Below are 67,891 nucleotides of genomic sequence, written 5' to 3'. Positions count from 1 at the left end.
AGGTCTTATAGGTTGACTAGGCCTATTAGGTCTTCCAGGTGTATCAGGTTTAACTGACTTAGAAGGAACACTTGTTTTGAATAAAGAACCTATAGTGCTGCCAATGGCAGACAATGATATAATAACTGCAGTTACAATAGTAGCAAGTTTAAAGCCTTTCAATCTGAATAATGCTTCAAGTCTGTTTCTTAAGGATATTCTTGTATCATTGACTGTATCACGAAAATTGTAAGCTGTTTGTTTAGCTATATTCCTAGTGTCTTTTTTGAGTTGTTCAATAATTTCAACTTCTTCTTCATTAGCATTGTACAAAATTTTGTACTCTCTCTCAATTAATGGTGCACGATCCTCCATTTCAATATCCTCGCTTTGTTCCAATCTGGTTATTTTATCCATTATTCGCTTACGTATCAGTCTAAATTTTTCCCTAATACCACGTAACTTACGTCTGATGTATTCAATAGCATCATCTAATTTAGAATTATTTGTTTTCATAGGTTTGCCTGTTTCATCAAAAATATGTGTTTGAGCATTGAATACATCTTCATCTTCATCAGCACTAACAAACGATGATTCATCCGTGTCAAGATTTGTTTCTTGTTCAATATCTTCAGATGCATCCTGTACAACATTTGATTCATTTTCCACAGTAACTTTAGGATTCAGTGGATATTTTGATTTACCTAAGCCTAAATCACCATCTGGATCCATATTATCAGCATCTTGATTCAAATTTTTTCTGACAGTATCGTCAACTTTTGAAGCATCTTTAGCATTGTGTAAAATAAATTCTTTTAATTGATCCGAATTTCCAATTGTTTTATTGTAATCAGAACCACCATATTCATTGGCACGAAATAATATTTTCCCTCGGCCATCTTTAATTATCCATATTTCATTGGATCTTTCCAGGACTTTCTTTAGAAAGTCACGATCACGAGGTTTAAATCCATATTTCTTTTCCATGTGGTCAATAACCCTTTTTTTTCCCATCTCTTCTTGATGATTAAAATCATCGCCAGCTGGATCCATATTATCAGCAGCTTGATTCAATCTTTCACCTAAATCACCATCTGGATCCAGATCATTGTCGAAATTCAATTGTCTTCTACCTGTTTTTTCTCCAACATTTTCAGGCATTGGAGTATTTACATTAATTTTTCTAAAAAAGCTCATAAATTCTGCTTTCCCTTTTCCTTTTATAGAGCTAACAGTATAAGGGTCTTTATTAGTTCGTGTTAGTTTAATTCTCTCCCCTTCTATTGGGTTAAAAAATACAGTTCCGTTTGGAGTTATTGTCAGTTTGCTACGTAATTCATTTCTATTATCATTTCTTAAATATAATTCATTTTTTTCCATATATTTGTTGATAAATTTATCTTTTCTGTCAATCATGATCTCTTTGTCCATTATACTAATACTTGGACGATTTGGACGACTTTCAGCCATTTCTTCCTCTATCTGTTGCTCTTCCACATTCTCCATATCATCTTCATCATCACCTTGTTCATAGACTGGATTGTCAAATTTCATATCAATGTCTTCACCACCTTCAGCCATTTATTTTAAATAAATTTTGACAAAACAGCTGATCCAATCACACTCCCTGCAATATAGGCTTGTTCATAATTTTTCTGAGAAGCACTAGGTTTATAGTTTAAAGTTGGCTTAGGATTCAAACTGTCATAATAGCGAATAGAATCTTTCATGTCCATGATGTCTGATTGTGCCTGATGTTTTTTCTGTCGTTGCTCTGCTAGGAAATCAAGATGTTTAATTCTATTGTGAGACCACGTTGCTGATTCCTTTTGTAATTTTTCATTTGCTAAATCGTGTCTTTTACGCTCCTCTGCAGCATTTTTTGCATCAAAGGCGTGAAACATGGCATTACCTCCAACAAAAGCAGTCGCATTAGCTACTGCTCCAAAAATCGTTGTTAAAATCATACCAGCCATTTATTTTTAAAAAATAATGTCAATATTTAACTATGTCAAAAATGGCATAGTTAAAATTAATCAAGAGCTACCAAATTGGTAGCTCTGTTGCCATTAAGGGGTCGCTCCCTTGCTAATTAGTAATATTCTTTGGCAGTCCTTGCTTTTCCAAATAGCCTTTCGTAATAATAGCAAGTGACACCGCTCCAGTGAGCTTCACTGCTTCCATCATATCAGGTTTACTAGGGTCGCCAATATTTGACTTGAGTAGCTTTTTAGCAGCCATGCCATAGCCCACAACAAGTGCGGCAAAAACTGCCGAATGGTAAATGGTGTTTCCAATATTTTTAGTGTCGATCACAGTGCTCATTTATTTATAGTAAAATTTTTTTGAAAAAATGATGTGCCATTTTTGACACATCATGATGGCACAACTAATGCATTAAGTCTATCAGTAATAAAGGTGCATTTCGGGCTCCATTTTTTATGTTCTGTAGAAATTACATCTTCTTTAGTCCAATTACATAAAGCAATTTTACATCTACAGCATGTTACACTATCTCTTTCACCATTATAAAAAAATCCATAATAAGCCATCTCATACTTATTTTTATGTTCGACTGGCCAATGTATAAAAGTTTTTAATCTTGTGTCAAAATCATTATATGTCAGATAATTATTTCCACATACATCCATAATTTATTATAAACTTAAATCAGATTTTTGTTTAGGTTTAACATCATGTAATTTTTTTTCAATATTGACAGAAGGTGGTGACTTGGAATAGAACCAAACAAAACCTGCTAAAGTGATGCCACCTATCACTAGTAAAGGATAAGGCACATCATAATGTTGCTTAATGTCATCCTCTGTTTTACTTTTTTTCTTCCCTTTATTCAACTGACCTAATTTTTTACCCCATTCAACTCTCTTAGGATTCTTTGGCTTTTCAGTTGTTGTAATGTCAGTTGTTGTGTCTTCACTCATTTATTTTATAAAAAAAAGTAGCGACTATTATTATGACTATTAGCTACTATTATTATGACTATTAGCGACTATTATTATGACTATTATTATGACTATTATTATGATTTAAAATGTGGTGATAGTTGATTTAAAATGTGGTGATAGTTGATTTAAAATGTGGTGATAGTTGATTTAAAATGTGGTGATAGTTGATTTAAAATGTGGTGATAGTTGATTTAAAATGTGGGTTAATAAAAATTATGTTGTCATAAATAAAACATGTTTGTAACATTAAAACCAAATGTTAGATTTGACAACTTTGAAGAAATATATGACAAAGTGGTTGATGTATTAGAAGATGCAAGACACTACCAACATGACATGTCATGTGTGCCCTATAATTTGCGAGAGCATCTTAAAATAGCTAGAAAATATGTCATGTTATATTGTAATCATTGGATATGTCAAGGCTGTTATTCCACCGATTGTACACTATTAGAGAATGAAGTCGTGTGTAATGATTGTGGTGATATAGATGGTGCTTTTGTTGGACCATATAATGAGAGTCCCTATTTGTGGACCAATGCTATTCAAAGAACCTATATAGCTGGTTCACATTATGGGATGGAAAAAACGCATACCTATGTGATATCTAAATTTCAAAAATTTAAAGAATTTGCACAAGATGAACCATTGTTCAAGAACGTGGACAATCATATCATTGCTAAAGATGTGAAAAGGTTAGAAGACCTGTTTGAAAAGAATAAAGACAAGTTGAATAGAAAGTCCTTCTTTTTAGCTCACCTCTTAGCAGAGGTGAGCTTATCCCATACCGTGGCGTCCGTCGTCCGTCGTCGTCGTCGTCGTCGTCGTCGTCGTCGTCGTCGTCGTCGTCCGTCGTCGTCCGTCGTCCGTTAGCAGGGCACGTTTCGTAACTGTTAGAGCTATTGAGTTGAAACTTGGTACACATGTACCCTTATGTAATGACACCTTGGAGACCAAGTTTCGGTCCGATTCGTTTCATGGTTTGGCCACCAGGGGGCCAAACGTTAAAAGTGAAAATATGCAATATCTCCCTTAATAGTAGTCGGGAAATTTTGAAAAAAATATGGTAGGTACTTCTAGCAAAGGTGCATCATATATCCTCCGGGTTTTTGATTTGACCTCCTTTTCAAGGTCACAGAGGTCAAATGGTGTAAATTGGCCGTTAGGATGTAACAATGGCACGTTTCTAAACTGCAATGACTATTGATACCAAATTTGGTACACATTTACCCCTGAGTCAGGTGATCTCAGGGACCGAAGTTTGGTCCAATATGATTCACCACTTGACCACCAGGGGGCAAAATCCAAAAACCTTAAAAATGTGATTATTCCTTAACTTCTTGCCCGATTGCCACCAATTTGATATCATGGGTACATCTAACCACCATACAGTATATGTCACACAGGTTTTTAATTTGACCTTCTTGTCAAGGTCACAGAGGTCAAATGCCGTCAGGCCGTAACTATGGCACGTTTCTTAACTGCAATGACTATTGATCACAAATTAAGTACACATGTACCCCTTGGTCAGGTGATCTCAGGTGATCTCAGGTACCGAAGTTTGGTGCAATCTGATTTGCCGTTTGGCCTCCCGGGAGGGGGCCAAATCCTAAATTCTTCAAAATGCCATTATTCCTAGTAATGACTTGCCCGATTGACACCAATTTTATATCATAGGTACATCTAATTCTAACAACCATTCAATGTGTCACCCGGGTCTTCTTTGATTTGACCTACTTTTCAAGGTCACAGAGGTCGAATGTACTGTAAATTGGCCATTTTGGGGAAATTGTAATTGCTTGGACCTACATCAAACCTAACACTACATGACACAATACCATGCTCTTTATCCATCTTTCCTCCACATGAGGTGAGCACAATGGCCCTGGCCATTTCATTTAACAAACATATTTTGAGAAAATTAAATGAACACTATCTTTTAGCACCAGCAAGTATCACTATAAAGATGAGAAAAGAGTTGAAAAAAGTGGACAAGCAAGCAGCTGCAGCTGCGAGTGTCCTCACATCTTCTTTAGAAAAGGTGTATGACGATTTTAAAACATTACAATGGCCTTAGATTTTATACAGTTAGACTCTATAAAATTTTTAGGCCTACTCGCATGTATCCTTTGCTTCGCTTTTTTCAATGGCAGTTTCAGCTGTATTGACCACAATTGTACCTGCAGCTAAAAGTGTGGGGTTCATATAGTGACCCAGTTGTTTTTTAATTTCATGGTTGACGATGACATTGTCATTTAATTTATCATGTAATTTTTTTTGATCCAACTTTGGAAATACCATTTTTACTGCTTGAGTATAACCGAAGAGTAAGTTAGACACGACATCGTCAGCAATCTGAGTATTATATTTAATCTTATACTCATTATATAATTTTTCCAAATTTTTTTGTGAGGCTTTTTTAATCGTAGCCTCAGATGATTTTATGCCTAGTTTACTGAGTAAGCCTGATTGATAGTGTGACAGTAATTCACTTCGCATTGTGTCTACAGATTCTTCTTCCACACTAGTTTCCATTTATTTACAATAAAAAATACTTCTACGAGCGTAGCGAGTAATCAAAAGGCATCGTTCTGCGCAGTATAAGCTTCTTTCCTGCATCAATCTGTGCCATTAAAATGTCTTTTTCGCTTTGTGGAATACAGCGATTTTCTTTGAAGATTTGATCCATAGAGAGTTGATCATTCATGGTGTGAATCACCATATGTTTACAATTTTCTCTAAAATCTTTTACAACTGCATTATATTTTTGAGTCAAAAGCCACACAGAAATGCCATAATGTCTTCCTGAGAAAGCTAGTTCAGTCAATTTTGTACACTTATTCTTTGATTCCCAGAGGTTCGCACAATCATCAATGATAAATAATGTGTGATGATCTTGACTTTTTAAATTGTCAATCGCATCTTCTAAACAACTATTTAAATCTGTCAGTACTAATTTTGGAGGATAAACAATGACACCTTTATCTTGTGTCATCCATGCTCTATCTTGGTGAGTTTTATTCATGTCAATCGTAGGACAAAATAGCACAATATCATCAAATTTTTTACGAAATTCTTTTTCAAGTAAATCTAGTATAAAGTAGGTCTTGCCACAATCAGTCATGCCTACGATTAACATATTGAAAGGTGGATCACAATAAAATTCACTCATCATACTCATTTATTTTTAACATTTTGAAGATGTCTTCAAATTTGAAGACACATGTGACAACTAGTGCAAAATGCCCTTTACGCGTTTATTCTCAAGTCCTACTAATCCATCAGCGACAATATAGACTAGCATGTCATATTCTGTTTCAGTACTTCTGGTCAGTTCAAGCTGTAAACCATGTTTAATATTGCTCATGGCAGTGCCAGATCCATGTAAATAGTTATCCTCTGTACTTCTCAGATCAATCCACAGAGCATATTTATGATTTTCATAGAATTTTTCGACATCCATCATGCAGTCTTCAGTTTGCTTAAGATCTTCTGACATATAAAGTCGTTTGACTTCATCAAATTGATTATAGGCTTTCATGCCTGACTTGTATATACAGTGAGAAATTCCTTCTGAAGTAATGGTCACATTAGTGATGTCTGGATTTTGAAAACTTGTATTTTCGGCATCATACTCAGCGTAATTTTTCTGGAAAAATATTAGAATACCCTTTGTAGAAGCACGATTGACATCTACATTGACATTCATGCGCTTATTCTTTCCAATGGAGTCTGTTCTTAAAAGATGCACGTCTTCATATCTAAATCTAGTATCAGCATAAATTGCTTCGATTTCCTCACTAAGTTCTGTGGAAAAGACTGTTTCATACTCAAGTTGAATATCTTTCACAGCATATGTTTTTGATGTTGCAGTTCCTGTCACAACATATTTTGCATCATTGAATTTGATGTTATATTCAATGGATTCTAAAATAGCTGATGGGTAAAAAGGTAGATGATCATCAAACAGTTCTGACTCAATAGGAATACAATATCTGTCACCAAATGCTGTTTTAAGTGCATCTTTTCGTTGCTCCTTGTCAATACCTTGCTGAACACGATTTTTCCTTTGTTTTTCTGTCAACCAAAAGTCCTTGAACGTAGTGTAGATGTAAGATTTGTCCACTTCACTCATTGTTTTTCCACCCAATTTAGTCGTAATTCTTTCTACAATATTTCTACCTACATTAGCCACAAATCCAGCTGCTGCAGCATTGGCTGCATTACTTGCTTTTGATGAGGTAGAAAGTTTAAATGTAAGTTTCAAACTTTTAGGAACAATCACTTGTCCTTTTTCAAGCTGAGGAATTTTCACATAAAGTGTTTCTCCAGGATTTACAGAATTAGGATTGTGAGTAATGACTTCATAATTTCTTTTAGCTTTTAGCCCCTTGGGTACTTTGTTTGATCTATAAGGATCAAGATATTTACCAAACGATGTGTCCATTTATTTATAGTAAAAATTTTTATAAAATAAAATGAGTAATTTATATTCTAACTTTGATCAAATTCAAGATATGGAAGACAAGTTCAATGCAGACATCCTCAAGGTTAAAGATAGATTTAATTTGTGGGATTATGAGATTGACAAAGTACTAGTTGAAATTAAAGAAGAAATCCTCAAGGTTAAAAACAGTTCGTGGGGTGCAGACGTTATAACAGCGAGTAAAGTCAACACTAAAGTGGATCAACTTGAGATATCAGTGAATGACAGTTTCATCAAATTAGAAACATGGTGGGCTATCGTTGGAACTTATTTAGACTATATGGTCACTCGTAGAAGATGGAAAAATGTGCCAAAAGAGCTGAAAGAACTTCCTTCATTGCAAATTGAGTAAGCTGTTTATAGTGTGATTTTACATTATAAACATGTTACTTCTTTCTCAACCGTGAGTCAATAATGTTTTCTTTATCAAGTCCTTCTTTGTGTTTAATTGTTGACTCAATTTTAGCTTCTTTATCTGCTTTCTCAACCTCTGAAGAATCAGCTTCTTCATCAATTGTAGCTAGCACTTGCTGCAAAGCATCAAGTCTAACTCTTTCATCATTATTTAAGATAGCATGAACACCTTCAATATGTTTGATAGTGTAAGTTCTATTGCTCCAAATCTGTTTGTAACCTTTTGTAAATAGTGGTCTCTTCAATTTTTTTCTAACTAATTCTCCAATGTTAAACTTGTGTACAACGGGCATAGATTTTTCTACATTTAATTCAACTAATTCAGTAGCATGAAGGTTAGCTTCATTTGGACTATAGTCTAAAATGCCAGAATGAGGTCTTTCATTGTATGCACTAATGTAATCTTGCAAATGATCAACCCATTTGACTGTATTTTTCTCTGTGAAATCTTTGAAGACCATTTCTTTAATAGTTCTACTCAATCTATCAATTAAGCCTAATGCATGATGATCACCAATATCCACTGTTCCATGTCTAATGTTTAACTCCTTGAATAAATCTTGAAGTGGTTTGTTTAAAAATTCATTGCCTGAATCTGTAATAATAAGTGTAATACTAGAAGTATCATTATAAATTTTTTCAAAGCCATTTTTCACTTCAAACTTTGTCTTATTTTTTAATGCTTCAGCATAAGCTTTTCTTGTAAATGTATCAATAGCAAGTAAAATCCATTTGTACCCTTTATTTTGCCTTGAGTAATTACTCATGTCCAACAAATCCATGAACCAAAGAGCATTTTCACGATAAGCTATAATGTGACCTTGGATTTTATTGGACTGCTTTTTGTGAAGCTGATAGCTTTTGTGAGATTTTACAAATTGATCAATGTCATCAAATTTTATACTAGGATCCTTCTTTTTCATGATTTTATAAAATTTTAAAGCAGAAGGATATTTGTAACTTGCATATGCTTCTTGCATTTATTTTAAAGAATAGTTTGAACTAAAAAACCTACAACAATTAACCCTATTGTAAAAGGTAAATGACTCGCTTCATTCATCAAATTTGATGAATTAGTTTGTGGTTGTTCGGTTGTCAAATTTGACAACCGAGTCACTCTCGCTGCGCTCGTCGCTTGTCGCTTTTTTCTGACATTGATTTGTGGATTAATGCCAAATGTTGTATTTTCTGTAGCGGTTAACAGAGAGTTATTATAACCCTCAATGGTGCCAATATGTAATCGCATATGACTAGGCACAAGTTGTAATCCTAACCCAACGGCAAAATCTAGTCGTGAACCTGCTTTTTCTAAAGCATAGGCATACGCCTGTTTTGAGTGAATGAGTATACTCGCTGACTGAAATGTCTTGATAGAATCGACTAATGTTTGACCTTGAATCGCATCTTCCACTAAGATGCTAAATTGCTTTTGTGTGTCCAATGAATCAAGAATATCTTGCATAATCATGGTTTGTGAACCTAGAATACAATAAACATAGGTTCGAATGGATTCATTGATGCGACTCATGCCCGCTTTAGTCAATCCTTGACTGTCTAGGGCGATAAAATTTGTCCAATCGTCTGAGTAAATGAACGATAAAGTGTCAATATAAAGTCTATGATGGTCTGCATAGACATATCCTTTTTTATCGGCATTAAACGGAAACTTACTAGGATCATTCAAATAATAGTTGCCATTGTCCATGACAATGTCTAATGCTTGTATTTTACCTTTGTGAAAATAGTTGAAGTCAACAGAGCCAAATTCAAGTTTCAAATTTTCATAAGCTTGTTTATTGTACGGATTTTTTAATGCATTAAAGTCAGGATTGTCTGGCAAAGGAACTTTAAGCTGGTGTAATATCTTTCTGATGGTAAAATAGACATGGAATCTAAAAATACTTTGAACTAAAGGATCAGCATGATTAATATGATTATGCCATGACAATCCTGAACCTGATGTCGCACACCATAATGCAAATTTAAATTGGTTTTCCCAGTTATCCATGGTCGCATGTTTAATATACTCTTTTACTTGAGCATAGGTGGTAAATTGTCTTGGAGTCACCTTATCCGGAAAAATATCAATGGTATTGAAGTAAAAAAATTCAGTGGGCGTGACATAGATTTTTTGATGGATGAAAGGACTCTTTTTCAACGCATTATTTTTATACTTGAGAGGATAGCTGACATTTGGGTTAAATTTAAGATAGTTAGGAAATGTCATTTATTTTAAATAAATTTTTCCATGTGTGCCAAAAATGGCACACTATTTTGCTAGGCCTCAAGACCTCAAGGCCTCAAGGGCTACCAAATTGGTAGCCCTTGTTTAATGTTTAAAACCTAGAGCTTTCGTGGAGATGCCATCTTCTAATATGGTACGTTTATCATCATTCGCATTCAACGCTACTTTGCTCACTTTCTCAGTATACAATTGATGATGTCTTGATCGAAACACATTCATGCTTTTTTCAATTGGTATTTTTTCCAATAGTACTGTCTTATAGTCTTCAAAGGAAATCTCATTTTTAACAACGCTCTTCTTCACACCTTTACACTTCTTCACCGCTTCATCTTGGTCCGTTGTATAGGCATACAACTTAGACCTCAAAGCGATAAATTCAGTGATTCTGTGACCAGCTTCTTCATCCTTCATTTTGCCAAGGACTTTTTTGTTTGTTTCATCAAACATGGGATGATCTTTTGGAAAATTGGAAAAGTCATATAAATGTGCATCTTGTTTCATATCCTTGTCAATATCAGGTGTTTCAATATGATAGACTAAAGAATCTGTATCTGTGTACAACAGTTGTGCTTTCTCACCATACTTTTTTAACATATGATTATAGTGAAAATTATACATATGTATTTTTGAAAGATCAAGAATCGCTTGACCCATAAAGATGGGTTTATTCAAACACACTTCTGATTTTTGAGATTCTACCATGATTAAATTTTCACCAAATATTTTACTGGACCTGAAATTGTTCGAATTGACACATTTTCGAAGCTGAGGGACATTAGTCGTCAGCTTTATATTTTTTCTATCTCTGACATTTTCCATTGTTTTTCCAAAACATGAATTGTTCATGAGTTTGAAGAAATCCTTTTCAAAGTCATTTTTCGCTTTGGCTCGTTGACTCGTGTTTAAGTCAATGTACTCTTTTAAAAAGTATGATTCTGTATAGCTTATACCTCTGTGAATCTTAGTCAATTTTAAACCTTGGCTCAGATAGAATTTTAATGCTTTGTGATGAACAACATATTTTTTCTTGTTGTGTAAATTAAGCATCAACTTACCATTGATATGTTCGTGTAATTCTTGAGGATATTCTAAGTCTACTTCTAAATTACATGGAATTTTCTTCCAATTTTTTAATTCTGATGGTGTCATCCATTTAAAATTACTTTGTGGTAATTTTTCACTCATGGCTATGCCATATAAATTATTCGCATCAAGATCAGCGATATAACTGATAGGCTTTTCTGGATCAAAATCTGTCACATCAGGATTATTCGCTTTTGCATATCTGTGACTTGCTTGACAGATGCCTCCTCTAATGCCAGATTCAAAGAAAAGGTGCATGTCAGCATCTGTTAACAATTCAATATTAACATCTGTTTTTTTCAGCGTCGCTTGCCAAGATAGACCTGAGGCTGAGTAAGTCCACACTGGGTCTATATTATAAATGGTCATGCATGTCTGTCTGAAATTTTCTAATATGTCTGCTAGTAAAAGAACATCTGTTTTGAGGTATAAATTGTGATAATCTCTAAAGGTTTTACAACCAAATGTTTTCCACACATGTTGTGCATGATTATAGTCTTCTTGCGAAATGTGTGTCGCGTTGAGGGCTGAGCTAAAGGCTTGGATAGGAGGTAATGCTGTTTCTTCAAATTTATGGTATGAATCTACCCATTCATAAGGATAGATGCCTTTTTGCGTGACGAGATTGAATTGTTCTTCTTTGAAATAGTGTGAAAGATGTTTCTTTTCATCATTAGGGAGATTCTTAGCTAAATTTGCTAGTGATGACTGCATAAGTCGATAAGAATCAAGAAATCGGATGGACAGTGTTTTATGCTCATCGATGTGTAATTCCTTGGAAAATGATATATAATTTTCAGAATTTTTCGCGATGACAGTCAGTCTTCCTTTCAGATTTTTCACGAATAAATGTGCATCATAACCTGAAAGATTATGAAAGTATACTGGTATGAAGTTTGGAGCTTGTAATTGAAGGTTACACTTATTACAAGCTGGCCCTCTGTATTTGCCTGTGAAATGATTGTGATCACGAACTTTATGATTTTCTTCTGTGAACACCTTGTGACAGACATAACATGTTTTAGCTGTCTTGTGCTTCACCTTTTCTTCTTTGGTTAAAGCTAACATAGCTTTAGGATTGGTGAAATGCTTGTCATAAATGTCATACACAGCTTTTTCAATCTCTTCACAGAATCTTTCTCCGATATCTTCATCAGAATGGTGGACACTAAATTCTACGAATAGATTGTCAGCCTGAATTTGATGTGTGTCATAACATATGTAGAAACTGAATGAGTTAGGAATATGTTCTTGAATTTGAACAGTCTTTTCTCCTAATTGTTGATCAATTGTTTTCAACGATGATTCAAAGTCTGCGACGATCATCACAGGATGCTTTTGCTCAAATTTTTTCTGTTTAAATTCCATGATCTTTTCATGCTCCTTAGGCATACTCACTCTGACACATTCAAACGTTTTACAATTCTCACTATGTTGGTTGTATCTTTCATTGAGAAGGTTACTATTTGATGCTGATATCACTTTCATGCATCTGAAGCATATTTTCACCTGTCCATCATGCTTAGAATGTGAGGCAGATATAAGTCTTGAAAAAGTTCTAATCCACGCATAGTGGTAGTTAGCATTATCTTTCACATCTTCTATTTTTTCATTATCTGGAATATCGTTCTCATCTTTATAGTACAGAAGATTGATTGGATTTTCTATATTTCTCTCAGAGAGTCTGACTGGTGAAATGGGGTAGATAAGACCCTTCTCTTTCTGCTTTGGAATAAATGTAAAGACATTGACTGCTAAATCAGGGTTATTCTTTTCAAATGTATCCATATCCTTGATTTTGACAGGATAGTCTAGGTCTTTGAACATGTGGTCAAAGTCAGGTTTATTGTAATTTGAAACACGTTCTGTGTTTTTCTCTAAGTTTAATAATGCTGCTTCTACTGAATATCTGAAGCATTTTTGATCATCATTTTGGACATTGATGACTGCTCGTTTCTTTTGAATATGTGATGGTAATGGAATATAGCTTGATCCTGACAGAGGTGTGTAATTGATGGTATGTAGTTCCATCTTGATGACTTCTAGAAATTTCCAACCTGAACCTTTGTTCACTAGGTTTTCCAATTCATTGAGAAAGTCTTCAATCATCTTGGAATAATCTAGTTCTTGACTCACATAAAGTGTGTGCCTAGAACGCAGTTGAAATTCTTTTAATTCATTCTTCCTCTTCATAAGAATAGTGAGGACTAGATTAATTTTTAATCCTTCCTTATTTTCAGCTTTCAATTTATCTTGAAGAGATGATTTAATTTTATTGAGATAGTTTTCAATGTCAATATGAGGCAAGCCTTCCAATTGAAAATGATTGGCAAATCCTCTGAAAGCTGAGTTTTTTTTAAATGTTTTAATTTTTTGAAATTTTTCAATCAGGTCTTGAATGACTTTCTTAGTCATGGAACTTTTGACATTAATATCAAGTTCCTTAGCTTGTTTGAAAAGATCTGATTTTAAAATACGTTTGACTGGTTCTTTGGTCAGAAGCTCTTTCAGTTTCTTAATATTGAGATTCTGAAAATTTTTGTGACCCAATTCTTTTACTTTTTCTAACAATGGTTTTCTAATTGATATTTTTGACTTTACAGGTTTAGGTTTAATGTTGGTGAGATTTTCTTTTTGGATTTTCTCTTTGATGATTTGTTCTAGCTGCTCCTTTTTAAATTTTCTAGGATTTAACCCTAGTCGTTGAGCTAAAACTCGTTTTTCAATTTGTGACAAGTCAGTTATTGGCTTGTCAATTTTCACTTCGATGTCGTTGAAACTGTTGGGGATCTGTTCAAGTCCCTCAAGTAACTTTGCTCTTGATAGACTTCCATAATTTTTTAGCTTATGTCTATAAGCTAAAATTTTTAGCTCATCAGTCGATAACAAATCTTGAACATTTGACGATGTAAACATGTCTTTATTTATAGGAAAATTTTTTAATTTTTTCGTTGATGCTCGCTCCATTTTCAATAAAATAATTTCTATTAAATATACGTTTGGGGGATTCCCCTTTTTTTTAGTTTCGGTTTCAATAACTCATTTTATAATCATAAATGATTATAAAAAAAGACATGTTACTAATAGAGGAGCTATCAACGAACGAGATAAAAATTCTAACATATAGACATAAGATAAAGAATTACGGATCTCTTTCAAGGTGAAATTTAAAATTCTAGTTAATCCTCAATTGAGCGAAAAAATAGAACTTAGGGCTCACCACCGCCCATGAGAATTATAGAATTATCATGGATGGAGTCTTCTTTTATTATAGAAAAAGTTTTTCAATTTTCTTCTAATTCTAAAAATTCAGAAGCTAGTGACACATTTTGATAGTATAATTTGTAGTTATTTTTCTTACCTTTTTTCCAGTTTTCCTCCTTAGTAATAGGTCTCAAATTACGCCAGTTCCAACAAAGCTTAAGTTCTTCTTCAACAGTATGGTCAAAATGTGATTGTGGAATAATATGATCAATATGCCAATAATCTCCATGATTATTCCATGTCATATTTTCATCAAATTGAAACTCAAACCACTTGTACAAGACATCAAGGGAACAATCAAGATATTTTTCAAGATAAGATTTCTGTTGTTTATGTCTAATACAATCATTCAACCTCCAAGTTAAATTACATGATTTTTTAAAAGATGGATTATTTGACCTTTTGTGAATTCTATAGTTTGTTTTATATTTGTTTGTACATGATTTACATTTATAGGTTCTTCCAAATTGATATTGTTTATTCTTTTCAAAATCATTCAATAATTTCTCTTGAGAACACTTTGTACACTCTCTAACAAGAGATTCCATTTACCATAAAATAATTTTGATTAGATATAGGATGAGTATAACATTAGTCCTTTTTTGAACATTTGAACATTATGAAACTTAGACAATTTAGAAATACCAAGTTTAAACAAATTTGTACTCATAATACTAGGGCAGAGACGTGTATTCATCCACAAACGGAAGTGTGCACAGTTACATAGAGCTTATTAAAATGTCAGGCTGGGATGGACCAAAGTGGAATTAATTCTCAATCTGTGGTTGATTCTTAATCTACAGCGTCAGGCCATCACAGAAATATGCTTTTTGATAATATATTTAAGAAAATGTGGTCTCACTGGTCAGTTTAAAACTTGTATTTTGACAGGGCCATATCAATGCGTCAGTGACGTTTTGATGGATATGGTGTACGGAAATCATTTTTTCGCAGGCAATCGGTATTGGATTGTTTTGAAACTTTATTATACTATAGCAAAGGGTTCTTCTTGACACATATAAAATTTTGTGCAGATTGATTGGTCCAAGGTGTACTTTTTAGCTCACCTCTTAGCAGAGGTGAGCTTATCCCATACCGTGGCGTCCGTCGTCCGTCGTCGTCGTCGTCGTCGTCGTCGTCGTCGTCGTCGTCGTCCGTCGTCCGTTAGCAGGGCACGTTTCGTAACTGTTAGAGCTATTGAGTTGAAACTTGGTACACATGTACCCTTATGTAATGACACTTGGGAGACCAAGTTTCGGTCCGATTCGTTTCATGGTTTGGCCACCAGGGGGCCAAACGTTAAAAGTGAAAATATGCAATATCTCCCTTAATAGTAGTCGGGAAATTTTGAAAAAAATATGGTAGGTACTTCTAGCAAAGGTGCATCATATATCCTCCGGGTTTTTGATTTGACCTCCTTTTCAAGGTCACAGAGGTCAAATGGTGTAAATTGGCCGTTAGGATGTGACGATGGCACGTTTCTAAACTGCAATGACTATTGATACCAAATTTGGTACACATTTACCCCTTAGTCAGCTGATCTCAGGGACCGAAGTTTGGTCCAATATGATTCACCACTTGACCACCAGGGGGCAAAATCCAAAAGCCTTAAAAATGTGATTATTCCTTAACTTCTTGCCCGATTGCCACCAATTTGATATCATGGGTACATCTAACCACCATACAGTATATGTCACACAGGTTTTTAATTTGACCTTCTTGTCAAGGTCACAGAGGTCAAATGGCGTAAATTCGCGGTCAGGCCGTAACTATGGCACGTTTCTTCACTGCAATGACTATTGATCACAAATTAAGTACACATGTACCCCTTGGTCAGGTGATCTCAGGTATCGAAGTTTGGTGCGATCTGATTTGCCGTTTGGCCTCCAGGGAGGGGGCCAAATCCTAAATTCTTCAAAATGCCATTATTCCTAGTAATGACTTGCCCGATTGGCACCAATTTTATATCATAGGTACATCTTATTCTAACAACCATTCAATGTGTCACCCGGGTCTTCTTTGATTTGACCTACTTTTCAAGGTCACAGAGGTCGAATGTACTGTATTGGCCATTTTGGGGAAATTGTAATTGCTTGGACCTACATCAAACCTAACACTACATGACACAAGACCATGCTCTTTATCCATCTTTCCTCCAAATGAGGTGAGCACAATGGCCCTGGCCATTTCATTTTACCAAAACTTATGAACAACAATGTACACGTAATGTACACAGTTTTTAATAGAGGGCTCTGGCCATAACTGCAGTACAGCATTGTGTGATTAGTGGATTTCTATTTAACTGGACCACAGGTAAACACGTAACCTTTTAAAATTATAGTTGATGACGATGTGATTAACATGATTGTACATAATTGTAGGCTAATTGAATATGATTTTTCCTTCAGAATCTCTAGGACACTGCTGACGTGAGCATGCAACTGTGATGACCTGACACTTGTGCCGTCCTTAACAAACAAAGCAAAAGCCAAGTCCTGGAACGCCGTTGTCATCAACATGGCAGACTCCAGGGATGTTACAGGTGGGCCTGGACCACCAGAGCAATCCCAGAATAGATCAAAAGAGAAGAAGCGAAGACATGGGCATTCCAGTGGTTCCAGAGTTAACGTCAAAGACGGTGAAAGTGGGTATTCGGAAAATCGAGGAAAAACGGAGCGGGTGAAATCAAAGGAGGCGGGGAGTGAGCCGATTTCAAAGTGCGAGAAAGCGGTGGATTCAGTCGGTAGTGGTGAGAAGAAAGGTCGGACTCGGAGGAATCCTGAGGAGGAGGTGCCAAGGAATGGGGCGGGTGACTGCACGAGTGGTGATCAGGATGTGGACAATGCTCGCGACGAAACGACTCAGGAACGCGAGAGACTCGGTCGGGAAGCGGAGGCGGACCGACGCACGAATATATCCGCGCAGGGAGAGATTGAACAGCAGAACAGCGCGGATCGTAAGGGTGGCAATAATCAGACGAATACGGAACACAGGAAAAATAAGTCTGAGCCGGACTCGGAAAATATTGGCAAAGAGCGTCCTGTAAGCGGACAGACTGCGGCGAGAAATCAGAAAGAAAAGTTAGTCAAGGAACACACGAGGAGTTATTCTGATGGCGGGGCGGTGTTTGTGAGCCCGCGTCGTCAGCGCAGCGATTCCAACGGACAGCATAGCGATCAGGGCATTTATGATAATGAGCATGCCGAGGTTGTGTTATCGCGATCGCGGTCGCTGAAGTACGATCGTCAGGGAAGCCGCGCCGATTTTCCACCGCGGTTACTGGTGGTTTCGAGTAAGATAAAGAACATTATGTCCCTACAGAATGCCCTACTGCCTCAAGTGACGTTTTTGCAATATAAGTTCGAGACATCGACTTTTGATGGTTTGATAGGTAGGTTAGGCACCAAAAACTCATGACAGTAGAACCTCACTACTAAGGACACCCTCGGGACTGACAAGTGCTGTCCTTAATAGAAGTGTCCTGATTAGAGAGGTCAAATTGAATGGAAACAACCAATTTGGGACCAAAACTAGTGTCCTTAATAGAGAGGTTGTCCTTAATAGGGAGGTGTCCGCTAAGGGAGGTTCTACTGTAATTTGAAGTAAAATCAAGAACATTATGTCTCTACAGAATGCCCTACTGCCTCAAGTGACGTTTTTGCAATATAAGTTCGAGACATCGTCATGGTTAGAGATAGCTCTAGCATATATGACTATGAGAGGGAAGTGTCATGGTTGGAATTAGCAATAGCATGAAAAGGAAGGGTAATGATGGTTGAGAATAGCGCACCACTATAAGGTGTCAGAAGGACTCGAGATGGTTCCACTCCATCGCCTCGAGATAACAGTCTCAGAAGGACTTATTGAGAGTCAGAAGGACGAGGATTTGGGGGGGAGGGGGCTAAATTGGTCTATCTTCACCAATTCACCTGACTCGAAATACCCACTTCCTGGGGACGAGATTGAACTGAATCCTTCCGAGAACACTTCCGAAGACATGGCGGGAGGTTTAAATCAACATAGAATCAATAGTTTGGTTTACTTTTTGATGAGTAGATGGAAACACTGAGATAACGTTCTGAAACGTTATTGGCAATTTAGTGACATATTTTCAGTAACGTTTTAAAACGTTATTGGCAGTGAAAGAGTAAACATTCTTGATTTATTATGATAAAAACACGTTCTGCAAAAACAAATATACAGACATGAGGCAATGAAATAAATATGGTATTGCAGATGAACATTACCAACAAATCAAAGAGAAATCGAAAGGAAAGTACAGTGGACACCTCTCTATTAAGGACACTAGTTTTGGTCCCAAATTGGCTGTTTCCATTCAATTTGACCTCTCTAATCAGGACACCTCTTTATTAAGGACAGTACTTTTCAGTCCCAAGGGTGTTCTTAATAGAGAGGTTCTACTGTAATCATACCTAAGAGTGCGATTTTCATGTTATAAAGGAAAACAGGACTGACGTCTGCGAATGATTCTAAAAATGGCGTTAACCCAACCAAAATACGTAACGGAGATAACCACAAAGACGGCGACATGATGATGTATCAAAGGAAATGACGTCATACAAAACAGCAGGAAAAAGAATCCCCAAAATGTACAAAGTATTCAAAACACATGTTAACCTCAGCTCCCTTCTCTTACAGGTTTAATAGGCCAATTCCTGCTCAATAAGAAGTTTCACAGTGTTGCCTTAGTTCTCCATGGCCCGGTGGGCGTGATACAGTTGTGTGGGAAAGAGGAAAAGGTAGGTCATTCGGGACTTTCCAGCTACTTACTATGAGCAGGTCATGAGGCACCAGGCTGAAGCAGGGGGCCAGACAACCGCGCTGGGGTTAGCGGCCTGTGGCAAAAACCCATAAAATTTCTCTTTTTGTTTTTTAACCCTTTAGCTCCTGCGTCTCCCTGAAGTCCCGAAGGTGTCCTTAATAGAGAGGTTCTACTGTAAGTCCATTTCAGCCGCTGATTCCTCCTTTAGGGCTAACTAATGCATATTGTCAATTCCAAAAGGTAGCGCGTTTCTTTTGGGCAATATTTTGACATCAGAAACCTTCAGCAAAGACCCTGCCAGTGATAACCACTGGGTAGCCAGCTTGGTCTGACAACATTGAAAATGATGTAGCTAAAAAAGGTTCAGCAATGACCCTGCACTGACCTGACCTTAACAATGAACTGGTTCAGTGGCTACCACCGCCAGTGATAACCAGTCCACTGGGTAGCCAGCTTGGTCTGACAACATTGAAAATGATGTGGCTAAAAAAGGTTCAGCAACAACCCTGCACTGACCTGACCTTAACATTGAACTGGTTCAGAGGCTACCATCGCCAGTGATAACCAGTCCACTGGGTAGCCAGCTTGGTCTGACAACATTGAAAATGATGTGGCTAAAAAAGGTTCAGCAATGACCCTGCACTGACCTGACCTTAACAATGAACTGGCTCAGTGGCTACCATCGCCAGTGATTACCAGTCCACTGGGTAGCCAGCTAGGCCTGACAACATTGAAAATGATGTGGCTAAAAAAGGTGCAGCAATGACCCTGTACTGACCTGACCTTAACAATGAACTGGCTCAGTGGCTACCACCGCCAGTGATTACCAGTCCACTGGGTAGCCAGCTAGGCCTGACAACATTGAAAATGATGTGGCTAAAAAAGGTTCAGCAATGACCCTGCACTGACCTGACCTGAACAATGAACTGGCTCAGTGGCTACCATCGCCAGTGATTACCAGTCCACTGGGTAGCCAGCTAGGCCTGACAACATTGAAAATGATGTGGCTAAAAAAGGTTCAGCAACGACCCTGCACTGACCTGACCTTAACAGTGAACTGGTTCAGTGGCTACCATCGCCAGTGATAACCAGTCCACTGGGTAGCCAGCTTGGTCTGACAACATTGAAAATGATGCGGCTAAAAAAGGTTCAGCAATGACCCTGCACTGACCTGACCTTAACATTGAACTGGTTCAGAGGCTACCACCGCCAGTGATAACCAGTCCACTCGGTAGCCAGCTTGGTCTGACAACATTGAAAATGATGTGGCTAAAAAAGGTTCAGCAACGACCCTGCACTGACCTGACCTTAACAGTGAACTGGTTCAGAGGCTACAATCGCCAGTGATAACCAGTCCACTCGGTAGCCAGCTTGGTCTGACAACATTGAAAATGATGCAGCTAAAAAAGGTTCAGCAACGACCCTGCACTGACCTGACCTTAACGGTGAACTGGTTCAGAGGCTACCACCGCCAGTGGTAACCAGTCCACTGGGTAGCCAGCTTGGTCTGACAACATTGAAAATGATGTGGCTAAAAAAGGTTCAGCAATGACCCTGTACTGACCTGACCTTAACAATGAACTGGTTCAGTGGCTACCACCGCCAGTGATAACCAGTCCACTGGGTAGCCAGCTTGGCCTGACAACATTGAAAATGATGCGGCTAAAAAAAGTTCTACACTTCCGTCTTCCATGTACAATTTTGAATCTCTAAATTTACAGCCGCTCAATAAAGATACCGTCCTTGACCACGCAGGTATTCGTGGCTTCTTCTCCAAACTCTTCAGTCTCCATGGCAACAAGGAGGCAGCGAACCTCCGCCTCGACTTCTTGGCATGTAACGCCGCTCAGGGACAAGATGGCGGACAGGGCATCGTCAACGAGCTGGAGGCTCTGCTGGGGGTAAGTAACCATGCAGGTACTTAAGAACCGCTCTATTAACCTCTTGAATCCAAGAACTTGAAAATCTCGGGGTCCCAGGGTGGTCACGTGGTTGCGAAATTGGGTCTGACTTTCACGATGTATAGCGCCCGCATACAACCGCCAAAGTCCGGTACCGAGGCGCCATCTACCCAGGCATGCTCTAACTGACCCTACTGTACATCAAACACGCTGAAACAAGCAATAAGCTAGCGTCCCAGCTCAAGGGAATAAAATATAACTGAGACCGACCTGTCGGTCGTTTGGAAAAAACGTTATTTCAAAATGAGCGACTGGTCGGTCACCGGGATTCAAGAGGTTAAGGACACCCTTGGGACTGAGAGTCGATGTGCTTTATAGTGAGGTGAAGGCCTTATGCCCCAGCACTAGGGACGAAGATGACTGAGGAAGTATAGAGAGGTGACCTGATCACAGAGGTGAAATTGAGTGAAAATGACCAATTTGGGACCAAAATCAGTGTCTTAGAGAGGGTGTCCTAATTACAGAGGTGTCCGCTTAGAGATGTTCCATTGTGTTTCAATTACTGGAAGTTCACTACTGTAAACGGGGCAATGAACATCCCCTGGGCCCAAATAAGGGGGTGAGGGTCCCCATATACCTTTATTTGCATTTTCGTGTTTAAGCGTATCAACCTCCATGAAAGCTGTTTATTGGGGGTCCATGTGATCATGATTTGTCCTTTAAACCCTTTGATAAGTCAGTAGAACAATGGGAATTTAGGCCAAGGTCCAAACGGACTTTGTTTAAAGACAATAGACCATGTATTGGGCTAGGCCTGAATTGCGGTCATCCTAAACAGCGTCCACCAGGTTTAAAGTCAGGTATCAAATCATCAAAATAAAATTTAGAAACCATAAATGGAATAAGTACACCATAGAACACATTTCCTGACAATTTCATGACATTTGGGTGTAAAATAAGGGAGATGTTGTCTAAAATCACAAGGCCCCTGTAGTATAGGGAAGCCCTATCATTTCCTCCAAGTCAAATCCAACAAGGCCACCGACTGGGTGACCAGTGAACGCTGGTACATTTTAGACAACAACTTGCTAATCTAGCACACAAATGTCATGAAACGATCAGAAAATGTCCTGCTTATTTCGTTTATGAATATTAGATTTTATCTTGATGGCTTTAAATATGTGACCTGTTCTAGCAAAACTAGTCGCATGTCGCACATAAGATGAGCCTAGATGACACCAGGAGATAATAGAAGAAATTGATGTCGTCAGATTTCACAAAAGGCAGACAATCGTGAAATGAACAAACAGTCTGTTTCAACCTGCCAAGCTCAGAGCGACATGCAACTGGTTTTGCTGGAACGGGTCACATATGCTTTTAAACCTGGTGGACGCTGTTTAGTATGACCCCTGAATTCTATTATTAACTGCGAGGTCAGGGGCTGAATAACGTAATGTCTGAAAAAAATGTCAGGTTTTTCAGGTCTTCATTGTCGACTTTTCTTCCTCAGGTGTCGGTTGGTTTGTCTCGAGACATTGTCGGAGCGGAGCTGGTCAAAGACCCGTCCTCAAAAAGGTGAGAACATGAATAGTAAATTTAAGCATACAGTAGAACCTCCCTTAGTGGACACCTCTCTATTAAGGACAACCTCTCTATTATGGACACTAGTTTTGGTCCCAAATTGGTTGTTGCCATTCAATTTGACCTCTCTAACCAGGACACCTCTCTATTAAGATCAGCACTTGTCAGTCCTGAGGGTGTCCTTAATAGAGAGGTTCTACTGCAGTAGAACCTCCCTTAGTGGACACCTCTCTTTTACGGACAACCTGCTTGGTGTAACTCTACTCAAATCTACTAAATCTTATGGACTTTTTTCCAGTACGGTTGGGGAGCTCTACTTCCATCTTGAGTGTCTCCGTGGATGGAGTGGACATTACCAGCAGTCGATGGCCGGCTTTGAGAAGATCAGAACCGTTGGGAAAGGTGGGTAAATCAGGCTCTTAATACGCCGGTCACTCACTGCACAACTGGATACTTCAAAACTGAAAGTATATTAATTGGTCACAGAGTTGCAATATCATTTGTTGGGTGTGTATTTGTGAAGATTCTAGCTCCCCGAGTTCAATCAAGCATCTTTGAGTTTTGGAAGCCATGGCTTTCAATTACCCATTACTTAACTTACCATACTTTCAACCACATTGTGAACTAGGTCATCATCAGTGCGATCACCATACATTCTGCCACATTGCGACCTAGGTTGTCATCGGTGCGATCACCATACATTCTGCTACATTGTGACCTAGGTCGTCATCAGTGCGATCACCAAACATTCTGCCACATCGCAACCTGGGTTGTCATCAGTGTGATCACCATACATTCTGCTACATTGTGGCCTAGGTCGTCATCAGTGCGATCACCATACATTCTGCCACATTGCGACCTAGGTCGTCATCAGTGTGATCACCATACATTCTGCCACATTGCGACCTAGGTCGTCATCAGTGCGATCACCATACATTCTGCTACATTGTGACCTAGGTCGTCATGAGTGTGATCACCATACATTCTGCCACATTGCGACCTAGGTCGTCATCAGTGTGATCACCATACATTCTGCCACATTGCGACCTAGGTTGTCATCAGTGCGATCACCATACATTCTGCCACATTGCGACCTAGGTCGTCATCAGTGTGATCACCATACATTCTGCCACATTGCGACCTAGGTCATCATCAGTGCGATCACCATACATTCTGCCACATTGCGACATAACTCTTTTGATAATTATTCATTCCCTGAATGAATGGCAGTGCCAGTGGAATAATTTCTGTTGCAATTTGCCTGAATGAATGGCAGTGCCAGTGGAATAATTTCTGTTGCAATTTGTTTCCGGTTAAGGTCCAAAATGAGCTAGCTTGACTAGACTACTGATGCTCCTGACCACCTACATGTATGTGAGATCTTTTACTTGTCCTGGCTAAGACACTCAGGTACAGCTTTTTGTCTCATCCGACAGACCCTCATTAATTGATAATAAAAACATCGGCCTTGTTAGGAAATTCTTAACACCTGCCTCAACAAAAACTACGCAGTTTTCCCACCTACTGATAGATGGCGTGCAGGTGATCGTTTCGATGGCGGTTTCGAGGAATCGAACTCTTCTCCGTTTCAAGCTGCAGTCTTTTCAAAACAGGTCATTGGAAAGTTTGAAAATTATGAAAAATATATTCGGCAGTTAAAGGGTTAAGGTGCTTTTGCTTGGTTTCGAGTGTCTCAACAACTCTGGCCCCGATTATCTTAGCTCCTTCATTGATATTTTTTGACAAACAAATACTCTACACCAAGGATGTGATGAATATTCCTAGATAGTGCAGAAAATTGCATTTAATAAGGAGTTTGCGGGGGTAGCCATGTTTGTTCAAATCTCCCGGGCGAATGACGTCATGGATGCAGTGGGGTTTTTTCATCAAGGCGAGTACTACTCGTTTCCACTAAGTTTCCAGACCTTTTTCTACCCCGGTACCTTGGCTCAAACGCATGGGGAACTAGACTTGCTCGTTCTTCTGCTGATGCACGGTTGTAATCGAAGGATTCATCGCCGGACGTCGACGAAGAACCTGAAGAAATCGAAGAACTGTCATCTGTCATTTCAAGCATTCGCCATTGTTCGAACAGCTGATTGTCACAATGGCTGCATCAATGACGTCATTGGCTCTCGGTTTGGAGGAGAGACCAGATTAAAATCCACCAAGATGGCGGCATACTTGGTTCAAAAATTAAGCAATTAAAATCATCCATTTCACTCATTAATGTTTGTTTATTTATAAAACCAAGAGCCACAGTTGTTTTTAAGAATACGCAGTTTATGTAGATGTTTAGGTTGTAACTCTTGGTCGAATGGGGAATCATTCCCATAGCTTCCCTTTAAAACCTTCCTCTTTCATCGCTACATACATGCATTAGACTTATTGTACAAAAAAGTAAGTAAGTAAGTAATTGTAAAGTGTCATTGATCACTTCAGGTAGATTTTGGCACTATAAATACGTTTAGTTATTATTATAGGCCCCAGATCCCGTCTGGGGACTATATTGATATCACTGGAATTCTCGAAACTGTTATTTTCTTCCACCAAAACCTTTTTTGCGGTAGTCCAGCAAAACAGCTAAATAAACAAGATATCAATCACCCTTACACCACCAAACCCAATTCCATCTATGGACTATCGCAAAAGTATTTTTAAAATCCTGAGTATTTCGATACTTTTGAAGCATTTTTTGCTGAGATTCGTCTGATCGTCTTCTCCCAACATGCCGAAGCCGCGATTCAATCTGACATGCGCTGTGACATGCGCAGAGGCGAGACGCTGATACATTAGCATAAGCTCCGCCCCGTCATAATGACGTCATTATTCTCAGGAGTTGGTCGAGCGATGGGACGATGGAGGTATTATAAAGAAACCCAATTCGATTCATGGACTATCGCAAAACGATTTTTCAAAACTCAGAATATTTCGATGCTTTAGATGCGTTTTTATGACTCCAGCTCCTCCCTCTGTGAGTTGGAGTCAGTATTGTTTTCGCTCAGGTTTCTCGTACACTACAATCACGTGACCTCTCCAACACTCGATAAATGCACTCTTTTCGTCCAAGTTTTAGGCCAATCTTCGGCATGAACATGAAATCTAATAAGCGCAGTACTTAAATCAGATGTTTCTCTCGCCTTGAAAACATTCCTGGGTAAAATCCATTGAGTATGGCAAGCCAAAGCGGAATTTATTCAAGACTTTAGAATTACCATTCAAGAAGTTAAATATAAGTTCAAGAAGGAAATATATGTTCAAGACTAAAATATGTTCAACCTTGAATAAAATATGTTCAACCTTGAATAAAATATGTTCAACCTTGAATAAAATATGTCCAACCTTGAACAAAATATATTCAACCTTGAACAAAATATATTCAAGACTCACGTGACCATATTCAAGACGCACGTGACCACAAAATTGATGACGTAGTTGCTCATGTTTTGATGCTTTACGGACTTTCCCGAACCCGCGTCCAGACTTTCCCGAACCCATGGTACTTGTGTTGCGTTTCGGAGCTCGAATTGTTCGCACAAAGGTTTTGACACATGGTTGTACACGTACCTAGCCGCCTACACCTGACATGTACTGTTATCCTACACATCATGACATGGATGCCGAGTGAATGTCAGAGTCGATACATGTTTCACAGACATATCAGGCAAATTATAGGTTCAAAATGCGCAATGCCTCTCACCTTTCATACCACTGTATCGGATTCTCGTTGTCTTTTGACATGTTTGAGTGTTTAGGCTATACAGGCAATCAATCACGTCGTGAAACAGAACGCATCAGAAGTACCACAGATTCTACGCTCTACGTCATCAATTTTGTGGTCACGTGCGTCTTGAATATGGTCACGTGAGTCTTGAATATGGTCACGTGAGTCTTGAATATATTTTGTTCAAGGTTGAATATATTTTGTTCAAGGTTGGACATATTTTATTCAAGGTTGAACATATTTTATTCAAGGTTGAACATATTTTATTTAAGGTTGAAAACATTTGATTCAAGGTTGAACATATTTTAGTCTTGAACATATATTTCCTTCTTGAACTTATATTTAACTTCTTGAATGGTAATTCTAAAGTCTTGAATAAATTCCGCTTTGGCTTGCCATAATTGAGATTAGCCGAGTTAATCTACTTTTTCCGTGCTTAAAATCTCTGCCACTGAATTCTATAAATAGAAACTATTAACATCGCGGCAGTGTGGTTCCCATTGTGCGCCCTCCCATTTCACACCATGTCAGGAAGTTTTACGGAGAGGGAGGGCGTGCGGTAAGAAGAATGGCCAAAATGACGTCACGTTTTCCTGGCAATGCCTCTTGCCAGACCAGTCAAGCATTGGGAAAGCATCTTTAATTCAGACAACGTTAGAACTAGAAAAACGAATATGTTAATTTGCAAAAGTAAAAGCAGATTTCACCACTAACCAGTCAAATCGGAATACGATGGCGCAAAATGTTCTCGCTTTCTACTCTGTTGACATGACGACTACCTGGGGACTATCAAATTTGCTACCAGCAAATTTCGGAATTCTAGTAAATTGTTAATTTCTTCTAGGGGCATATGGCGCGGCCGTCCTCTACCGGAAACGTGACGACGACTCCCTGGTCATACTCAAAGAAATCAACATGCACGACTTGAATGCAGCAGAGAGACAACTAGCTCTTAACGAGGTGAGAGTCGTAAAGAAATGTACAGTGATGTCCCCGGCGTTGTTGTCTTCTGTCTATTTCATGAAAAAAATGGCGCTGGAGATTTCATGCGGAAAATTGTGCAATTGAACATGTTGAACAAAATGTTAATATTAAAGGCCTAGGTTCGTAAAAAAAGTGAAATGTGAATATGAATTTGAAAATTTCCAGTTGCGTCAATGTGGGCTTATAGAAAATTTCGGCATTGCCGTTGTGTAGACAGATATACAAGTACTATAAATACCAAGTTTCAACAAATTTGCATGCATAATAACTCACTCCGGCATTGTGTATCACTGCATTTCTATTTTCTTAGACCACCAGTAATTACGAACGGCGTACACCTTTAAGTCAAAAATATCTAAAACTACTCACTTTGCTGCGGCCGTCAGAGTGGCGCAGTGGAATCAACAGGGCCTGTCACCTCTGACGTCCCAGGTTCAATTCCCATTCCGTACGGGTACACTCAGAAACAGAGAGGGTGACTCTCTTCAATAGCGTAGGTTTCCTCCTACTTACATGAAAACATTGCCCAATATTGTTTATGATAGATCTGATAGTGTCCTAGTTTACGCTTGACTCTCAACTCAATATTTTACTTACTTTGTGAGAATCAGTCAAAGTGTGAAAAAGACCCATTTTCAGCCAAATATTGAAAAATGTCAAATTTGTGCTTATTTCATTTTAACCATTTTGTTACTTATTTTCGCATGCAGTGGAACCTCACTAAGCAGACACCTCTCTATTAAGGACAACCTCTCTATATAGGACACTACTTTTGGTCAAGAATTGGTTGTGAGCATTCAATTTGACCAAGCATTCAATTTGACCTCTCTAATCAGGACACCTCTCAAAAAAGGACAGCACTTGTCAGTCCCGAGGGTGTCCTCAATAGCGAAGTTCTACTGTACTTTAGGCAAGGTGTGCAATTTCTGATATAATAGAGATGGTGTCCTTAATAGAGAGGTTCTACTGTACTTTAGGCAAGTCGTGCAATTTCTGATATAATAGAGAGGGTGTCCTTTATAGAGAGGTGTCCGCTAAGGGAGGTTCTACTGTACTTACCTGTATTTTCAGATACTTCAGGCAAGTCGTCTGATTTTTGACACGATCTCGTCTTTTCAGGTCAAAGTTCTCGCCGTCTTAGACCACCCGAACATCATCAGTTATTACGATAGTTTTGAAGAAGACGGCGTCCTGATGATTGAAATGGAGTATGCAAATGGAGGGTAAGTTACTGTAGAACCACTCTATTGAGGACACCCATGGGACTGACAAGAGCTGTCCTTAATAAAGAGGTGTCCTGATTAGAGAGGTCAACTTCAATGGAAACAGCCAATTTGGAACCAAAACTAGTGTCCTTAATAGAGAGGTTGTCCTTAATAGAAGACGGCGTCTTGATGATTGAAATGGAGTATGCAAATGGAGGGTAAGTTACAGTAGAACCACTCTATTAAGGACACCCATGGGACTGACAAGTGCTGTCCTATGGCAATGGCAATATTACCAAGCTGTCGGCTGCCCAGTCACTTTTCACTTTAGAGTAGCACAGTAGAACCTCTCAATTTTAAAGGACACCATTGGGACTGACAAATGTTATCCTTAAAAGAGAGGTGTCCCGATTAGAGAGGTCAAATCGAATGGAAACAACCAATTTGGGACCATAACTAGTGTCCTTAATAGAGAGGTTGTCCTTAATAGAGAGGTTGTCCTTAATAGAGAGGTGTCCGCTAAGGGAGGTTCCACTGTATTTGTACATCAGTCTACACAACGGCAGTGTTGAAATTTATATTCAGTATGTATTTACGCAATTAAAGTTTTCAAATTCAATTACAAATTCAAATTCTTTTACGAACCGCGTAGGCCTTTAATCATCGACAAAGTCAACTCGCATCTCGTTCCAAAATTGTTTACAGATTGACTTGTCATGAAAACCCTGAACTTATTTTTTTCTAAAGATTATCTTTCGCCTTTGTGTCCTTGAGCAAGGCACTTTACCTCACTTGCTTCTCTTCACCCAGGAGTAGATGGGTACCTAGCTGGCAGAGATGGCCCACTATGAATGTTAGTCTAGAGTGCTGTAAAGCTGCAGCTCGGACCTGTGATACTCCCAGAGAGTCGAGCTTGAAACAAAAATGTTCAGGCCGATAGCTAGGGGTAATAATGTGAAGCGCTTTGAGCGACTGAAACCAGTTAGATTAAGCGCTATATAAGTCTCATGATTATTATCATTATTATTCTCTATGTTCTGTAAAAAATATAAAGTGCTCTGAGACTGTTAGGGATAATAATGTGAAGCGCTTTGAGCGACTGAAACCAGTTAGATTTAGCGCTATATAAGTCTCATGATTAATATCATTATCATTAATATATCTATGTTCTGTAGATAATATAAAGTGCTTTGAGGCTGTTCTGCATTATAAAGCGCTATGCTCATGTAAAAAGTTGCAATTTTTTATTTTCCTCGATTCCTTTTTCCAGGACGCTAGCTCAATACCTCTCTCATAGGGACGCTCCACTGGACGAGAAGGAAATACTAGAAATCTTCCAACAGATGGTGGCAGCCATTCGTCACATTCACGAACATAACATACTACACAGGTTAGTCTCTGCAAAGTTTTCTATATATCAAATTTAGAGAAGTCGAATTTTATATAAAATTTATATAAATTTTACTCGCCAAATTTTGCCAGTGTATCTGTGATCTATTTTAGTATTTGTGGCCCACCACAGCAAAATGAGTCGCATGTCGCTTCGAGCTTGACAGGTTGAGACGGACTGGTTGTTCATTTCACTATTGTCTGCCTTATGTAAAGTCGATTTCTTCTATAATAGTAGTACGTCCACTACATGGAAAACCCTGGCGTTTTTAAACCCGGGGATACTCCGAACCATACAATGCCCGGAGAAGACACGGCGAGGACTTCCACTACATGGAAACAGATACCGAACACGGCGACAGATGGCGTGGTGTATATGAAATTCCTGTAGAACTCTCCGATTTTTTGTTATTGTTGGAGTCGCGATTGACCGACACAAAATGCGCGGTGGTAACCACGCCGCCTATCGCCGAGTGTAGAAACTTAATAACGCCGGCGTTTTTGTGATTACACTACATAAAACGCCGTGCTTAAATTAGCCCCCATTTAGCCCTGAATCCATCGCCGTGACAAGAAAACACCGGCGTTTTCTAGCACCGGCGTTTTCCAGGGGAAAATTAACAGGTGTAAGCGCAAAAACTCCGTACCAACACTGGCGTAGTGGACGCGACTCTTATGTCCTGGTGTCATTTTAGGCTCATCTTCTGTGAGACATGCGACCCATTCCCCGTGGTGGGCCACATTTAGTGTCCTCCCTGACTGTTTTGAATGTGTCGGACCAACAAGGTTAAGACAGTGCCACCTAACTGGGCATTTTTGCCAGCGTAATACACCAGAAAAACACCAATCTCCCTATCGGCGGTCGAGTGTTGTCCCTTCTTCTTCCTCTTCAGCATTCACTCTGCCCTTGGAGGTGATTTTCTCCAGGGAGTATTCCTCCTCCGAGGCAGGATGAGCGTTTATGCGTGCCACTACGATTATGCACCAATTGGGTTATTGGCCTAGTGAATCCGACTTCGGCCAGAGGTACAGTCCACGCAAGCTGCTCATGTTTCTCACTTGGTGGGGTCTTTAGCCTGCCCTACAAGGAACCTCGGTTTAACATCTCATTCGATGGACTGTGAAGAGCCAGGAATTTACGTTCCTCGAAAGCCACGCCGGTTCATCCAGAAATACAATCCTGGGTGCTCCTCGGGATCAAACCCAGGCCCTTTTGCTCTTGCGTCTCTGCTGCATGTGGGAGAATGGGTTAATGTCTTTAATAGTTGTGCATGCATGGCCAAAGCCCACACAGTTTGTATTAGATGCTTTTAGGCCCAAGGGATTGATAGACGTTATGACCTTCTTTTCAGGAAAGTTGTAGATTTCGTTAGTGTCGGTCTGCATTTTCTTGAGTAACTTCTCCTAATAAAAAAAATGAATTTGATAATTTCTCCAGGGATATGAAAACGGCCAACATCTTCCTGACAAAAGAGGGCGTTGTTAAAGTCGGCGACTTTGGAATCTCAAAGATAATGTCAACTGCTGATAAAGGAGCGAATACAGTGCTGGGAACGCCTTATTATATATCAGCCCCGAAATGGTGAGTCTCTAAATAGAAAGTGCTCATTGAGAGCTTTCCAATGAATAGTCATGTCAGTAGGTTTAGAAATGGTACCATAAGAAAGGGCTCATTAAGAGCTTTCCAGTATATGGTCATGTCAATAGGTTTACAAATGGTACCATCAGAAAGTGCTCATTGAGAGCTTTCCAATTAATGGTCATGTCAATAGGTTTACAAATGGTACCATAAGAAAGTGCTCATTGAGAGCTTTCCAAAGAATGGTCATGTCAGTAGGTTTACAAATGGTGCCATCAGAAAGTGCTCATTGAGAGCATTTGAATCAATGGTCATGTCAACTGGTTTACAAATGGTACTGCAAAAAAGTGATCATTGAAAGCTTTAATCATGAACTATCCATCCATGGGCTCCATGGATGGAACGTTCATGGGCCATCAGCTATCCGTGGACAGATACTTTTGCCTCTGTATATATAGATGGACCCTTACTGCCTTAGCTTCTTAGGGATTTAGGCCCAGCCTAGGCCTTGGAGTAATAAACTATAGGAATCTCCTTTTTTTTAGAAAATGTCTACGGCTCCTCAACAAAGGAAGATTTATAAGTTCACTATGGTGAAGGATGTAGCGCTTCTAAAAGAGATTGTAGCCATCAACCCTTTCTCTGAACCGTCAAAGTGGAAAGAAGTGCTTCAGAACTTTAATTTTTATTTCACCGGGGAGGGACAAGAAAAAAAGGATGCAACTGAAAGAGGCATTGTCGATCGATTTGCTGTTCTCCTCACAAAATTCAAGAAGGATGAACTTACATCTGTCAGAGTGTAAGTATTTTCAGGCATGCATTAAACTTATGCATTTCACGAATAGTTGTGCCAACTCGACTATCCCAAAAAAACAATGTTTCTTTAAGCCTATCTAAATATCTACACTGGCTGTCCAAAATGTTACTTAATCTTAGTTTGTAAAGGTCATTGATCTGTCAGTACGATTCCAATACATAAATGTCTTTCTTCTTGAGGTGGTGATTGGCTAATGAGAACATTGCGCAACATCTCTGCGTGGTGATTGGCTGATTGTCATTTAGGGCCTCTAGTGGTCTTGAAGTCTTCATAGTGTAACCAGAGATATTTTTCTTCAGGAAACTGTCGAGGAGGAGGAAGCAGGTGAAAACTTACCTGATATTAGTCATAATCAGGTAGGCTACTACTCTTCTTTTTGAAGGTGGCCCATTTGTCATTTTACTACACCTGCACTTCGAATTTGATTGAAAATTTGGTAACTAACTTGAGAGGAGAAGACTTTTTTGGGACCAGAGGAGTGATAGATTCGCCTGCATTTTGATTGAATATTTGGTAACTAACTTGAGAGGAGAAGACTCTTTTGGGACCAGAGGAGTGATAGATTCGCCTGCATTTTGATTGAATATTTGGTAACTAACTTGAGAGGAGAAGACTTTTTTGGGACCAGAGGAGTGATAGATTCGCCTGCATTTTGATTGAATATTTGGTAACTAACTTGAGAGGAGAAGACTTTTTTGGGACCAGAGGAGTGATAGATTCGCCTGCATTTTGATTGAATATTTGGTAACTAACTTGAGAGGAGAAGACTCTTTTGGGACCAGAGGAGTGATAGATTCGCCTGCATTTTGATTGAATATTTGGTAACTAACTTGAGAGGAGAAGACTTTTTTGGGACCAGAGGAGTGATAGATTCGCCTGCATTTTGATTGAATATTTGGTAACTAACTTGAGAGGAGAAGACTTTTTTGGGACCAGAGGAGTGATAGATTCCCCTGCATTTTGATTGAATATTTGGTAACTAACTTGAGAGGAGAAGACTTTTTTGGGACTTGAGGAGTGATAGATTCCCCTGCATTTTGATTGAATATTTGGTAACTAACTTGAGAGGAGAATACTTTTTTGGGACCAGAGGAGTGATAGATTCGCCTGCATTTTGATTGAATATTTGGTAACTAACTTGAGAGGAGAAGACTTTTTTGGGACCAGAGGAGTGATAGATTCCCCTGCATTTTGATTGAATATTTGGTAACTAACTTGAGAGGAGAAGACTTTTTTGGGACCAGAGGAGTGATAGATTCCCCTGCATTTTGATTGAATATTTGGTAACTAACTTGAGAGGAGAAGACTTTTTTGGGACCAGAGGAGTGATAGATTCCCCTGCATTTTGATTGAATATTTGGTAACTAACTTGAGAGGAGAAGACTTTTTTGGGACTTGAGGAGTGATAGATTCGCCTGCATTTTGATTGAATATTTGGTAACTAACTTGAGAGGAGAAGACTTTTTTGGGACCAGAGGAGTGATAGATTCGCCTGCATTTTGATTGAATATTTGGTAACTAACTTGAGAGGAGAAGACTTTTTTGGGACCAGAGGAGTGATAGATTCGCCTGCATTTTGATTGAATATTTGGTAACTAACTTGAGAGGAGAAGACTTTTTTGGGACCAGAGGAGTGATAGATTCGCCTGCATTTTGATTGAATATTTGGTAACTAACTTGAGAGAAGAAGATTTTTGGGAATTGAGGAGTGATAGATTCCCCCGCATTTTGATTGAAAATTTGGTAACTAACTTGAGAGGAGAAGACTTTTTTGGGACCAGAGGAGTGATAGATTCCCCTGCATTTGGAACTTTTGTTTTCTATCCCTTGACATATTACCTACACTGTATTTTTTGAACTGTTGGGAAATATGTTATATCTGCATTGCCAAGTCTACAATCTCTAGAATTTGGAAACAATTGTATTTGAGCCGAATTTGTACTCTTTTTAGGACTACACATTTTTCCTGAAGTGAACACTTCTGAAAATGTCTGAAGATCTAGTCAAGGTCACCGTTTCATTTTCTCCCTAAAATTTCACATCACAATATGTCCACTATCATCACTACATTTGAACATCGTAAGAGTACAATAGAATGAGGCTAGGGGTGAAACGAATTCCTGATTGAACATCTTTTGAGCAATTTCTTCGTCATTGTAGAGGCAGGCTGCATCTGAAAGACCTCGTCCCCAATCACGACCTCGCATCCGACTTCAACTTCATCGAAGTCGAAGATCAAGAAGTGATACCAGAATTGAAGCACCATTACAAGTAAGTTAAACTATGGTTATGCAATTATCAGGCCAGAAAGCTGTTCTGTCCCACCATGGCAAAAGAAGTAACTGACAATCTAGGTCAATCTAGGTCAAACTGAGCTAAGCTTACCAGGCTTATCAGGGAGATTTGTCATTACATTCAAAAGCACAGGCTGTTTATGTTTTTCCTCATTTTCTCGAAAAGTAATAAATGTCAGTGACTAGTACTTCCTTTGGCCATGGTGGGGCAGTGTTGCTCATGACTACACTGCAGCAAGAATATCAGGAATGTCAAGTGTTGGTGTAGTGATGGTGTTACCATGGTGAAGGTAGGTGTAGCACCAACACCTTACACTTTCTCAACTCCAAGACTTCACCTCACCCATTCTATACTGCTTTATGAGTTCAGTACTTATAAGATTACAACAATCCTTGCAAAATGATGATCACAGATTTTGGCGGCTTCAAACCATGAACTTCATTGTTGATTTCCAATAATTTGTTGATTTTAACAATAACTTTGTTTTTGTATTTTAAGGACAATGAATGGGCGTAGTGGGCCTGAATTACCGGTAGACGATTTCCTTCCTGATCTTGGTGGAGATGTTGATGCACCTGATTCTGAGGTAAGTGGGATGAGCACACCTGGTTAGAAAAACTGAGTGAAGATTTTGAAGTCAAATGAGTACTTACTGTATGCAGTAGCACTGCTGGAATTTCTATACCCTCATGTGCCACATTTCCTTGGCCTATCAGCATTGAGCAGTACTTGTAACAACGCTTTTTGCTGATCATTCTTTCTTTTAAACATATTTCAGGTGTCCACTCGGGCATCTAGATGCCAGGAAAGCTCTATCCCCACTGCTTCGACTTCTGGTCAGACATCTAGATCTAGACGTCAAGCAAGCTCCCTCTTCACTGATACTAATAGTTCAACCATGGACCTTGCTGCTAGCAGGCCTGCTGGAGGCGAAGTAGTGGTGAGTATAAGTGTACTGAATATGATCTGAAGTAGCACCACATGTGCAGCGGGGTTTTTTCAGCACCAGTACTATGTATCACTATCAGTCCCCAACCTGGTTACAGGCGTCAATCTCAGTTCTATTGACCATGACTCACCAGGTTGTTTCTGATGCATAGTATTACATACAATGGATGTGCTGATGTACTTCATGTATGAGAACCTCACCTTTGCTAGTTGAGATGGCTATGGTAGGCAATAATAATATATGAGTCAATATTAACACTGTCTGTTGGTCTTGTTCTCTTCATTTAGTTGGTCCACAGGTAAGCCCATGATCTATGGGTAGTTGTAAAACAAGAAACACAGAAACGAAACAGAAACACAGAAACGCAGAAACGAAACGCAGAAACGAAAATCAAACGGGTTTTCAAAAAGGTTGGAATCAAGCGGCACGCCGATACTTTCCTTGCCCAATCCGTTGTTATTGTCGTTTAAAAGTAAAATCTGAGGTTGGTGGGTTGCGGCCAGCCGGAATGCAATAGAGTTGTTGAGGGGATACATGGAGCAACTTTGGGGGGGGGGGGGGGGGTGGGGAGGGGGCGGTACGATATGTGAAGTCTTTTGAGGTGGTGGTGTAGTACTTTGGTAGGTTCGATTCGATTCCTACAGCATGTTATTTTAAATGAAGGTGCAGTGCAACATCTTGCCTTGTAGTGTTCAATTTACATGAAGTACCAGGATCATCCTACAAATCCCGTCTGATGCAGCACTAAATGCAAGGTACGGTACCAGTACATGGGTGAATCATTTCGACGTTATGTGAGACGTGAGAGACCAATTTTGGCGACTAGAATAGAGTAAAGTGGGGGGGGGGGGGCGGGCACTAGACTTGGACTTGGAGTAACTCAATCTTGCCTGCCCAGCTGCTGCCTTTAAATAGTCCCTTTAAATATATGTTTATGTTAATGAGGTTGCAGTAGGGAAGTTCAGCCTAGTGTCGTGCACAGGCCATGGAATGTACAAAAGAACAGGACTCGCTATTCGAAGGACTATTTTCTATTTACGCCGTGTAGTACATACATGTAGTGTATTGGCACGATCAAGGCCGGATGCTGCCAATCTGCGCACACGTTGATGAGGCTAAAAGGGGTATTGGGAAATGAGCATTCCTCCTTCCATTCCGACTGAATACCGGTTTTAGTTACACCCGCGTTCGCGGCCACAACCATGGCAACAAGATGGAGTTTGCAGACCAGAATTCGCCACAAGACTGGTTTCTGCGTTTCGTTTCTGTGTTTCTGTGTTTCTGTTTCGTTTCTGTGTTTCTTGTTTTACAACTACCCATGATCTATGGACCATTTCAATTTAAACCATTTTGAAATAGATTTTAGGATGTCCTTAGGTCACATTACCAACATACTGTGTGCGTGGGTTTTAGCCGGTGCTCGGTATGTCACTTTACAAAGGCCTATTACAGGTTAAACAGGTCTTTTGTACAGGCGACCCGAAACCGGCTAAAACCCGCAGACACAGTATCTATGTATCATTGTATGATACATGTATTGTGTATATCCTGATTCCTGATGATAATCTCTGAAGCATGCAGTATCTTCAACATGTTCAAGTTAAATAATTCTATCCGATCATTCTATGACACTGACAGGATGCTATGATTCATTTTCTTCCTGGCAGACTTTGCACAGTAGCAAATAAATTTAGCATGAATCTTTATTTCAGCCGGAGATGAGAGATTTTGCTGTGGCCCAGACATAGAGATGGATGACACTGTTGTGATAGCTGAACAGGTATGGCATTGAGAATACCTCATTTTTGGCCCACCTGTGAGCCTTTACAATGACACACTATAGATAATGTCGTCCGTCAACGTTAGGCACGGGTGGCATGTTTCGTTTCCCGCTTAAGTAATTGAAGTGAAACTTGGTACACATACACATTCCTTGGTGACCGCTACTCAGACACGGAAAATGACCTCATATGATTCACCTTCTGGCCACCAGGGGCCAAAGGTCAAGGAAGTACCTGTTGGTGTTTTTATTCTGGCCAATTTGTCACTGAGAAAGCATGCAGGTCAGCTTTAAAGGATGTGCTTGAGGTGATCTTGATGAGACAATTTGTAAGATGACTGGTATTGTTTCGTTTACTCAGACAGAGTGAACTGAACACTAACAGTTGAATAATGTTTAACATTTCTCTGATGAGACGTGTTTCTTGCCTTGCAGCACCATCCAAGAACAGCAACAGAAAACATTCGTGTTATTCAAGATATGGAATATATGGAAAGTATGATTGTAGATGGTGAAAAGGTGAGATGCAAATCCATGATTATCAGCTATTACCCCTCTGTACCCAAAATGCTGTACCAGCTATTGTTGTCGGAGCGTTGTGGCATTGTTAATGAGGAAGGTTCCTTTAAAAGTGGGATTGGTCTGGTATTCAGTATGGTGACAAATCAGAAAATTGTTTCTAAGGAACTTCAGGCAAGCAATGTACTCCGCAGAGATTCAGCCCGTAGAGGGGGGGGGGGGGGGCTCTCTGCCTCCAATATCTGCATTAGACAAGAACGTTGGCGATTAGACCTAATTGAATTGGTCGAAATATGCGCGCGATTATTTTCCAGTGTTGTATCATTTCTATTATTCCACACAGTTTCTTGACCCTATGAAATGTTCAATTTCAGGCCAATTGAAGAAGGGTTGCTCGCCTAAACCTCCAGATTGCACGCACTGAAAGGAGGGCAAGGAGAGAGGCAAGAAAAGTTGAACTAAGTCAGGTTAGTAATACTGTATGAATTTGCCATTCTGCCTTACTCCTCACATAATTCTGCCTGACTCCTCACATAATTCTGCCTAACTCCTGACATAATTCTGCCTAACTCCTCACATGATTCTGCCTAACTCCTGACATAATTCTGCCTAACTCCTCACATAATTCTGCCTAACTCCTCACATAATTCTGCCTACTCCTCACATAATTCTGCCTAACTCCTCACATAATTCTGCCTAACTCCTCACATACGTTCTGACAGGACCAATCGCTGAGCCTGTCCAATCTTTGCGCTGAATTGTTTGCGACCAATCAGAAGACGCTGACTGAGACTTCAAAAGCACGATAATAACAATCAAAGAGAAAACGGGGTCAGACTTCAAAAGAATTTTGCCGCCGCTTGGTTTGATCATGGTTTGATTGGCAGGTCATGGTACATTGTAACAGATATCGTGATATGATTGGCTGGTCCAGTGTGACTCCTCAGAATCTGAACCAACGCTCCTCCAAATGTGTACACGTTGAAAATGCTATCGGCCGCTTGCTCATGTGAAGGTTAGAAGAGGACGCGACCAATGCAAGCCTGAAATCAGTAAAGATGGAATCTGGAAATCAGGAATCAATTATTTAGAATTTCACATGCACTTGAACTTAAAACTGGTGTACTTCACACCGTTTGATAGGTATCGACAGCTAGTTCGGCCAAATTTAGCCCCCTGTTTGATCCAGTTGACTGGCTTGGTAAAGTCCTTGTTGGAGAACGACATGGATTTGTCACTGAGAAACAATTTTTTGGGGTCATTCAGATATTGCATTATATTCAGAGAAGTGATTAACCAACTTTTCATTTGACCTCTTGTCCTCACTCCACAGTTAGCACCTGGATCAGAAAGAGTATTGATTTAAATCTCAAGAGTTGACTGTGTTTTCTTGTGCTTCAGCTGACAGAAAAGAGGCTTGCAGAACTGGGCCCAGAACCAGATGAGGAGGGATGTATCCAGGTGAAATTTGTGTGCCCTGAAACGAATTTAATGAGGTGATTCCGGGAAATGGATACTGTCCTGGTATGTGACAACTTTCTCGTCTCTCAGAACCCAGCCATGTTGCTTCTTGATAGTGGATAAAAAAGAGCTGGAACTTACCACGAGTGTCATTCAATAACTTTGTTGCCAAAAACTTCATTTGTGTGTGTTTGTGGTGTGCATAGCCCTGAATGAATGAATTGATATCCTGAATGAGAAAATGGATGAGATATTTCAATTTGTATTTCCTCACCAGAAGGCCTGACTGTCTCAGCGTCAACCATATTGGTAAAATCCTGTTCGAAATGGGAACTTTCACCTGGGTCTACAGAAATGCACAGTCATCATCACTTGCAGCACTGTGTGTTCTGCGTCTGCCTCGCCATTTATGGGTATATTTTCTCTTTTCAGAGCTTGTTCTATTTTGTTGAGGGAACGAGCAAGGTTCAGGGCTGTGAACTTATGTTAGCTGGCGAAAAGCTGAAGCGGGATCAACTCTCCCTGAAGGAGGTTGGGAGAACATCAAACACCACACTGCACATAAAAGATGATGATGATCGCCAATTGTCTTCAGTAAGTTTATTTCATTTGTTGATCTCAGTCTCTTTATGTATGATATCTATAAAAAAGCCCTCTGTATGCATTCTTGGCACAGATGTTGATTTAGGGTAAGTTGGGATTGGCAGAGAACTACCCTTGGCCTAGTGAATAAAAGCCTAAGCCTAAGCTTACCTACACTCCTTTAAGCAGTGGCTACATTCAAACGCCAGTCTTTTCTTATTCCGCCACTGCTAGTTTTCATTGATTTCCCGGTCGCTGGACCAATCTCAGCCTGGTTCCACTGGCCACCGTCAGATGCAACCACTATATGGTAGTATTTTGGAAACTATATGGTAGTATCTTTGTGACAGTTGCCTCAACCATGATCAATGTTGAACCAGGTTGTGGAGGATTGAAAGAACAGAATCACTTGCATACTTCTTTCCTAAAGAGCCACCTGGCAATGCACTCATTGAAAGCAGCATACTCACCTGATGAGTAATAGAGCCCTATATAAATACCCCGTGTTAGTAATCTATTTTTAAAGCTGATCCATTCTTCTACTTCTAGCATGTCATTGTTATTCTAGGATGTGGAATCTTTGGATGATGAGGAAATGGACAAAAATGAAGAGGAGAATGAATCTACTGCTACTGGTTCAGTTTGCACAAAAACCTGTAAGTTTTCTTTCAATATAATTTCAACAGTTTCAGTTGCTACTGGTGTGTAGAGAATGTCGATTCTATCCCGAGTTACATGGCTATTGTAAGTCATTGGCAGTCCATTTAGCTTAATGGCATATCACAGAATCCCCAATCTCATTCAGGTCTTGTTGAGGCCACTGAAAAACCCTGATCTCTTTAAGGATGTCCTTGTCTATTGACAATTTAGAGTTGGCAATTTCTTTGATTAACTTACTCTATCACTTCAGGTCTTGGAGATCTACAAAGTGCAGCTATGGAGATAAAAACCTTCATTCGAGTTGGTGTGGAGAAGAACATGTTCATCAGCCGTGAGTCGATCTTAAACCTGATGGACTATTATAGGAGTGATGACCAACTGACTTTCCATCGAATCAATGTGACGTTCGAAGGAGAAAACATTGCAGAGGATATGGATGGCTTGTCCCGAGAGATGTTTACGTGTTTTCTCAAGGCTGCCCTCTCAAAGTATTTTGAGGGGAGTGATGCTAAGGGCCCAAAAGTGGACCATGATGTGATGGACACTGATGTTTTCTCCATCATTGGGAAAATCATCAGCCACGCTTACGTGTTGTTGGGGTACTTCCCAATGAGCCTATGCAAGGCATCATTGTGTGCCCTGTTTGACCCGAATGTGGACTCGGAGATGATCACAAGTCCTTTCTTAAAGCTCTTGCCTCCTCTTGAGAGAGACTTTATGAATGCAACACTCAAAGATCCGATCACGCTCAAGGTGAATGCAAACAGATTGCCATGCATGTCAATATTTCCCATCGGCACTAAATAATATTTTTTTCTTTTGCCAAAAGGAAGAGTAAATGATTTTCACCAAAATGTGTTGCAACAATGGTAAGATAATAGGAGATGACATGGTGTTTAACTCCCATATTCCCTTCATAATATGGCTAAAAGTCAAATATGAGAGTTAAACACCATGTATAATCTGCTTATATCTAATTACTGTTGTAAATCATTTTGGTTATGATCATTTACTTCTCCTTTTGACCATGTGGACAAACAAACAAAGTGATTTTTTAGTGCAAATGACACATTTAAACATGTTAAATGAGTAAAAATGGGAGGATTAACTTAAGAGAAATGCATGTATACAATGTATGGGAAAATGTACATGAAATGGAAAAATGCAGTTTTCTCAAAATTTTACCAACATATTTTTTTAATTCTTTCTGTTTTTGAAACTATATGATATTGGCTACAATGTGGCACAGGTTTCATCTCAATGCAATTTAAAAAAAATCTTACTGAAAGTTCAGGAACACTGTGTCACTAGACTCAATAATTCATATGGGAGGGGCAGCACTACCCACTAGTCCACCCGACTGAACAACCTCACGATTTTACTGGCTGTGAGTGGCCTTGGCTCGCTGCCAATCTGTTGTTGGCGTCGCGAGACCAAACGCAGGAATACTGGTGCGGTTGTTCAGTTGGGTGGACAAGTGGTTACCCCCCCCCCCCCCCCCCTAATGCAATATTCTTGTTAAACATTTTCAGAAACGTGATAGGATGTTTTAATTTGATATTGATTTATACATAAAAAACTTGTATGGTTTAATACCTACTTTAAAGTCAATGGACTGGTAATCATATCATGAACATTGTGATACAGTAGAACTCGTGTAAGTTAATACCTACTTTGAAGTCAATGGACTGGTTGTGTAATCATATCAAGAACATTGTGATGCAGTAGAACTCGTGTAAGTTAATACCTACTTTGAAGTCAATGGACTGGTTGTGTAATCATATCATGAACATTGTGATACAGTAGAACTCGTGTAAGTAAATACCTACTTTAAAGTCAATGGACTGGTTGTGTAATCATATCAAGAACATTGTGATGCAGTAGAACTCGTGTAAGTTAATACCTACTTTGAAGTCAATGGACTGGTTGTGTAATCATATCATGAACATTGTGATACAGTAGAACTCGTGTAAGTTAATACCTACTTTGAAGTCAATGGACTGGTTGTGTAATCATATCATGAACATTGTGATACAGTAGAACTCGTGTAAGTTAATACCTACTTTGAAGTCAATGGACTGGTTGTGTAATCATATCAAGAACATTGTGATACAGTAGAACTCGTGTAAGTCGCCACCCTTGGGACTTGGATGTTGATGACGACTTACAGGTAGGACGAGTAAAATAACTCATCACTTTGATGGCTTACATAACTCGTCACAATGATGGCTTACATAACTCGTCACAATGACGGCTAACATAACTCGTCACAATGATGGCTTACATAACTCGTCACAATGATGGCTTACATAACTCGTCACAATGATGGCTTACATAACTCGTCACAATGATGGCTTACATAACTCGTCACAATGATGGCTTACATAACTCGTCACAATGATGGCTTACATAACTCGTCACAATGATGGCTTACATAACTCGTCACAATGATGGCTTACATAACTCGTCACAATGACAGCTTACATAACTCGTCACAATGATGGCTTACATAACTCGTCACAATGATGGCTTACATAACTCGTCACAATGATGGCTTACATAACTCGTCACAATGACGGCTTACATAACTGGTCACAATGACGGCTTACATAACTCGTCACAATGATGGCTTACATAACTCGTCACAATGATGGCTTACATAACTCGTCACAATGACGGCTTACATAACTCGTCACAATGATGGCTTACATAACTCGTCACAGTGATGGCTTACATAACTCGTCACAGTGACGGCTTACATAACTCGTCACAGTGACGGCTTACATAACTCGTCACAATGATGGCTTACATAACTCGTCACAATGATGGCTTACATAACTCGTCACAATGACGGCTTACATAACTTGTACAGTAAAACATTGTGATATACCCATTTCTTATGTGTGGATTAACTGGTCAATGATAGAACTGCTGGTATTTGTTACATTTTACTTGTACAGTAAAACATTGTGATATACCCATTTCTTATGTGTGGATTAACTGGTCAATGATAGAACTGCTGGTATTTGTTACATTTTACTTGAACAGTAAAACATTGTGATCTACCCATTTCTTATGTGTGGATTAACTGGTCAATGATAGAACTGCTGGTATTTGTTACATTTTACTTGAACAGTAAAAAGGGCCTACTTTGTCTGAAATGCCATTGCCAGGATGAATTGGGTGTTCCTTTTATACGCATCCGTTTTTCCTATACTTGTGATTAAATACAAAATGAAATACAAAATTATCCTAATGGTTTTTCAAGCTTATAACAACAGTGCACCTTCATACTTGCGTGATATGATAAGGTCCTACACACCAGCTCTGTCACTAAGATCGTCAGCTAAAACAAGACTTATCGTCCCAAGGACCAAAACGAACAATGGAAACCGATCATTTCGAGTCAGTGGACCAAGACTTTTTAATGCGATTCCAGATGCCATGAAGGACTTATATTAGAGCGTGTGTCAACTTTCAGACAATCACTTAAAACCCATTTGTTCCGTGAAGCCTTTAGTTGGTAGCTACATAGACTTATATTCCGAATGTGCCATCTATGTTTTAGAGACTCAATTTTTTAATCAATCTGTTTTACCACTATCAAACTGTTTTAAATCCAAATATTTGCTTCCAACTCCATTGTAAAGTGCCTTGGAGCATGTTTAGCTTGTACAAGGCACTATAATATCCGGTATTTATTATTATTGTGATTATTATGCCCTGTCTTGTCATTTCATTCAATTAATACTTACCAAGTATACATGCAAAACTTAAAACGATTCAAAATACCTACTTCAAAGTCAATGGAGTGGTAGTGCAATCATGTCATGAACATTGTGATCTACCCATTTCTTATGTGTGGATTAACTGGTCAATGATAGAACTGCTGGTATTTGTTACATTTTACTTGTACAGTAAAACATTGTGATCTACCCATTTCTTATGTGTGGATTAACTGGTCAATGATAGAACTGCTGGTATTTGTTACAGTTTACTTGTACAGTAAAACATTGTGATCTACCCATTTCTTATGTGTGGATTAACTGGTCAATGATAGAACTGCTGGTATTTGTTACATTTTACTTGTACAGTAAAACATTGTGATCTACCCATTTCTTATGTGTGGATTAACTGGTCAATGATAGAACTGCTGGTATTTGTTACATTTTACTTGAACAGTAAAACATTGTGATCTACCCATTTCTTATGTGTGGATTAACTGGTCAATGATAGAACTGCTGGTATTTGTTACAGTTTACTTGTACAGTAAAACATTGTGATCTACCCATTTCTTATGTGTGGATTAACTGGTCAATGATAGAACTGCTGGTATTTGTTACAGTTTACTTGTACAGTAAAACATTGTGATCTACCCATTTCTTATGCGTGGATTAACTGGTCAATGATAGAACTGCTGGTATTTGTTACATTTTACTTGTACAGTAAAACATTGTGATCTACCCATTTCTTATGTGTGGATTAACTGGTCAATGATAGAACTGCTGGTATTTGTTACATTTTGCTTGAACAGTAAAACATTGTGATCTACCCATTTCTTATGTGTGGATTAACTGGTCAATGATAGAACTGCTGGTATTTGTTACATTTTACTTGTACAGTAAAACATTGTGATCTACCCATTTCTTATGTGTGGATTAACTGGTCAATGATAGAACTGCTGATATTTGTTACATTTTACTTGAACAGTAAAACATTGTGATCTACCCATTTCTTATGTGTGGATTAACTGGTCAATGATAGAACTGCTGGTATTTGTTACATTTACTTGAACAGTAAAACGCGCCTACTTTGTCACTGTATTATGCCATTGCCAGGATGAGTTGGGTGTTCCTTTTATACATGTGTCGGAGATTTCTGACCTGAAATCTATAAATTTTATCAATGAATTTGATTAATTGATTTTTCCATCTATGGTAACCCCTATTCATTTGTAGGAAATTAAAGATTTCAGGGCAAATTTCATTAAACCAAGTACAGTTTGTCTGATGTGAGATTCTCTATGCGACCCATCACAGCAAAACCAGACGTCTGTCGTAAAATTTAGAAATAGGGTTAAATAAATACAATGCATATTCTGTAAAGCTATGGTATGCCTACATGCGCCTGGTTTTGGTGTGTCTGATCGGTCACATAGGCTTATAGAATGTGTTCTTGTACTGTGCAGCTGTGATTTGATACTGTATATGTCTGCATACCAAAGTTATACCCATTTTTGCAGTTTTTTTTGGGCATGGATCTTAGATTCACATTCTAGGCGTTTACATGTAATGAAAAAGTAGCTTTTTCATGATACATGTATTTTGATATTGCGATATTTGATGAGATTTTGAAGAAAAACTCTGATTCTGATTTTTGCTCAATAGACCTCTGTTGCGGTGTCATCCGTAATAGACCTTACTGCCAATTTTATCATTAATTTGTTTTGTGTGCGATTAACTCTCAAAAAAGATATGCATTGCACCTATAGCAACAATCTATTATGTCTAGGAGACTGGCATAAACGTCTCAGGGGTCTAACTATCAGTGGAGACTGGTGTGATTATACGGGTGGATACTGGTAGATCAATTTTTCATACATAGTACATGTATATTTGTTGTACACACTAGTAGTTCTGTACCTGATTCAATAAATGTACTTTTGTGTAACTTGTCGTTCCTTTGCCTATTTGTTTGAATACAGTACTACATATGTACACTCAGAGCCAAAGACAATAGAATAGTTAAGTAGCTTTATACATGTAGACAAGACATCATAATCATCATCATCATAGCATTGTATCACTTTTGTGATTTTGCTGGTGCATAGAAGAGTACCTTTTGTCCTACAATATGGCATGGACAGCCCATGCATCCTGGTTCCGTGCTAGTTCTGTTTGGATGAGCTGTGAATGTCAATAATCACAACAGTGACCAACAACATTTCTCTCCGAAAGTCCATCCCAATCCTCTCAATAATAAGAAATGAAATAAGTGCTTAGTAACACTGACATCTTTATTGACCAGAAAAGAAATCAACATTCCTAGGTCATACAACTGATAGCCGTATAACTAACTCTACAAATGGAAGACTACAAAACTAAGACCTACAATGTAGACCTACAAAACCTGTACATTTATTCAATCAACGTGAGCATTATTTTCAATTTCACCAATGTCTTCATCATCCAAATTCTCGGCTGTATTCATAATAAGATATTGAAGTACGTTACCATATATATCAATGCCATGAGATTCTGATGCTTTGTCTTTTCCTATGAAATAATTTATTTGAACTCTTGAATGAGTGAAAAAGGGCCAAGTATATCAAAAGGAAAAAAAGGTTTTGGTATAATAGTAATAATATTTATTAACCTCCTAAAAGGAGAACGTCGAAATGAAATAAAATACTATACTATGATGGGTTACAAAATTTACAGACGGTAAAATTATGACAGATTTAATAGCCCGAATCAAGAGCATAACCAACCGGCGCTCTTCAGAATTCGCAATGTTGTACCTGTTGGTGAAAGTGAGGGACTTTAGTGAGTCAGTAACCCCATCCTCTGCGACAGACACACACCACCGACGTGACATAATGAGCGGGGTTTGCTAGAAAAAGCTACAACAGTAGGAGCTAGTCGCTTGTTCACAATGGTATTTATTAAAAGCGTGCCTTTAATACATCCAAATCCTGCTAAAAACCTCGCTAAAAGAAATGTATTTAAAAAACAAGCCGGAGACTGTTGTTTAAAAATAGAAAAAAACGACAAATTTTCCATTTATAACTACAGCGGATACCGGTTTTATATCGAGGGCCGCCAACAGCTACAATGGTGGCTCCTCTTTGGCAGACATAAAATACGCTTAAAATGATTACTTTGAAATATATCTAAAGGTTCAAAATCTTTTCGACCATCGGCTCTTCTGATTTGGTGTCATATTCTAAGTATAATATCATACCAGTAGATTAAGGGCCTCACTGCCTATACCGGCACACCGACCCATCGGCTCTTCTGATTTGGTGTCATATTCTAAGTATTATATCATACCAGTAGATTAAGGGCCTCACTGCCTATACCAGCACACCGACCCATCGGCTCTTCTGATTTGGTGTCGTGTTCTAAGTATAATATCATACCAGTAGATTAAGGGTCTCACTGTCTATACCGGCACACCGACCCATCCACTCTTCTGATTTGGTGTCATGTTCTAAGTATAATATCATACCAGTAGATTAAGGACCTCACTGCCTGCACCGGCACACCGACCCATCGGCTCTTCTGATTTGGTGTCATGTTCTAAGTATAATATCATACCAGTAGATTAAGGGTCTCACTGTCTATACCGGCACATCGACCCATCCGCTCTTCTGATTTGGTGTCATGTTCTAAGTATTATATCATACCAGTAGATTAAGGGCCTTACTGTCTATACCGGCACACCGACCCATCGGCTCTTCTGATTTGGTGTCGTGTTCTAAGCATAATATCATACCAGTAGATTAAGGGTCTCACTGTCTACGCCGGCACACTGACCCATCCACTCTTCTGATTTGGTGTCGTGTTCTAAGTATAATATCATACCAGTAGATTAAGGGCCTCACTGTCTACACCGGCACACCGACCCATCCGCTTTTCTGATTTGGTGTCATGTTCTAAGTATTATATCATACCAGTAGATTAAGGGCCTCACTGTCTACACCGGCACACCGACCCATCCGCTCTTCTGATTTGGTGTCATGTTCTAAGCATAATATCATACCAGTAGATTAAGGGCCTCACTGTCTACACCGGCACACCGACCCATCGGCTCTTCTGATTTGGTGTCGTGTTCTAAGTATAATATCATACCAGTAGATTAACACTTAAATCGCCGAATTTCTCAGGATTTCTGAGGGGGGGAGGTGCATGTCTTCATCCCCAGACGAATTGTTTCCACGTGGGCCACCATCAAAAGCCCCATCACTATTACTAGCGTCATGCTATACAGCAGGTACATAGTCATCATCTGAAACAAAATCAGACTCTAACTCGCCCTAATTCTACCGGTAACACTAGGGTCATCACTCACATTACTATCGTCAGTAACGTTCATAAAAATCCTGGCAACTTTGTCTGTCGTTTTCTAAGATTTGATAGATACAATTTTTCTGTTATGATATCGTTATTTTCGTTTGTATCTCTGTGATTTGCAGATCTAGCATAGTTTACATTGCTGTTTTACTTAATTGTGTTTTGAAAACAAGAAAATCGTATTTAATTTTATCATGCTTAGGCCTCTGAAGTAGAAACAGTTTTTCGATTGCATTTAAAACAATTCATTGAATGACTGAATTCAAATTCAATTTGGTCAGAACATGTGAGTATTGTAGATAGTGGACACTATTTTTGTGTTTATTCTGAGCATGCATTTGACTAAATTAGTCATCTTCACACCTTGCTTTAACTGCCTGAATTAGGTCAGATTATAAAAGGATGTTTTGAAATTAGAAAAAAATTGACAATTCGAATTGATGACACTTCAGACAACGACTGAATTTAGTCAGAATTTCTAAATTCTTGAAGACAGTGCTCTTGTTATTTTGCATTTGACTAAATGCAGTTGGGCACTTCAGATACTTGTGAGAAATGGATGATTTAACTAGATACATGGATACCATTACTGATCATACTTGTTGAATAAATCTATGTTAACAATGAATAAAAATCTCAGTTTCTTCTTTTATTCCTTTGTTTTCTTTGTTTAAAGACTGAGAGTCGGGGTTACTCAGCAAAATGGTAATTTTAGCTGAGTAAAAGGGAGTGTATTATTTTTCGTTGTTTAATTTGAGATTTTTTTAGAGTAGAAATTGATACCTCACTGTCGGTATTGATTGTCTCACTAAAACCGCTCGGCTGGATCTGAAATGTTTGCCGAAACCTCGACTCCAGCTGCCTCGTTTTTGGTCTACATTTTAGGTCCACCCTCGCGGTTTTGGTGAGACAAGCAATAATAATATAATAATAACATTATTAACCTCCAAAAAGGAGAACATTAAAATGAAAATACAATGGTTGCAAAATGTACAGACGGTAAAACGACAGAGATTAAAAAGCCCGAACTAAGAGCTTAACCAACCGGCGCTCTTCAGAATTCGCAATGTTGTACCTGTCGGTGAAAATGAGGGACTTTAATGAGTCAGTAACTCCGTCCCCTGCGACAGACACACACCACCGACGTGACATAATGAGCGGGGTTTGCTAGAAAAAGCTACAACACTTGTTTACAATGGTACTTTTAAGTACCATTGTTTGGATCCAAATCCGGCCAAAAACCTCACTAAAAGAAATGCAATACCTTCAGTGTCATCTCCTTAATCACATTTCGCCATCTATATGCAAGTAAGGTACCAATTTACTGCTGGTCTGGAATGACAAAGACGAAACAAATGATGATCTTTCAGTGATTCGGACCCAAGACATCCCGATTATGAGCCCTGTGATCTTATCACTATGCAACTGCTCTCCTTACTGACCACATTACGTACTAAATAAACGATTCCTGCCAAAAAATCCCAGACGTCTGGTTTTCTGACTACTTTTGCGGGCGAGGACTAGCCAGTCTTCATCAGATGCTCACCTTTGATAGGTCTGTTCATCATAGGCTTGTCGTGAACATGAAGGTAATAACTAAGACCTTGCCGGACGTCTCTGATATACACCCGTGTCTTACCCTCTGTAAATGGAAGTTTATCAGCCACGGACCCTATGTACAAAAATAGTGATCTACAGTACCAAGACAAATATAATAATGTCAATCACAGGAGACGATTTCGGCCCCGAATCCCGCCCATTAGTACAAGAATAACCCAGATCGAGGCATGTGAAGTCGTATATCAAGTCCTCGACCACCCGTTTTGGCCAGAACCCAAATATAGATTTGATAAGAATTCGACCAGCTACTGGTTAGATAGACTAGCACTTGGTTCTTATTTTGAATATAGGGGACTTTTTGTAATTTAGTTTGCTCTTATACATTAACCGTTGAACTTATTAAATTACTTCTACCTGAATTGTTTTATTACAAACCCATGCTAAAAATTTCCCGCAAACAAAATGTTTTAATCGTGCTAATTTGAAAAAATTAAAGGCGACCGACTGCCCATCTACGTGATCAAATAACATTAGAAAAATAGAGAATATATGTATATCTGCATACGTTTGCCCTTTCACAAAAATTAAGTAGATCCCTAACTGTAGCACAGTCTTTCAAAAGCATCTAAAACCAGTACATTACAGCTCGTTGTTTAAGAATATAAATTGCTATCTCACTGTCGGCATTAATGCATAATCGGTATAATCAATATTGATTGTCTCACAAAAGCGTTCCGGTGAAGCTTAAAGGCCATATATCAAGGTTTGAAAACATGCTTGATACTCATGAAATATGTTGAGGGTTAAAAAAACAAGATCCCAGACATTAAAAAAATTATAATAATAAAGTCATTATTTAGTTATTTCAATTTTCAATTTTAAACTATTTGAATTTCCCACCACACACAACTTTAGATTAGTTCCACATGTGGCCGCTAGGGATTTTTTGATGACGTAGATCAGGTCAGTCAGAACAAAGCAAGATGGCTTCCGCATACAGTTCAGAGAGTGAGAGCAGTGAATTTGAGGATGTTTTGGTCGATACAGAAGGATATTTAAACGTTGAGCCGTACATGTTCGAGCCATTAATATCACTAGATCATAATGAGAGTGATCATTCGGACCAAAGTGATTAGAATTTGTGGTTAATCAATTTGCATGGCAGACCTGCCGATATAGCAAAGAAGACATTGATAGACGGTTGCAGATGCATAACATGTATGATTTATGAACAGACTAATGTTGCACAATATTGTTTCGCCTCGTCTGTGTTGTATCGCCAGTTATGTCATGACGCTGAACTACTATTGAAAAGTGACGGTATTAAGCACAATCATCTTGACGTGACGATATAATGCCGTGCAACGTTAGATAGGCCTAGATGTCAGATGACAATAATCTGTCATTGACAGTGGCTGTCACTGACACTGACCTGTGTCGCTGTCACCTTGCTATGGCTGGAACACAAGAAGACACTATGCGGTGTCACAGGCCCCAATAGGGCCTACACATTATGTATAACAACCGACCTCAGCAGCCTCGGGCATTAAATGCAATTGACATGGTTGGAACAGCTGTTTTTAACAAGTGGCATTTGATATTCAGTTGGATGCAGTTATCCGGCTTCATGTGATAATCCGTATCGATAAAGTGATCACTGCAAAGTTCATGAAGTTTGGCCGAAGGCCCAGGCTTCCAACACTCCAAACGTTTGCACTTCCGAATCCACAGCTTCCTCCTCTCTCGTTCAACTGGCTTTGGAAATTCATGAAAATGGGTCCCATCCGTCATTCGATTGTTCTTTGTGCTATCCTTGACACAATTCGGAGCCACACAATACACCATAGTGAATGAAACACATTACTTCCAGGTGTGCATAATTAATTAAGGCCCTCCTGCTTTTATGATTGCATGACATGTACAGATAACCTGATCTACATCACAACTTTTGCTGAACCCGCCGCCTGGCTCTAACAAGCCAGTTGCTAGCCTGATTAGGTAATCAAGTTGTCAAACACATAATTGGCTATATCTTCAAAATGGATGGAGCTAATTGCATTTGGTTTTCTGTATTGTATAAAGTGTTAGGTACACTTTTGAAATCGTCTTACAGCAGAAAATGGCAAAAAACCTTGATATATGGCCTTTAATTGTTGACCAAAACCACGGCAACCTCGGTCTATTTAAAAGACTCTGGGTAAGGCAACCGACGCTTGGGTTGCTGCAAAATATGATTACAGCCAAAAAGCATTTAAAACCACACTATTCGTTATTTGATTTGAGAGGTTTTATAGAGCAGAAATTGATACCTTACTAACGGTATTGATTAATACCGTTAGTGAGATATCAATTTCTGTCTCGCCAAAACCACTCGATCGAGTGGAGGTATGTTGGTCTACTTTTCTTGCTCGACCCTCGCGGTTTTGGTGAGACAACCAATACCGCCAGTTCGGTATCAATTCCTTATACCTAGGCAGCTGCGATAATGCTAATTGCAACCTGACTTGATCTAGTATACCATGTTAGGTGTCCTGTTTGCGCATGACCGAAACTCTCTATCATATCTGAGTTCGTTCCGTCCCAGGCCTGCTGCATTGGCCGCGATGGTCTAGTTTTAACACAAAATTCTTGCCCTGGTCATCTTGATCGACATTTAGAATGTGCTTAAATCATTCTACATGTAATTCGTTTAGAGTATTGCATTGCTGATGATTTAATATCCAATGTGTCCTTAATAGAGAGGTTGTCCTTAATAGAGAGGTGTCCGCTATGGGAGGTTTCACTGTATTGTCTAACTAGTCAATATATCATCACTTTAAAACTACACTGTATATATGCCCCTGATCATGAAAGTCGTTTCACAAGCAACATACTCTTGCGTTTATCCTTAACTTGCATGGCCAGAGATGGTGCTGAACTGTGTGCTTTTGGCTGGACTAGAAATCGTGGCTTTTTCCATATCACTTTCCTCGGTGGGAGAGTTATGGGATGTTATGTTAACATGAAAATTAACTTTTGCTGGATTCTCAAAATTTTCACCCTCACCCCCCCCCCCCCAAAGTCTATCTCATTGAGACAAGATTAGATTTCTTTGGTTTGAGGATCCAGACGTTTCAATTAGACTCGAATTTTTTAGGTCAATTTTTGGAGAGATGTTCAAAATATATTTGCTACAGATATAAAGAAATAATTTTATAAAAAACGATTTTTGTATTTGCCAATTGGTCTTGGCGCGGGGGGGGGGGCTGAAACGTGACAAAAAATCAAACTTGTATGATTTTCTAAAAATATCTGTGAACATCAACCAGTTTAGATTTTTAATGTCATCACTTACTCGCCCGACTGTCGGGATATCATACGAGTCTGATAGGCCTCCCATTGATGGTTATGCCAGAGGCAGACTACAGTGAAATAAACGGCTAGTCCGTCTCATCCTGCCAAGCTTCGAGAGACCTGTGCCTGATTTTGCTGACGGGTAACAATAGTATGGTCAGAAATAAAAGTTAAACACGAAATGAACTGCATTTAGGGACTTATTGCTGCTATCTACATGCAACCCACAATAGATTGATTGGAGTACGCTATTTTGCACAATGCATTGAGACCAGTGACAGCAGGTCCTGTTCCAAATAAGGCCCTCACATGTCAGGCATATCACCTACCCACTCCCGTACCCAGTGCCACTGTCGGACCAAAGCCACGCGCATGGAGAGATGCAGAACGCAATTCAAACTGACAACATCAGTCAGTAAAGAATAAAACAAAGAGCAAGCGCTGGCCACTGTACATATTTTGTCCATCCTGGCATAACTGTTTATTGATACCCTGACTGCATGTTCCGGTAGGCCACTCTGCAGAATTTGCCTCATCACTCAGGTCAGTGTTTCTCGAATAGAACTAAAATAGAATAGGCTAATCATTAATCTCCCTGCTAATACCCTGCACCATGGACCAGGTTGTGTAGCACTACATACGTGTTGGAAGCTAATACTGATGTGGCAGGGAGAATATGCGTGAAGTTTGTGTATGCTTTTGAGAATGAGCGGAGCTCTCCAGTCGACGTGCTCTCTGAAAAGTTGTTATTTATTCTAAAACCACCAAGATATTCGACGTATGACACCCTCAGTGACACTCTTACGTATGATCCAGACCTACGAAGCCAAAGGTTGCAAGAATTCGACGCATTTCCGAGGCCCAATTTTGAAACAAAAATCGCCTCCTATTTAGCGGCCACAACGCGCATTATAGTATAGATGTCTACAATGTTTTAACGTGAAGAGATTCTTTCAGAAGATGTAATATGTTTTACACATTAGACAAACGTAGATGGGCATCCTATAGGTACAATCACAGCAGGCTGAGAATTCCGAAGTTGGACTTTCCTTCAGCCTATCCTCTCTATGTCATGGAGTATAGTCAGAAACGAAAGTGCTGACCATGAATATCACGATATCTGCTTGGTTTTATGAACAGAACAGACACTTTCAGAATATGTAATATGCTTTACAAGTTTGATAAAAGTAGATGTGAGTCTTGGGCACAAACACAGAAGGCTAAATTGCATTAGTTTTTCAGTTGATCACGCAGAAGCGAACACTTCCATATCAATTTTCTCTCTGGTCAGAAACGAAAGGGCTGGATTCTGCCAATTATGATTATCATGAGAGGTCATGGTGAGGTTCGATCGATACCACTTTTATTCTCAGGTTTTATCGACAGCAGTGTGTTATCACTGTCGCCCGATGTTTACGTACGCATACCTCTCATGACAAGGTCACACAATTAATAGCTTATTATCAAGCGGCCATCCCTAAACGAGCGTCTCAAGAGCACTTAACCAAACAAAAGACTCCAAGCAACCACTGAGATCAAATGTAGTGGTTATCTCGTGAGATAAAGAAAAGTAATTTAGAAAACTATTGTCAATAATGTCAATACGTTTAAAAGACATGTAAAGGCGCGGGTTAAAACAGTCTTTAGAGTAGCCTACTATACCTAGAGAAATCGCACTCACATCCTCACAGTTCAAATCCACTGGCAATTTGGAGGAAACAAGTGGTTGAGAAAGATAAAGCGTCAGTGTGCACCTGTTTAAAAACGTAAGCGTTAGTTAAAATGTCTTCTCTTTCTCAATCGTTTTTGAGACGGAGACGTATTGATATTATTCTTTCTACATCCCTGGGCTGGTTGTTCAACACATGTTGGTCACTTGCGTGGCATTGCTCTGCATCAAGTTTACCGCGCTAACTGAAGGAGATAAAGCTGAGTGAAAGTTAACACGGGGTTAAGCCCGTAGCACACTAGCCACCAATTTCGGCGTTCACAGGTGTTTTTTGCCGCAAGAGTTTTGAACGCCTGAAAAATCCCTAGTCTGCTACGAACGGCGTCGGCGAAGGCGATTGCCGCCACTTGCCGCAACTAAACGCCAAATATCTAACATGTTTGATTTTTGACGCGTGTCGCCGCGTTTGAACGCAAGAAGAAGCCAGGTGTGCTACGGATTGCCGCCTGAATTGGCGTCGGCGGCGAGGCTATGGCCAATCAGTATGCGTCTTGATATCACATGATTTCAAAATGGCAGCCTAAAGTGGCGGAAAAGACGCTACTGGACGCCGATTCTGGGCAGGTGTGCTCTGACCGGGATCCACTGGCCGCCAACTTCGGCGTCGAGAGGCGTCAGCTGAACGCTTCTTGTCGCCAAAGTTGGCGGCTAGTGTGCTGCGGGCTTTAGTGAATTAATTCGCCCTGAACCACCAGGCTTTGGTTTTGATGACGTCTTCACTTATATAAATGTATCTTTAAAATACGCCCTCTCCCGACGCACAGCAAGAAAGAAAGGTCGATCTCACGTTTTCAGTGATTTTTTATCTGGCCTGTACATGTATTTGACAGTCTATTTTTCTATAGGTTATCGGTTTCTATGGTGATATTTGATCCCTTGTGTTCAATAACTTGACGCAAGGGCCCAACGCGCCGCGTAGCGGCAAAAAAGCGAAGCTGGCGAAACATTTATAACGGGTCACCGTCACTTATTATTGGACTTATAGCGCATTTACGGGGTTGCAACTATTTTGCTTTATAGTGTCACCAGGAAAGAAAAGCATGCGACCTAACGCCGATCTATTTGTATAAAGTGATAATTGGAAGGTATATAGTAGGAAATATCAATAAAATAATCATTCCATGTCGTCTTTTGAGGGCATTTTTGATTGTAAAAAATATATGTGTACGTCACCGTAGTCTCGGCAATGTTAATTTTATCAGAGCAGTCTCGCGCAAGTAGAAGTTCTTTACCTATTAGTTCTTCACTTATTAGTCTCAACGTCTGGCGCAAAGCCAGACGTTTTCCATTACGATTTCACTACGATGTTTGACAAGAAGGAGCAGTGCGCGAGATATGCTAATGAGCAGACTTCCCTCGCTTGAGTTTCTGAAGAATGTTCCATATCGCGCTAAGCTCATCACTACTGATTATGACAGGCGTGCAACGGTAGGTATCTGCTCCCCAACTTCCACCCTAATACGGTACAATAAGTTACCATTTGATGGGAATGGGACAATGCCCTCACTGTGTATGGAGTCATAGGGATAAGAAGACATTATTCATTAGTGTTGGTACAAGTGATTTTGCCCAAAAAGCATGCGCATTCAAAAAACAAAATATGCAAGGTATCACGTACATGACCATGACGACGTGCAGAAAGTGCACTGGCTAGTGCATACCCTATGGCTATGTACTAGTAAACATGGTAAACAAACATGAACAACATCATTATTCATCGGCAGTTCATTTTACTCCGAGCTTTTCCTGAAACATATAGGCATGATGATTAGGCCTACCATGTACCATGTCCATGACCAATAACAGCACCAGATCATGTGGATGTCAACAAGTTCACATGAACCGTATAATCCCGCATGGCGCATGGGGCATGCGTCTAAACCAAAGCCCCAAAATCACTTGTTTTGGTCTATTTCAGTTTCACTTGTGTTTCCCCCCCCCGTCTCCCAGTCCATAATACATTTACAGTTTACAATCCCCGATCATGGCCCAACAAAAGGTCATCGGTTGACTAAAGGAACACAACTGTTCAATGGATTTATAGTTGAATGCGATCAAACTACGTCTTTTCAATCGTGGATTGTAAATTTAACCCCATGGGCCTAGGGAAGGCCATATAACAATACTTTCGACACAGTTATTATCTCCGCTGCCTCCACCATGTTACACACAGTGCTCACTGCTGATTCTAAAATGCGCCACCTAGTCAAAACAGGACATATGTTCTTCTAGGAATAGATCTCTTTCCAATATTTCGTCATTCCACTATCGTCATCACCTCATCATACTTTCATTGACATTACAGGCACACATCCACAGAGCACTCTTCAAATCATCTACACAGTGGCTATCCAACTAGGATTATAAAGGTAATTTCTTAGCCCCGCACAGTGGGTTTCAGTCTTGATAAAGGGGCACTATTGCTAGCAGCTAGGTAGGCAAGATAAAGTTAGACGAAGTAGCCGATAGGGGTCTCTCACCCCTCAAAGTCCGTCACAACTATTCAAGCTTGTACAAGGAATACATGCAGCGCTGACTCTAACAAGACCCAATGGGAATGTCGCACAGTCATCTGTCAAAAACAAGACCTATGTTGCAGTATGATCTCTTGCCAATATTTAATAATTGCACTATCGTCATCACCTCATCATACTTCATTGACATTACAGGCACACATTGACATTGACCACTGTTCCAGTCAACGACACAGTCGCTATCCAAGTAGCATTATAGAGGTAATTATCATTGTCATACCTCATTAGCATGTGAACCAATCACGTCGCGTCCTTTGCGATCACGGCAAAGCCTCATGGAATAATGTCTTTCACCGTTGAATAACTTTTCATATTCCATGCCTACAACTTCAATTTCTTCATATTCCATGGCTAGAAGTTCAATACTAATATAATATCCAAGATAAAGTTACAAGAAGGGGTCTCTCACCTCTCACTGTATGTCCACACTATTCACGCTTGTACGAGGAATACATTCAATGCTGAATCTAACAACAGCCAGTGCCCTTACTCTGTATATTAGTCACTGGAAGATGGCCCATTTCACTCCTTGCTTCTACTTCACCTATAGTCTCATTGCAAACGCCTCAGTTCTATGATATCACATTCACTTTCAGCTGTCATGCAACGCAACAACTGTGCTATCTGCCATCGCACATCAACGAAGAAGTGCAGCCGCCCACATTCCACCTCACGTCTGTCCGACCAGCTGCAATCCTCGAGGACGCCCCACTGTACCACGATTTCACTACGATGTTTGACAAGAAGGAGCAGTGCGCGAGATAGGCTAATGAGCAGACTTCCCTCGCTTGAGTTTCGGAAGAATGTTCCATATCGCGCTAAGCTGACCACTGCTGACCATGACAGGCGTGCATTGGACTGGTACAGGTTGGAACTAAACATTGAATATGCTGGTGGTGACGCTTTCTGATGAGAAGTTGGTCGTGACTGATGCAGTATCCTTGGACTTGTCCACAGCATCGTTCAATCATTGCTCTCTGAGCTGCCTTGATTCTGTACTTACCCAAATACTAAGACCAAATGCCTGTTGACTGTGCTTTAAGAGAGACTGGCGCCATGCCTAGAGATATGACTGACCCCTATTGGCAAATTTGTATGACTTTATCTTGCCTACCTAGCTGCTGCCTATAGTCTCCCTTTAACTGCGGAACACTTCAAAGTCGATAAAATGCCATGTTCCACCTTTTAATGTGTTCAGACCGCCTTTTATCAAAATAATCAAGTCAGGACACTGCCTTCTAGTCTCATAATAAATTTTGCTTTCCTCAATAATAACATTTCTTCTTCTTTAATGCTTTCATCATTCCAAACTTCTCCTCCTCTGACTTTTACAGGGGTACAGTCATGGCAATCAAAACCCAAATACTGAGACCAAATGCCTGTTGACTGTGCTTTAAGAGAGACTGGCGCCATGCCTAGTCTCTCTTAAAGCACAGTCAACAGACACCAACCCCCTCAGACTCAGAAACCACAAACACCCAACCCTTCCTGCTACCTTAATACTTCTGGGTATGATTTATTTGGCTACTGATAACATAGTCAAACTTATAAAAGTCAAGTGCTCCTTGGTGTGTTATCTCCCATCCCGAATGAAGTCCATGTCCCGACAGGTGAACAAAAATGAAACTCATAAAGAAGGTCAATTGCTTTCGTGTGATTCTCCTATTAAGTATCATGCGTACTGTATAGTGATTCTATCCTCGTGAGTCACCTCTTATAAATATTTAGGCCATTGTCCAGTAAAAAGTGAAATGGCACTCTCACTCAGCACGCTTATAATTTTTTAAGGTGTCCCCGCGGAGGAACACGGCTACGGCAAAATACAAGTAGATTTATAATCCTAGTCGGTCAAATCACGAAATTTCGATAACTTCAAGGCTTTGGGGCCCGAAATATAACTAACGTTTTTTCAATACTTTTCTCCACTTCACAGACGACAATTCATTCATACAATTAGAGTCACTCAAGTCAATTTATTCAGGGCGTTACTTTAGAACTTATTATTGCCACAATTGTTAGAAGACATATCCTTCCCCTTTCCTAATGGAAATCCATGTAGAAATTAGGTGATCGGGTATTTTGCACTGACAATGACATCACCCATTAGGTTGAGGGGTTTCCATTCTCAAAGTAACTCTTGGCGTGGGGGCTTTCCGTCTAAAAATAACATGGCGCTGCAGAGGGCTCAGTGGGTGGCTTAACAATATATAGCGGCCAGTACAAATGCTATCCGGTTAGCGGTGGCGTTGGTAACCAATTTGGAAAGAAACGCCGCAGCAGACGAATGTGGCTAGTAACCTCTAGTGAAATGTTGGAAACCAAATGCATAAGCGGCATGGCACTTTTGCGCTTCTTGACCCCAGCCTGCCATTGCACCAGGCCTTTCGGCATGTTCATCTGTTGCAGTCTTGCTTGTTGGCTTGCTGAACGTCACACGCGAACAGACAGTGTGACTGATGAGCTGTAGATTAAACAAAATTTTATACAAGACACTTTTTGAAGATTAAACAAAATGTCAGTGCTTAGTCAGATCTAGTTCTAACCTGTTTTGCTATTATCAGTGATAGCCTGCATGGTAAGGAGAAAATCATCAGCTGACCACTTGAACCAATTCAAGTTTCACATGTATAAGATTATTTATCCATTTAGTTCATGACTTAGAAAGGAGTACATTGTATATGCTTTTTGGAATATTAAGAGAGATATACCTCACAGGAAATCGGTGAGTTTGGCTCCAATTTGTAGTTTATTCATAACCAATATGTTCAATTCACACTTCATATGCATCTTTGAAATTGTGGGGCGAAAGTGGTGCATCTATTTCGGTTGAGCAAAGATTCTATTGAACCTGCATATTCAATCAATTTGGTAGTACATGTATGTACTGGGGATAGCTAGGTTGAAACCTGACTCTGAACAGGGTCAATAATGGTACTTAGTTTACCCCCAGAAGAAATGACTGAACATGTCATCAGATCATCACGCTCTAAAAGGTCGGTGTGACCAGAGTCTTTCAAAATAAAGAGTCAGGCAACACGGGAACGTATGACTTCAACATCAAAGCCACCACCCATTTCGGAAGACGCGCGTAGGGACGGGGTTCTCTCGGGTCATGTGGTACACCCAAGCCAATTCCGCACGACAGGAATTTGAACAATTCTTCGATCAGCTGAACATGGCCGTTACAAACATCCCGTTTTAAAGCAAACGCCAGCTTCAAAGTCACTGATCTCTATAAAACTATTCAGATAACAGCTTTATGAAAAGCGATAAGTTTCGCATGTTGCTTTTCGACAGTTTTGAGGAGAAGTGATGGCACTGATTTAAAAATAAGTTACGAAAAGCGTTTCTATTCCACAGCATCACATATATATTTTTGTGGTTAGCAGTTTAGTACATGTATGTCGTCGGTGTTTAATGGACAATCGAAGGGTACCACATAGTTCCGGTTGTTGTCATCTAATGGGATATTCATATCCTATTAATTTTGTCCGACTACAACGAGTTTTATAGCTGGTTTAATTTCGCGTTCACGGTAAAAAAACCAGAACACAAACATTTATGATGTTTACATCAATTTTTGAGTCACCTCATGAGAAACAATTTACATTACATGTGCCAAGTTTGCTATTGATTACAACCTAATTATGGATTTTTTATAACAAATTGTAAAGCGATCAGTGATCAGCTTAACTGCGATTTGATTATTGTTATGTTTGGCAATTAGCAGCTACTCAACACATCTGCTTGAATTCTTAGATCGTTCACATCAATATAATTTATATTCTATGTATTTGTAACGCGATAAATCATTGTGTACCTCATGTGCCGAGTAATTTTTTTTCGTTGAACTTTGGTGTCGTTCCATCATTGTTTTGCACCTCAGCTCAGTTTGTAGCTGAATTAAAAAGGGCTTCACAATGGCTTCCAGTTAATTGCCCGAGAGAGCTGTGGGATCAAAAGAAACTTGCCGTGGCCTGACTCTTTATTTGAAAGACCCTGGTGTGGTTTGTGGGTTTTTTAAACAAATAGATCGATTGATAAGTACATTAAGGATTATAAAAAAAAATACACCTATTTCAATGTTTAACATCCTCACCCTCCCCCAAAAAAGACAAATAATTGAAAGTTACAATTTCAACAAAAGATCGGAGTTCTAAGCGGATGCATACGCACGATAAAAACCAGAAAAAAACAATACACATTCTAGATTCACCAACATGAGATCATTTCTTGAATATCGTTCCTGAATAATCAACAAAGGTAAAATACGATATTATTGCCGCCTGATGCGATTCCTCATGTTTTACATTGACATCGGGTTAGCAAAACTATATTGTCCGGTTTTACTCGACGTCATGTCTCGGATTGGTCTGTTTTCGATTTCATGAAAAATATAATCCAGCTGTGAAACTTTAGCATGTAAATGTTAAAGCAAGTGTCTTTCAACATGTTTAATGAATTCACCTATTATATCAGTTTCTTGCATCTACTCGTTATTGACATCTTTAATAGTTGACTCTTTCGTAGCGATATTTATCTAGTTCTCCTGTAGTGTATTTTATATATAATTCATAAAGACATCCATGGCTAATTCTACTAATTTTCATGTTTGAAATATGCAATATCACAGTTCACGAAATCACTATCTAATTTCTCTATCGTCAATTTCGAAATCCTTATCCAAATTTCTTTATCAAAAATTTTATTTCACGAATATTTCAAAATTTATTATTATGAAAATCCTCTGTGGAAAGTAAATCGCTCTCTCCCTGTTTCATTTAGTTTTACTTAACATGGAAGCTACAAATGATTTGAATGTGTTGAGTGATAGAGTAGGCCTACCTGCCGATAGAAACCCAAATCTATAGGTTTTCCAGTAGTGGGTGTAGGTGATATAGAGGTTAGAATTTTTGTTAATGGCTTCATCATTGGACCAAGCATGGGAGCTCTAGCTGTAAAGGAGTACAAGTATTAATGTATGCATACATCTTGAACGGTAGGATTTAGACCCTATAAATGTATTACCAACATATAGCAACATGGTGCCTCTGAGTGAGACCAGCGTGTTTTTTATTTGTTTTTAAGTGGCAGTGTGGTCGAAAATGACTTTGTAATGTATTTTGTCTTGATTTGCCTTGATTCCGTAGAAACCAATTTAAAAATCTCATTTCCTACAACATATCAAAAGGAGGCTTTTTAGAACACTGCTCTGCTATATGACCTGGATTTAAAACCTACTTCACTCGTTTGGCCCTTTTTACCTTCTCTGGACACTGCGCGCGTAAGTTTCGATGCAAAGCATATTGTTGTTTTTGAATGAGACACAACAACGCTATATTTGCCGAGATATCAGACCTCTGATCAAGCAGCAGTGATGATCAGTCATGTCAGTGGCATCACGCTAACTTGTTACCATTGTGTGCACAACGATGCCGTTTATGAGTGAGTAATAGCCGATCAACTTCAGTTTGAAATAGATTGCATACCAATGCTTGCTGTATTCTTCGCCAAGGTAATGACGCGCCTTGTCTGGAAACTAATTGTCGCGGGAAAGGTGACCTCCTCGAATTGAGTCGAGTTTTCTTTAGTAGCTAGCATATGCTACTTGGATCAGACGGTATCTAAGAGACACCCATACAGTGCTGCAAGTGCAAGTCTGAGTCCTCCAACACATCAGAGAGGGATAGCCTAGGGAGACATTATCCATTCCACGTCGCAACCAGCTGAAGACAATTCATAACGAGACAAGTGTCTGAAGTAACACAATCACAAACAAGGACTACTCCGTCTGCTACACTGCCTTCGGCTTTAGTATCACACTTTTCTCCCTCTACACAAATGTAATAGTACAAGATCCTTGGTGTAAGACATAGTAAGATAAACATCCGTAACTCCACATGGATGCATTTTAGTACAAGAACCTGGGCAACTTCCGCCCACTTCAAACACGTGCGCTGCACTGTCAAAGGCTCGACTGCGGTCTTTCTTCTGTGAAATTCGGCTTCGGACTCCCCTGCGAGAACCCCGTTGCGCCCTTTTATTGGGACGGGAAAGGAACTTGTGAAAATGTGAATCAATCAGCCAATCACAGTGCTCGCCGGTTTCACATATTTGTAAAAAGAGGCAGCGCCTCTATCCTAAGATTACGGAATTATTTAAAATACGATAGGACCACGTTGACCCAGTTTAAATTGAAACGAGATAAATCTACTCCCCGACAATTCCCCCAGTTTTTGACCGTTACTTGCCCTCAAGTAACCAAAAGAAAGACCAGCATGATACCAAAAGAAAACCGAAAGAACCCTGGGTCCACGTAGTTTACAATTATATAAAACATGGCACCAAGTTAAGTGCAAAGGCCTACCACTTAAACCTAAGCTGTAGGAGCAGGAGTTATTTATCAACAACAAGAACAATTTATTACAGTATAGTCGACTCAGTTACATTTCAAAAGTTGACAATAAATGAAATACTTTTAGACAGAACAGTTTTGTGTTTCTTAAAATGACTGGACTATACAATCTACATTGTAGCTGACCTACTTGGCACAGAGCCAACTTCCAGGAAGCCAACAATAACATTAAAATGGGCAGACTGCCAAAACCACTTGAGTTTACACAAATCTAGGTCAGGGTCAGAGAGCAGATCCAAGAAGTTATTACAGTGATTTTAACAGTGAAATTGAGCTGAAGCTTCCAAGGAACAATGAGATCTACCCCTAAAGCAACTATCTCAGAAATAAAATTAACACAATGAGATCACTGCCACAAAATTCCGAGTTGAAATGATACAACTTTACATGGATTTTTTTAATGATTTGGTGGCGCGAAGAGTTTGGAAACTGGACGATTGCAACAGCGACCTAACTAAGTTTTACAAAGTATTTTGATATCAAAAACCCGAACAACCCTAGCTTCAAAATAAAAGCTATTTGAGTAACAGTGCGAACCAAGAGTTGGTAAATTACCACCAAAATCTTAAAATTAGAGGCTTGTTACAATGAAAGCCGCAAGAACTCCAGTCTTAAAATAAATAATGCTACCGAATAGCGTCAGACTTGGGATTTCTGCAACCTTACAGAATTTTCGAATAGTTGTTTCTTTAGTACAAAACGAATTCAATGATTGATTCTAAATACCAGAATATGATGACCACTTGAAGTGCTTACAACTTGCCTGATTAACCCCTTATGATCAGGATTCCTTATCAATCTTGATAACGAATTGCTTTACTCCAAACACTGTCCAATTGGTCCCAGTCTGCACACCAAAATGGCAATTTTGAACACTAACCAAATAATATTAAGCATGTCCTACATGCTTTAGTGGCACCCAAAGTCCACCATACTATGTCAGATTTTAGCGTGCTGCCACGCTGTAGCATGTCCACCATGCTTCTGGACTCCGCGCCCAGTATCTGACAGGGACCCAGCAAAGGCTCGCAAATCCCAATTATCATCCAGTCAGAATCGACCAATTACCAGATTTTTACCAAACTGGACCATTGGGACAGAGTTTGTTTTCCTAATTTTTTTTTTTTACACTGTTCTTACACGCACAACTATGGCGTACAGAGTAGTCTCTAAAACCTGTAGCTACGGACTTACATTTCACAAAATGAAGTCTCAAATAATCATACCAACTATTAATATTTGAATTCTACCTTAAAACATCCTCCTGTCACCTGTAGTACAATTCAAATTTGGACCATTCCAAATACTACACAAAATTTGACTGTACATTACTCCTTCAGTGACTACTTGGATAAAACATACCCATTGAAAAATACTGAACCATTTTAAACCCTTTAAAATGGAAAAATACTAAATTATTAACCCTTTAATAACTATGATTCCTAATTTACACAACAACAGAACTTCTTGTCAACACCAATAGCCCCCTTATAATCTAGGCTATCTATTCTTCATATGTCTTATAACTTCAATGTCAACCCTTCCCTGTTTTAACCAGCACTATTGCCCCCAATAGTGGCACTCATCTTAGATTGTCAAGGCTTCCAAAATCTACGAAATCTACTGTCCCTGATGCTGAAACTGTCAGACCCAGCAATGTCCAAAGTTGACGACAGTTGACATCTGCCAATCAAGTATAGTGGCCCCCAAAGTCCACGACGGTCAATCCTACCAGACAGATTTAGTGGCACCCAAAGTCCACAGTGGCTCCCAAAGTCCACACCTATTTATTGGCTCCCAAAGTCCAAAATCTTTAAATCTGTCAGACAGCTTTAGTGGCTCCCAAAGTCCACGACCAATTTTTACTTATGAGACAAATGTTGGTGGCACCCAAAGTCAACCAATTGTAAGCATGGAGCTACCTACTAGCAGAGCTCTTGCCAGAGGCACTCACAATGTTTACAATTTAACCAGGATCCAGCTTCTATAAGCTCGCAAATCCCACAAATCACCTGATCTGACAGCAAGAAGCACCCTATGATTTCACAGACAACCAACGTCTCAGCCCTGGCCAAAATTTACCAATAACTAAAGCAACATGAGTACCAGTACTAGGAGTGAAAGACAAGAATGTTACTGGCTGCAACAGGAAGAATGAATTGAGAAGTGGCTTATTGTCCTAAGACAGATCTCGGCAACCGGTTGGGGTTACGGTGCCTCCCTCTATTCCGGCGTTGTTTCGCAACACGACTATGGCATCTCGCTCAGCCCCAGCGACAGCGGCAGCGGCTTCCCGCATTCTACCATACAGACGCATTAATGCACGACTAAAATCCAACAGGGACTCAAGCTGACCCCTTGCATGGAAAGCTGAACTAAGCGATGACACAGTCTCCGGTGGGGCGAAACTGGCAGTCAAGACTCGGACCACCCCATCATAATCATTACGTAAACCCTCAGGATGGCATAAAATCTCCTAACCAAGCTGGCGCGCATAAACATCCACCTCCTCTAGCCATTCCCTTAACGTTGGATCACCAGGTTTTTTGGGTGTGCCATAGAATTTTGAAAGTTTTACCGTGGGTGCTTGCCGCAGACGAAGATTGCCCAAGGCCGTAGCCAAAGTCTCCGCTAACTGACGGTTTGCCTCTGCTAGTTGTGCCGCATCCATTACTACTGTCTTAGATTATACCACTTAATAAATAAACATATAGTCTACACTAGACTTTCTCACTAAATGTTTTTAGTACTAAGCTATACTACAATAACACTAACAGGCCCGTTGCCTGACTAAGACAAATTAAGAAATTAATGAACAACACCAATGCAGCAGAGCAACACCAAATTTGAATTGAACCAAGGTTAACAACCGTGAGGCATCAAAATAATGACTGGACTATTCCAAATAAAATGTAAGGCAAGCACCCTTAACCGTAAAATAACCTGAATAAAACACCAAGATGCGTGCAACATACATGACATACATGAAATCAAGATGGCAGTGACTCAATACCCATAGATACACCAGACGACATGAAGTGCAGTTCAATGAACAGCAACCAACGATGGTCAGGTTTTATACCGTTCTAAAATGATGGCAAAACACTGGTCTAACTAAAATTGTGGCACAATTTATAAAATACAAGTGTGGAGAGAGGTTACCAGCACTTCATCCACAGAACACGGTCCTCAGCACCGGTCCAATTTGGGGAAAGCGGCATTACCAGCTATTGCGGGCCTAGCACACTCTGTTTTGAATAGAGGGAGACTCCATCATTCCTATTGTTTGAGATTGGAAAGGTGTGAATTAATCTGGCAATTAGCCTCCTGTGCATTGGTGCATACAAACACTAAAATGTTTGGTTTTTGCTGATTTAGGGTCAAATAAATCAGCCAAAAGTTTTGAAAGCTTCACAAATGATTGTTGCAAGGAAGTACTTTATGATAGTTTGCGAAATTTTGATTAATTCTAGGTGGAAAGTAATATTTTTCGCATATTTGTTGGGAAAAAAATTGAAAATCCTCCAATTTTCAACCCCCCTATGGACACTATGAATTTTTCTCCAATAAAGCTGAAATCTTGGGAATATAATCCTAAG

The 67,891-nt window shown here is 39.4% G+C and overlaps 3 protein-coding genes across 4 annotated transcripts; 2 read left to right on the top strand and 1 right to left on the bottom strand.

The window, feature by feature from the left end:
• Window positions 1-10,174: 10,174 nt before the first annotated feature.
• Window positions 10,175-14,140, bottom strand: LOC135499232 (uncharacterized). Its single transcript, XM_064789893.1, has one exon. It carries the CDS (start codon window positions 14,138-14,140, stop codon window positions 10,175-10,177), a length of 3,966 nt encoding a protein of 1,321 aa, XP_064645963.1.
• Window positions 14,141-16,848: 2,708 nt separating this feature from the next.
• LOC135498859 (uncharacterized) lies at window positions 16,849-34,672 on the top strand. Its single transcript, XM_064789356.1, has 12 exons — window positions 16,849-17,828; window positions 19,097-19,197; window positions 20,942-21,121; window positions 22,632-22,696; window positions 23,001-23,104; window positions 27,271-27,386; window positions 28,530-28,633; window positions 29,886-30,005; window positions 31,443-31,586; window positions 32,129-32,382; window positions 32,700-32,756; window positions 34,561-34,672. Coding segments are annotated over exons 1-10 (1,809 nt in total). The 5' UTR covers window positions 16,849-16,954; the 3' UTR covers window positions 32,130-32,382; window positions 32,700-32,756; window positions 34,561-34,672.
• Window positions 34,673-35,193: 521 nt separating this feature from the next.
• On the top strand, window positions 35,194-41,828 carry LOC135498997 (uncharacterized). 2 transcript variants are annotated; one of them, XM_064789589.1, is made up of 9 exons: window positions 35,194-35,281; window positions 35,474-35,635; window positions 37,357-37,424; window positions 37,860-37,943; window positions 38,318-38,410; window positions 39,345-39,467; window positions 39,837-39,998; window positions 40,555-40,642; window positions 40,897-41,828. In XM_064789589.1, the coding sequence occupies exons 6-9, from the start codon at window positions 39,453-39,455 to the stop codon at window positions 41,451-41,453; spliced, it is 822 nt and encodes a 273-aa protein (XP_064645659.1). In that variant the 5' UTR covers window positions 35,194-35,281; window positions 35,474-35,635; window positions 37,357-37,424; window positions 37,860-37,943; window positions 38,318-38,410; window positions 39,345-39,452; the 3' UTR covers window positions 41,454-41,828. The 2 variants fall into 2 exon arrangements, with proteins under 2 accessions (XP_064645659.1, XP_064645660.1); XM_064789590.1 differs by lacking the exon at window positions 38,318-38,410.
• The last annotated feature ends 26,063 nt before the right edge of the window (window positions 41,829-67,891 follow it).

Source organism: Lineus longissimus, chromosome 14, assembly GCF_910592395.1.
Source record: "Lineus longissimus chromosome 14, tnLinLong1.2, whole genome shotgun sequence".
Classification (NCBI taxonomy): Eukaryota; Metazoa; Nemertea; class Pilidiophora; order Heteronemertea; family Lineidae; genus Lineus; species Lineus longissimus.
This window is presented reverse-complemented; position numbering and strand designations above follow the sequence as displayed.

What these genes read in the sequence shown, in the direction of transcription:
- LOC135499232 (XM_064789893.1), bottom strand. Translation starts at nt 14,140, where the DNA reads ATGGAGCGAGCATCAACGAAAAAATTAAAAAATTTTCCTATAAATAAA.
- LOC135498997 (XM_064789590.1), top strand. An exon ending in ATGATCGCCAATTGTCTTCA is followed by an intron (nt 39,999 to 40,554) that starts GTAAGTTTATTT and finishes TTGTTATTCTAG; the next exon opens with GATGTGGAATCTTTGGATGA. An exon ending in TTCAGTTTGCACAAAAACCT is followed by an intron (nt 40,643 to 40,896) that starts GTAAGTTTTCTT and finishes CTATCACTTCAG; the next exon opens with GTCTTGGAGATCTACAAAGT.
- LOC135498859 (XM_064789356.1), top strand. Translation starts at nt 16,955, where the DNA reads ATGGCAGACTCCAGGGATGTTACAGGTGGGCCTGGACCACCAGAGCAA. An exon ending in AGCTGGAGGCTCTGCTGGGG is followed by an intron (nt 21,122 to 22,631) that starts GTAAGTAACCAT and finishes TTTCTTCCTCAG; the next exon opens with GTGTCGGTTGGTTTGTCTCG. An exon ending in ATGGAGTATGCAAATGGAGG is followed by an intron (nt 28,634 to 29,885) that starts GTAAGTTACTGT and finishes TCCTTTTTCCAG; the next exon opens with GACGCTAGCTCAATACCTCT.